Source organism: Passer domesticus, chromosome 6 (genome assembly GCF_036417665.1).
Source record: "Passer domesticus isolate bPasDom1 chromosome 6, bPasDom1.hap1, whole genome shotgun sequence".
Classification (NCBI taxonomy): domain Eukaryota; kingdom Metazoa; phylum Chordata; class Aves; order Passeriformes; family Passeridae; genus Passer; species Passer domesticus.
Window position 1 is genome coordinate 18,486,054 of NC_087479.1, and position 72,089 is coordinate 18,558,142.

Here is a 72,089-nt window from a genome sequence, read left to right on the forward strand (position 1 = left end):
TAATTGAAATCCATTCCCCTTAAATCTTGGTTTGATCCTCAGATGAAATGTGGTTGTGGCTTCTGGTCAGGTCAATTTTTAAATTCAGAATCTGTGTTACCAAACTTTTTTCCCAGGGACTCCTTTCTGAAACTCAGGATTGATATCCATAGAGAACAAAAAGCAATATTGTTTCATTTCCACTGTGCTGCTATTTCACAGACAGTACTTCAGTGTTTCCAGTTTGTACAACAAACTATGATTTCTAAAACATGGGTGTGAAAGCTCACAAAGAAACTTTGGAAATTTTACTGCAAATAATACGGATCTGTCTGTTTGATTTTTGCTATTGTTCATATGATAAATATACTGAAATAATGGGGACCAGGCTTAGTTTTAGTATTTTTAAAACCCTAATAATTCCATTAATTTAATAATATTAATAATAATGTTTCTATTTTGCATATTGCGTATGCAACTTAGAGGAGAAATTTCTAGTGCTGCAAACTCTGTCATATCCTTGCCATGTAAAGTAAACTGTTGATATGATCAGAAAAATAGAATCAAACTTAAAAATAATTCTTAATTTTTGTTTTTAAGCTGTCACATTTAGTTCCTGACAACAACATTGTTTTCTGCAATACCTGTCCTTGCAGTCAAATAGCTGCCTGGTGCTGGCATTATTTTCTCTCAGATATCATTAGATATGATTCATTGACATATTTCTTTTTTCATTGTGACTATTTAATATTTTATTTCATTTTTACCCATAAAGAAAAAACCCACACACTTGTGTTTTCTTTATCAAATATTACAGTAAAAACAAAACTATGAACTTCAGCTATCACTTAACTCAATTTTCAGGTGGTGATAAGCTAGTGTCAGGGCTAGGTCAGGACTCTGTAAGATGGAGATTTACACTGCTTTGCCCTTCCGGATGAAGGCAGTCAACTTTTGGCTCAAGATTAATGGAGAAAATTTGAAACACTATGGCCTACCCCAGAGGTATGCTTTTATATAATAATTCTTCTTCACTGTTCAGATTGATGTTTTTCTGCCATTTTGTCTGTCAGGACAAAATTTCATTGAACTTTATCTGCCATTTATGCCATTCTCTATTTTGAAAAGCCTTTGAAAAAAAATATCCTTTCTTTAAGGAAGAATATATTTCTCTACTGAAAAGTCCATAGTTCTTCCATCTAAGTGGGGTAGCATCCTTGAAATAGGTCAGTCTAAATTCTCTAAAATTAATTTCTAAATTTTTCTTGAAAGCGATATTTTGTGGGTTATCTTTAGCTTATTATTTCCAAAAAGGCTGTTTCCTTTGAATTTCCTTTGAATTTCTCTTTATTACTTTAAAATGTCCTGGCTGTGATCATGCACTAGTAGTACATGTAGCCACAGGACTGGTTTCTTAATGCTGTGTTTTAAATAGGAGGGAGTGACTGATTGCTGTGTTTTTATTTGTGTATGCTTCTGTACACACCTACAAACTCCCACACACGAGCTCATGCACTCACACACACACATGTAAACTGCTAGGTTAGTTTTAAGGTTATATTTTAATCTCTAGGTTTGTGCTCAAAATCTAAGACAACAGTCGACTTCTATTGAAATTAAAGTGTGAAACTCTCACAGTAGTTAATTTTATTTGTCAGCCCAAATTTAGCATAGATAATGCTGCAATATATACCAAAATCTGTTTTAAAAGGCTGGTGTCTAAGTCGTACAGGTATATATAATTCCCTGTAATGGCACTCAATATGATAATAATAAGATTGCTCCAGGTTTATTATTTTCTCCTTGGTTTTTATTTCTCTCTTTTTATGCTTTCATCAATCTCAGCCAGACAGAAGGAACAGAAAACCCATGTGGATTTGCAAGCTTTACTTTTTGGATTAAACCAAAACATGTAATATTCAAATAATTTTTTTTTTCAGTCTTAGAATTACAGACCTTGAAATTGGAACTGATTTTACTCTTTCCTAAAATAATATTTTTATGAGTGAGATTGGAAGAGCAGCTCTCAATGGGAGAAGAGGGAAAATGGCTGCTGCTACAGAAGAGTTTGAAGTTTTGCTTGGAGAATAAAGGAAATCTTTCTGCAAATATTCACAAATGGAGTTTTTGTTATGCAGAACACATTCTTCTGACCCTCCTTCTTGCCTGAGTTTTCTCCTCCCCTTCTACTAAACAGGAACAAAAAAGGTTTAATTATTTTAGGGATACAGCTGACCAGTTTTAAATACTGGCATTGACATTAGCTGAACAAATGGAAACCTTTTCCTTTTATATGCATGCTAATAATATAAAACATTTTATATGGAGTTTTATGAAACTTGCAGAGGTGATAGGTAACATATTCCATACTTAACAGGTAAGGAACTGAAACAAAGGACCAAGGTTAGTCTACATGCTAGTAAGAGTATGTATTCTTATACTTCTCATCTATCAGGCAGTGTGCAGGAAAAGGCAGACAGGTTATCCGAGAATATTGGCTAGGGAAGATTCTGTATGAGCTACCAACTCAATGTAATTTGGTTTCATATAGAAATTATATCCTATTGTATATAAATAACACAAAAAAACCCCCATAAAAATGGCAGAATTCCATTGAAATTCCATGTCAGCGTAAAGGGCTCAAAATCATCCACCAACCTCTGTCAGCTTTGCATTTCACATGACCAAGACTTCACTGTTATATAATTTTTGGAAGTTGGAAAAGAAATTCTGACTACCATGAAGTTAAGAGAAGCCTTTGTTTTCCTGCTGATAGGAAGCAGGGAGGTGGTCACAGCACCAAGGCTGACAGAGTTCAAGAAGCATTTGGACAATGCTCCCACCCCATGGTGTGACTCTTAGGGTGTCTGTACAGTGCAAGGAGCTGGACTTCAATGATACTTGTGGGTCCCTTCCAACTCAAGATATTCTGTGATTCTCTGCAAAATCTGTTGCTGTAATATCCAATAAAAATAACCAACCTCAGTAACTGAGCATCAGTTACTTTATATTTACTTGAATAGTGAATACTTCAGATTAAGACACTCTGTAGCACATATATATATATATATATATATATATATATATATACAAATCACATAATGAATGAACAAAAGAATGAATAAAAATACTCTTGCCAGATTTGGCAGACCAAAGGGATTCGTTATACTTAGGCTGGGAGTTACTTTCTTTGTGCAAATATAACAAAGTGATAAGTTTTTGCCAAAGTGTAAAATACAGCAGATGGCTCAGCTGTTTCAGTTGCACCAGAAACACACCAAAATAAGACAAGAGGAAGGAACTGTTTCCCTGTGATGCACAGGATTGGTTCCTGTGTGCCTGTGTGCTCCTCTGTGCCTTTAGCTTGTCTCCTTCAAAAGCTGTGAATCTCCTGTAGATAACAAGAGGTCAGGAGGTGAATTGACATGAAAAGGTTCATAGATGTAACTCATCAACACCAAGTGAAATGTATTTTGTGTGAGTTTTGTAAATAGATAAAAAGTGGTGGTTTTTAAGCTGCTTTTACCCTTCTCTAAACATCAGGAGAAAATAGTTGGTGAGAAAATATACTGTGACTTAAAAAGCTGAAAGATGTTGGGGTAGGAGGGCAAGAAGTCAAAGACACTTCATCATCAATGTGGTGTCAAAGCTTAGATAAGGAAACCTTATGTGAAGAGTAAAAGAGAAATTGTTTTCATCAGATGAAGTAAAAACAGAGCAGTGAGAAGACATCTGGTGCTACAGCGTGTTGCTTTCTCATAGCACCAAGTGAGCCCTCCAAAATGTTAGCTAGACCTGTATCCACGTCTAGCATATCAGACTGTACCTCCATGCATCTTGATTATTTCTTTATTTTGGCCTGACAATTTTCTGTGCCTGGTAAAACTGAATTTGGCTAGGTTCTTGGGTATCTGGCATTACTGCAGAAACAGTACCAGTAGCTCCGATGAAAACAGCAGATGTCTGAACGTCCGGAGGAAATGACCTTTCTCTGTGGGTATCTTGGTCATGCTGACCTCACCACATGTGTGATGTAGAGTTCAGAGCCTTTTCAGAAACTGCAGCCTATCCAGAATACTCCTGCCACCTGTGCAGATCCACACCATATTCTTTTTCAAAGAATAAGAAGTCTTTTGCTATGAAAAAGATAATAAGCCTTTATGAAGAAAAATAACTAAATAAAAACCAGGTGTTCAGTAAAATTTAAGGTGAAAATTTGGGGTGAGGGAGTAGAGAGCTGATTGGGATAAAATGATTTATTGCTAATTAATCAATTCTAGCCTGGATTGTTAATGATTAAACAACATTTCTATCAACCAGTGGGCTGTGTTGAATGAGACAGTAGCTTAGCTCACAGATGTGAAGCTCTATCTCCATCACATTGAAAAAAGGAGCCTGTCAAACAGGCGGAGTTTGGTTGCCTCAGAAGTGAGAACACAGTACTAAGGTGATCTTGAGCAGATCCCACATGAGCTGTTCTGGTAGGAGAGCTGGTGGAGAGGCTTGCATTACTTCTTCTATGCTGTAAATACTCTTACATATTCTTCCCCAAACTTTTATCAATCTTGGCTTTTTGCTGAATCATAAATCTGCTATAAAACACAAAAGAAAAAAAAAAGGAAATCAAGAGGAATAATGGCTTAAAAGAGGAAGAAATTCAGTCGAGTTAAAAATTTAAAGCCTAGTTATAAGTAGTTAAAACTCTAATTAAAGTGCAGTTGATTTGTGTTCATTATCCAATCCTATAATCATAGAGATAGAAACTTTATTTTGATTAGATGGGGGATGAAACCATGAAGATATCAGATTCGTGAATTTATTACATGCATAAACCCACTGCTAAATAAAATTATTGAAAGCAAAATGATACATGGAGGCCTCACATTTTTTACACAGAAAGAAGTTGGATGTGGTTCCTTTTTTTAGTTGCGTTCAGATGTGGGGCTTTGAATTACACATTTAACCCGAAAAATATACGAGTACCCATTTTATGATTCATTTGCCTTGAGAGTCTACTAGCTCCTTCATCATACAGACTGGGCTGGGTGGTGCTAGAGGAAAGAAGCCAAAGTCAACAGGATATGAATTTAACAGCTCCAGTGTTCAAAACAGAGTTATCCGTTACCAACACAATTTTTAAAAATTGCTTAAATAGCCCAGTGTGTATCATAGACCAATTCACAATAATTTTAACCTACAGAATGACACGTTATGTGGATTTTCACATGCTAATTTACCAGTTCAGTAAAAAAACCCAAACTGAATAGCTCAGTGTGTATCCTTGTCTAGTGCCTGAGCAATTTAACTCACAGTGACAAGTTAGGTGGGTTTCACCAAACTTATTTACCACTTAAAATCAAAATGTATCTACCATAGTGGCTCCTGTATCAAATTACATGCAGAATGTGCTTCTTGTAACACTCAATAAATGATCTCATATGTGTCCCATAAACCTTCACTCGTTTGCCAAAACTGAAGAAAAAGAGAAGCAATACAGAAACTGATCTTTAACATTAATATTAAACAAAAGGCATGGACAGAGAATGGCAAAAACAGTTCTACCCAGCTCCAAGGAGCAATGTACACCATCATGACCTCATAACAACAACAGTTTGAGTCTCTGCAGATTTCTCAATCAGGAACATCAGAAACTCATTCAAAGAAGGGTGTGCAAATATAACCTCATTCATGCAAAATACTTGAATCAAGGAAAAAGAAAGTCTAAAAGCAGGTTACTTAAAATTAGCCCCTGGGTTTTTTTTTGGTTTAGTTTGGTTTGGTTTTTTTTTTTGGGGAGGTTTTGTAGTTTTACAAGTTAAAAGTGTATATTTTTTTTAAAACACCACCAACAAAAAATCTATTGCAATTTTTAAATAATCTTGTCCTAAAATACTTTTGATAATCAAGCAAACCACTATTATTTTGTAAGATAGAATGCAGCTAGTAAGAATTTTTTTACAACTTCTAGTAAAGTCAGAACCCAAAATGACAGTGAAATGATACATAAGTTAATTGATCTGAGTGAAAGGAACTGTATCTCCTTTGAGATAAAGGATCTGCTTAAATGGAAAGGAAACAATGATCTCCAGTTTCCTCCTCCCAAAAAAAAAATGAAAAAGAAAAGATGAAAATAAAAAGTCAATTGCTAATATTTGGCATAATACAAAATCCCATCTGATTTTCAACATACATGTTTCTCAGCAACTTTTGGACAGTGAAATATAGCAGTCACACTCTGACTCACAAAATCAGCATGAAACCTTGACAAAGACAAACATCCATCTATTCTGAGCAGTCTTGGAAATAGCAGAGATCTGTTTGGCTGATTAAATAGTGAAGCAGTGTTTCCCTCTAAGTATGGATATTTACTTATGCTATTTTTCTGTGAGATATTGGTTACTTTGTTGAAAGATAATTTTTCTTAGGAAAAATTTATAGTTTCTATCTAGATTCCACTTCCTTTAATATTTTTTCAAAGTCCAGGGTGTATTTTAGTCCCATCAAAACTATGAAGTGTGTGTGGCTGGAATACACACAACAAAAAAATATTCCCTCTAAAAGTACTCTATCATTCTAGTAGCCTTTCAAGTTAGAACATACTATACAAATAAAAAAAGAAAGTGAGCATAATCAATAATCATCTATACATCTTATATCAGCATTCATCTATAAATAAATTAGAAAGAAAATTAACTGAAAAAACAGGCAGATCATGAAAAGGGTAAACATCACAGCAAAAAAAAAAGTAAATGCAAGATTTCAGTGTCTTTTCCAAAAGTTTTCCCTAGCTGAAGTGAAATACATGCTCCTGATTCTAAAAGAAGCTCAACTCTTCTTTTCCTGCTGTTGTCAAGGTTGCACTAAAAGAAATTTAACTGTTTTTCCATTACTGTAAAATTTTGGAGAGAAGGCTATAGGAAGAATAAGCTGGTTGAAGATATTAACCATTAACCATTAATTGCCATCCATTCCTTTGTGAGAAACTCTTTCTCCCACACTATTGCTCATGGGAAGATGTGTGTGAACAGCACTGCTTAAAGCCAAATCTGAAATTTGTACTTAGTGTAGCAATAAGGCTTGAATTATGCATCTGTTTCTACTTACTCAAAACTTTCCAAGTAGCAACTTGACTGCTCCAAGAAGAGGTCTCTCAACTGACCTAGAGCTGTGACAGTGGCTGTTGCATTAAGCTGTCCCTTCTCATTACTCTAGTGCTGCTTCTACCATGGGATTTTATTTCAGTTGTTGGATACTACAGATGTAAGTCAAACCTGCACTCAACTCATTCTGAGAGTGTCAGTAAATATGCATGAAATTCAGTATCTACGATGATGTATTTACAGAGTATTTGTAATCTGTAACCCTTTTCCTGTTAAATGTAATTCAGAGCGTCTTACTGAATATACCCTAATTCTTTCTTATGCTACTGTAAGAAAAATAAGGCTGTACTAAAATCAATAATATAATGTTACTGACTCATTCTATCCTATGCCATTTCATAGCATTCCAAAGTGACATTGAAATACCACTAATGGAAGAGTGAATCTATTTTTCAATTATACTAATAGTAACAGCTACTGGTTGGAACAATTTGTGAGAGAATTTGGAAAGTACTGCAATTATTAAGCACAGACACATTCTTTCCAAGAACCAGCGATGGTATTAATTGAGTTTGATTCACCTCAAAATAATATTTTCTAGATAAGCCATTTTCAAACCTAATGATTCAGGCTCGGCATTTCTGGAAGTAACACAGAAGTGCAGTTCTGTCTGATGGAGCTTGTCTTGAAAGACCTGCATAGAGAAGTAGCTCCATGAATATTCTTTAAAAAACAGCATGCCCACATGTTAAACTGATTATCATTCGGAAATATGCATGGGAAGAATGCATTCCAGCCATCATCTTGATTCCATTTTGTAATAATGTTTTCTCCTTCTGGACTAATTTCTCCTTCTAGAAGTATCTGTAGTTCAATAAACACACTTGTCTCCTAGTTGAAAGGTCAGTGAAAACACAAGAAATGAGCAGAGTTCAATGCTTTCTGCAGTGGGGGCCAAGTTTTAGTCCTGTCTGTGCTGTTTTGGTGTGGCCATATCAAACCACTTTTCTTCAGCATTGTCTGGCATATTTTTACCTGCAAAAGAGATTAATGACCTTGCCATATTTTGTAAAAAATTAAATGTTTTTTCACAAAAATAGTATTGGCAAGTTGAATTTAATTATTAATAAGTACAAGGAAATGCCCTGTAGTCACTGGTGCCCTATTAGAAAATAGATTAACTTGTCTAAGGACACTTTTCTATCAAGAACTGACATTCACTGTGCATTAAAACTGTCTGAGGTTTTTTAGGCATTCTACTCTTTTCAACCTGAGAAGTAAGAATCATAAGACCAGGTCTGCCATTTGAAAGCTATCACATTTCACAAAAAACCCTAAACTTATAAATAGATGACTCTTAATATGTCAATTTTACTGGTAATTTGTAGCTTTATTAATGCAACGTTTCCTGGGATGCTATCATCTGTAATCTGCTTATATTGCTCTGAAAAGGGACAATTTTGTAATGATTATGTATTCAAGATGCACATGCAGTAGGAATATAGTATAAGATTTTACTGAGGTTAATGAGAATTATAGAAGAGTTCACCACAGAATTTCAAAATGAGCAAACTTCAATCCTAGAATAGTCATGTTGGTGGGCAAACTTCTGTGCTCTGTTTGTAGGTTTCAGCTTGATCAGTCAAGTTCTACAGTCCTTTTATCCATTACTGAATTTGTTACCTTGCTTAGTGTATCCTTATGATTCCTGCTCCAAAAGTAAAAAGAACCAAAAACAAAACACCTACCAACAAAACCATAACAAACAAACCACCAAGAAGAAATAACAACATTTTCCCCAAAGGTCCTTAAAGTTATTTTGTATAAGAAGTCCAGGTTCAAAAAGAAACTGACTTTTTAAATGTTTTTAAATTAGAGTTCCATGCAAAATATGATTATTGGTCTACAATGACATCCAAACATAATGCTAGTAAACATTTCCAGAAATACTTAGGGATCATTCACAGCTTCTTTACACTTCACTAGCTTGATTTTACAGTGGATCATAATCACTACAATATGTATGCACTGTTGAAAAATAATGAATCAGGTAGATCTATAACATAGCAATTCACTATTTGCATTATCCTATGTATGCATGGTAATTATTTTTAGGATAGTAATGTCTTCAAGTGTGGATTTTTCTCACAAAACAATGATATTGTACTTCTCTGTTTTCATGCAAGATTAAAGAGAAACATATTACTTATATAGATACTAGAAGAAGAAAAGAGAAATCTTTTTTCTTTTAGGATTTAAATCAGACTGTAATCAGGTAGAGTTTGAATCTCACTACAAGATCTTGGTGCCAGGTTGAAACATTTGATTTTCACCCACTTCTATCAGAGTTCAAACTGTTCATTAATATAAGGCCATGTTGCAAACTAGTGAGAGCGGTGTAATGACTGTGTGAAAAGGGCCAATGTAAACAATGCAACTCTTTAAAGTAGATACTGTGCCTTTGAATGTGTTAAGGTAGCAAAATTTAATCCTTATTTAAAATACTGTCTAGATCTGTTTTTAGCATTCTTCACTGCCAAGCCAATCAAACAGATAAAAGGGTTGGCAAAATAGGTTTAACAAGGCATTTAATACAATGAATTATTTCCTCTGTCCCTGAAGAAATTAGCATTTATTCCTTTATAAGATCTGTCATCACAGTGATTATGTCATGTGTCATGTTCATGGGATAATGAATTCTATAAAAATTACTTCACATTCCTTCATGCTTATTTGAGAATGGTCAGTGATTATGAACTACTACATACATAAGCAATGAATAACCAGCATTCATTTTGAGTGTTGAAAACCATGGTAGTCATAGCCAAATCAATTATGTGTGCTCAGCCTTTGGTATAACCAGGAAATCCAAGGCACTGAGCTTACTCAATGTCCTAAAAGAAGTTGTCAGGTCAGCTATGCAAGACCCTATATACTTCTTCATGCACAGTTACCATTTTTCCTACTAGTTGCTGAGCATTTTTAAAACACAAAGTTGTCATGGTTATAGAGGCACAGCCACATTCTATCAGACATTCATGTAGGTTTATGGCAACAACTATATATGTTCAGTCTGCACTGAAAAATAATTTCCCTCTTTGGTCCTTCCATGATGATATCTAACTATAGTCCAGAGAGTGACAAACTTGAGGGATTTCTCCAAGAGCCTGCATAAATGTCATATCACGTTTCAGTTCCTCTATCATGCAGAGGCCTTGAGAACAACTCTAAGAAGCCATGAAACTTAAATAGACCACGTGAGCCTACTACCATGCTTGAAGTCACAGCAAAGATATAATATTCAATACTCTCCCCTGAAGAAGACACTTGAGAAATGTGAAGATAGCACTGGAAAAAGACAATTTATAGTATCTAAGCTGTCTGGTAACCCTAGTTGGCACAGAGTTTTCCAGAGACAATTTTGAAAATGAAGAACCTTTCCGGCTCTTCTGTCTAACTCCAGGATGCTTAAAAAACAATATCTGAGTAAATATATACTGACTCCATTGTACCTCTCCTGTCATGCAGTGTCATATTTACTTGCATTTGTGGGTATTCCCTGTGTGGCCTGAAGATAAAGTAAGATATTTTGTCAATACTAAGGTTATTTAAGTCTTCCCATTGTATCCTACTTTATAAATTAGAAACTGAAGACAATTTCTTGTATCATTTTGCTTGCTCTACTTTTATAGATATCATTATTTGTGTCTGGAGCTAAAAATGATTCTACTTCTCCACATCAAGTATAAGAAAATATATTTTATAAACTCATGTTTTTGGAGTTACTTTAACAATTGCAATCCATTAAAAATTATGCAATTATAAAATAGTGTCTATTTATAACAAAAGCTAAAGCAAAAAAATAAAAGGGCTTTGGCTGAGATATAGGAATTGAGAAGCAATTAAAAAATGACATTTTAATGTTTTTTTTACAGGTAGATATAAACACATATAGACATATTTTACAAAACAGATGACTGGAGTCTGCTTAGTTAAAGACTAATATATATAAAAATGCAAAGAAATTAGTAAGGTATGTACTACTGAAATAGTATTTTATTCTTGTTTTCAAGGATTTAATGCAAGTAAGTAGTGAAGCAAAGCAAGAATGACATCACAGTTACTATATTAACTTGTAAAGAAAAATGAATGGATTTTTCTGGAGGGAGGGGTGGGGGGGAAGGAAGGAAGGAAGGAAGGAAGGAAGGAAGGAAGGAAGGAAGGAAGGAAGGAAGGAAGGAAGGAAGGAAGGAAGGAAGGAAGGAAGGAAGGAAGGAAGGAAGGAAGGAAGGAAGGAAGGAAGGAAGGAAGGAAGGAAGGAAGGAAGGAAGGAAGGAAGGAAGGAAGGAAGGAAGGAAGGAAGGAAGGAAGGAAGGAAGGAAGGAAGGAAGGAAGGAAGGAAGGAAGGAAGGAAGGAAGGAAGGAAGGAAGGAAGGAAGGAAGGAAGGAAGGAAGGAAGGAAGGAAGGTTAAGTTATCGTTGAGATTTGACCCTTCTGATTTTCTCCTTGCATAACCACAATATTCTAATAGTCCTCCTTGGTTGCCTGCTCCTTCTTTCAAGGTTGACTTTTTTTTTCCCAGGCCAAAAGGCCATCCATTTTGCTACATGGGGACAGCCTGCTTCCACATTTTCAAGATTTTCTTGTTAAAGAATTTCCAGCTTTCCCAGACTCCTTTGCCTCCTTTCAGTATGCCCTCCCAAGGAACTCTGCTAATCAGGCCTCTAAACAGGCTAAAGTCTGCCCTCCACACTAATACTATCTTGCATTAGTATTAACTACCATCTCCACCATTGCAGCAGCCCTTCCTGTTCTTTTAATAAACATTTATCAGTTTTTGTAAGACAATTTCTGCAAATCAACACTCAGGGCACTGACAAGTCCTGAAAGCAGAAGCAAAGAGTAGAGGTATATTGTAAATGATGGTACCAAAATCTGTTCAGATTTCCTTCAGCAAATTGATAAGGGCCATCTTTAGAAAAAATCAGTTATTATAAATTACACTTTTCTTTTTATTTCCACACTCTCTACAGAAAAAGACAGCAGGATTGATTCTCAGCCAAAAGTACTTAGTTATATTACGTACATTAGAAAGAAATAAAAATCAAAACCCCATTATAAATCCTCCCCAAATAATTCATTCTCCAGATGAAGTTTAAGCCTGCACTTAAAGCACAAAGGAGCTGACACAAGCATTCACTATGAGGGAAGGTAACAACTTCTGTGTCATTCAGGTGTATCTGTCTCCCAAACCATTGTTTCTCCCACACATCAGTTACACAAAATTGATCCCCTGACCCATGTATAATGAATCTCTTCTTCTGCAGTTAAATCTGCTTCCAAATATTTTTTTATCACCCTTGGAAAATTTGTAGCTGAGTTGTAGTGGGTGGTCAGGTAGGAAAAATGCTGAAGATCAATGGTAGTCTCCCCTTCTCATCTTCAGTTCTTCGTTTGTTTTGTAGACAAAGTTGTAGTTCTATATAAAAACTATAGGCCACCCAAGCTGAAGTTGCTAGCAGCAAAAAGGCTCTTTGAAGATCAGTAACCATGACCTATTTAGAGTAACAGGGAAAGAATTACAGTATATGAGTATGTAAATGTGAAATAGGGACTGACTCAAAGGTTACAAAAATGTTGAAAAATTTCAGAAAAGCTTTTAAAATTCAGTTTCGTGTTCCTCAGATCAACAGTTCTGAAGATCAAAGTAATTTTCTGAATTGCTGCCACCAGAGGACCCTCCTACTTCTGATGAAATATCCCCATCTGAAATTGGATGGGTTGTTGTATCAAGGACAAGCATTAGATTAAAACATACAATGTATGGCTGAGACCTCTTTACACAGATTACCAAACTGTTCCATTTTCCAAGTCTGACATGTGTTGTCTATCTGAAAATGACTGGGAGATAATCTTGAAGGCTTAAATTTATGGACTTACTCTTGATGAGTAGTGGAAAATAATGAATTCAGTAAATGGTGGCTTGCCAAGGGCCACAAGAAAAATATGGGATGAAATAAATGGTATTTGTACTGTGAAATGTAGATACAATATTTCTTAGATTTACAATGTTCCAATATCTAAAGGAGCTTTACCTCATATATGATTTTTATAGATATATTTATTTGGAGGGAGGCGTGTAGGAATTTTTAAGTGAGCAGCTTCAGGTACTTCAAGCAGCTGCATTTCTCCCACAGTTAATGTCACTTTCTTGTCAGTAAAAGGGACAAACCTTTACAGTCACCTTCCGAGAGCTGAGGATGGGAACATCCTTTTCTGATATGACAAGGATAAGAATCACCAGAAATGATCACAGAGACCTTTCTTTGTAGTCAGAATGAAGGTGTTGGACAAGAGCCATCAGCGCAGAATGAAAATCTTGTGACTGCTTTTTTTTTTAACAGCTTGCTAGACAAATTCTCAGTGATTGACCAAGTGGAAATGTGGGATACCTGTTCAATTTAAAATCTAGTCTGCTCTATGAATCTATAGAAGATAGAAGACTAAAGCTACCTGGTGTTTATTTTCTTTTTAGAGAGTAAACCTGAAGAAACAAAGTTCTGAATAATTAGAGAGGCATACCAAAATAGAAACAAAATGGAGGGAGTGAGTAAAACTAATTAAGTATTGCTCCTCTTCAGTGGGTTCTTGAGACGCACATAATATCAACATGACTGTTATTGTTATCTTCCAGTTTCTTCTTCTCAAGCATGCAGAAGTAGGAAATAGGAGCGGAACACAAACCTGCAATTGTAATTATCAAGTAGTTGTCCTCATTTTAACATATTCAAGAGAATATCTTTAATGATGCCCCAGCTATCATAGAAATAATAAGAAAGACAACCCAAAAGAATATGGTTTAACACTGTTGGAGTTGCACATAGCTTGTTTCTTGTCCTAACAATTTTTCCTCACTATATAGATGATGACTTAATAACAGCTAGGTGATCACAAAACAAACATGTTGCATCAAGCTCTAAATGGAGTCACAAAATATATTTTCTATCTATAAGCAAACAAGAGGGAGGGCCACAAATTTCTTGAGAGGCGTGTCTGCGAGGAATCCTTCACTGTTGTTAAAACCTGCAGTCTGAGCAGAGCCTGTGGTGATTACTTAATGGGGAAAATCTGTGTTTATGGTAGAGGGGGGAAAAAGTGTTTACCTAAACACTCAGGTTTAGAATTTATTGTGAAATCTCTGCAACTTACACATCACAAATTCTGTGACAGCTACGAACAACAGAAGCACATTAACAAGATTGTACAAGCTGAGTGGATAATGGGAATGCTGTCTAGAATCCCAAGGGACAGAGTATAGCTGTACCACTGTGATAAATCAGGGATTTATGAGAGAAAACTCTTCCCTTCTTTGAAAAAAAACATTACTTTGATGTTATGTGCTTGACATGGTTCTCTGCTGTTCAGTTACACAAGTGTATGTTTATAGCCTTGCTACTATGAACTCTGACCTTTCAAACAGGCTGGCAGAGCTGAAAGATCCAGTTTTGTTGAAGGAGTCAACAAAACAGAAAAAATAAAGTAGTTTTTTAGTGTTTTTTTTTTTTTTTTTTTTTTTTTTTTTTTTTTTTGTATGTTTGGGGGTTTTTTTGCTGAAAGGTAGCCAAGATCTCCTGGCTTACATTTGCTATCACCAATTAACTAAACATGACACAAACAACATTTTATCCATTTTTTCCACACCAGCAAAAATAGTTCCATACTTTTTAAAATGCTGAAACCTATAAGAGTTGGTGTAGTGTTTGGTACAATTGATGGGTTAGAAAGAAAAAAATTAACATCTTTTGACACCATAAATAAATTAGACTCACTCCCCAGTAGTGGATTCATCTACCATTATTTTTTTAAAATTTATTTAATTGATTTGACAGTGTGAATCGAACAACAAAGCTCAAGCTAGGGTTAAAAATCAGTTAAGACTACTTTCTCCGTTAGTAGATTTTGAGTTCAGTTTTATGTTTTTAATTTCTCAAGTGATGCTATAAAGATGAGATTTTAAATTAAAAAATATCTTGGCCACACTTTTCTTATTACAAACATCTGCCTTTCCTAAAGAAAGAAATCAAAGAATATTTGCTACAATTAACAGGAGAGGAAGAAGAATGACAGAAGCATGCACTCATGTTTCCTTAAAACTAGTTGACAGAAGTCAGCTGAGGTACTTTAGAAATATACACACTATATTTTTGCATGGAATATCAGACACTTAATTCTTTGTTTCAAATACCAGTTTCTAGAGGACTGCTGTTGAGACCAAAACATGAAACAACATAGTTTTATTATACTGCATATAAAAATATAGTTATTTTTCAACTATTTGCTTTATACATGGATTACATCACCCTTTTGTCATTCTCTGAAGAAAAAGCTTATATCCTTTCCAGGAGTCATTGATAGTATTGGTAGACAAGAGAGAAGAAAAAAGTTTAACATTAATTTACTTCTTAAACTGGAAGAAGTGAAATGGTAATTTAAAAAATCAGGAAATAATATTAATTCTCTTTCTTCAATACTATATTGACATCTTTTACAAGATGGCAAGATGTTTTTGTAAAAGAACACCTTTTACAAGACAGTCATCCTATGGGCAATACCCACACAGGAACTGGGAAAAAACACCAGAATTAAATTTGCAAAATTGTCTTGAGAATTTACACCAACAAGAAATTAAGATAAAGTATAAAATCATCACCTGCTCATAGTCCCTTTCTTCAAAATCTTCTCCTTCATCACATAAGACTAATAAAATGACAAGTTCTTTCCAACACACATCACTCATATTCTTTTTACTCCTTCACTGCCTCCAGGTGTTCTAGAGGAGTCTCAGCCCAGTTTATCCTCAAACATACTGGGTCTGGCTGAGCTGGGGCTCATTTTCCCATAGAGCCCTTGCAGTGCTGTGCTTTGCATTGGTATCTGGAAAGGTGTTGACAAAATGTGTTTTGGCTACAGATGAGCAGTTCTGGCACAGCATCAGGGTTGTCTAATATTTACATACCCATCAAAGTGCTGGGAGTGGCCAAAATCCTGGGAGGGGACACAACCAGGCCAGCTGATCCAAATAAACCACAGGGATATTCCATACCACCTGATGTCAGCTCAAATATAAGAGGTAAGGAATGACAAGGTTAGGAATAGTGGCATTTGTTTGTGATGTTCGCCTTCTGCAGCAGCCTTCTGGCATGTGTGCTGAGGCCCTCCTCCCCAGGATGTGGCTGAGCATTACTTGCTGATGGGAAGCAGATAATAGCCCTTTTTATTTTCCTCTTTGCTTGTGCATGTGCACTTTCGCTTTAGTAAACTGCCTCAAGTCAACCTATGAATCAGTTTCCATCTTATTTCTTCTCTTCTGTCCAGCACGGAAGGAGTATTTCAAGAAAACTACTTTAAAATCTTACTTTTTTCTTCTTTTCTTTTGAGTGTTTTCAGAGGGTATAGACATCTAAATTGGGGACCTGACACTGAATACAGAGTAGGTAATGTAGGACATCAACAAGAAGAAAAAAAAAGGGCATTAATCAAGCTCAAATCAAATTATTGAGAAGGGGAAGTCTGCCTGAAAGTATAACATCTTACTGAGCAATTTGGATAGAAAATTTATGTAAATGCCATAAGTAGTAAGACTTGTGACTTTGCTGCATTTAGCCTTTCTTCTGCCTTCTACTTTATGTAAGTAGCTGTGAGAATTTGAGATTTAAGTCTGAACCATTACGTTATCACCACTACAGTTTGTGATGTACCCTTAGATCCTATTTTGCATCTAGAAAACTAGATGTTTTTGCAAATTTGAATGTTTGAATCTAAAGCATAATAAGTTTTTCAAAGACAGAAGTTTATAAAATAAATTAATTTAGCTGAAAATCAGAAATTTTTTGAGTTGCCTTTTCAGAATATCTGTGGTTCTTTATATATGCACACAATTCTACAATGACATAAAATGGGATTTTAGGAAAGGGCTAGCTTTTTTCTCCCAAATAAGAGAGAAGTTCTTTCCTTTGGCTAAGATACTTTAGAATATGATCAAAACTTTAATATATTTTCAAAATGCATATTTAATCATAATTAGGGAGAATTGCACAGAATTTGAAGAAAAATTTAAGATAGGTGGTAAAAAAGAGGCTTGGATAAATACTTTAGTAGGAAATGAACAACTTTATCAAAATATAGTAGCAACATTTTCATTTGAATAAACAGATGATGAACAAGTAGCCATGGGCAAAATACTAATTTCCTCTTAGTTTAAATGAGCTGACTAAAACTTTGAGAAGTAAAAAGTTATGCTCATGTTAAATGCTTTTAGAAATCTTCTAGCTATAAACTTGCCTGTTATTAGGAAAATTACATAAAGGCAAGACAAAGAAAGGTGTCTATACCTCATTGAATTTATATTTGCTGGAAAATACTGGAACGTAGTTTCTGCCTGAGATATTTATGTTAGATGAATGTAGAGTCATTAGATATGTCTGCTTACATATGTCTCATATTCTTTAAAACATCTTGGAGAATATTGTAAACCAGTCTTAAGTTGTTGTCAGAAATGAAACAAACCAACGCAAACAGAAGTTCTAGCACAATAATGATGAATATACTGCTTGTAGATCTGCAGTTAAGACTGAATTGAGTGGTCCATCAAGGTTTAGCACAGAAACTTAGCAGTGTTTTCTGATTCTAAGTTTTTTTTAATTTTTAAAGCATAATGCAAGGCAGAGTATTTTGAATCTTAAATAAAGCTACTGGTGTTAGATTTTCTCTAGAACGAGAAAATTAAAAAGCAAGAGAGTTTTAGATAGGAGAGAAAATCATGAGAATTCTTAGCAAATCCCTACCGTATTCAAATGTGCTTTTCAAATGAGTATGCAAAAGATGTCAATTTAAAATACAGACTCAAGCTTGAGATAAATCTAATATAAACTATTTCATTTTCAGAAGAGCCTTCTGGGATGCAAAATTTTTTATTCATTTTACTTCACTATGAATCAAGGAAAAGGTTCATCACAAATAATTTTCTGATCTATGAACCAGTTTTTGATCTGTGAACTATGAGGAATAAAAGTATAATCTTTTATGGAAATCAAGAAGCAATCAAAGACTTTAAATGTTAAAACAAATCTTAAAAACTCTTTGAGAAATAAGTATTGAAAAGAGGCCATATTTTTAGTTGTAAAAACAAAGTACAAATAGTGTAACTCTTACAGACTCGGAATCCCTTTGAATAGTTTTAGAGACCTAAAGACAGATGTGGCAATATTCAAATGTTCATCCATTGTCTGATTTTTCTGATTAAAATTCAGTATTTTGTCTAAAATGCTAACAGTACTGTAAGTCTCCTGCTTCAAGACTTCCATACACATTTCACTTTCTATGCTTTTAAGTGCATTTGCTGTTAGAAAACTGTACCAGTTCCATGATTCAGGATTTTATAATTCTCTGGGTAGCTGAACAGTGAGTATCTCCCTTGGGTTTCCAACCAACTTGTTTTCTCTCCTATTCAAAAGTAATATTGGTGCCAGAAATATACACATGAGAGTGAGCACATAAGGGGGTGTGTGCATGTGTGAAACAGGGGAAGAAAGAAAAATATAGAAAGAAAGAGAGTTGTGAAATGCAAGGCAGTGGAGCACAGTGGAATAAGTTATATCATACAAATAATGAGTATATATTATTATAAGCATAAAAAATCTTTTATGAACATATTATATATGACTTTTAAAATCCCTGTTTTACTAAATTATTATCAGTTATTAATTTGACAAAACTCAAGGATATGTGTTTGAATCAGGTTCTTGATTGGAGTGTATTTTCTTCTGTGGCAATACACTGATTTACACTGAGTGAAATAACTGCAATACCATTCTCATATCACCCTTGGAATGACTGCTTATTTTTGAGCCTTTTACTATCACAATTATCATGTATGTTATTCATATATGGCTTTATTCTAGCCTTTCATAATTCAAAAATTGACAGAGACTGTCTTAGACTTGATTTTGATACAAAACCAATTGTACACTTCCAGCAGAGAAATCAGAATTTTAGTCTTGGGCTCTCCAGCTTTAATAGAAAAACAAAGCAATGCACAATATAGAGTAATCTACCTTCTAGATGCAGGAAAAAAAAGGAGAGATTAATCCTTATTTAAATAAATTAAATTGTTTTATCAAGAACTTTGGGATTAGAGAATAACATCAATTTTGTTATCTAATCCTGAAATTACTAGAGTTGCAGAACCTAGTGAGAAAACTTGTCCCCAAACTTAAATGTCAAAAAGATATTCTAAGTTCTTAATAATACCTAACTGATTAACTAATATATATCTGAATCTTCCAACCACATGCTGAACACTTCACTTTTCAGTTTAGCTTTTGTAGACATGAAAAGGAGTTATACACATAATTGGGTTTAAAAAAAAACAAAACAAAAACCAAAGAATGAGTTGTTTGTGATATAACTACTGTTTACTAGTTTATTTTCTTGACTCATTCAACTTCTTCCTGCAGTTCTTCGTAAATCTAACTTGTGAGCCATTCATCACTAGTTTTACTCCTTTGTGCTTTTTTTCCAGTTTATCTGCTTGTTGTTATAAAACCACATCCCACTTCTAGAGTCCTTCTGATTTATAGTCTCATTCTGTACTAAAATTACCAATATTAATAATGTCATCCTTAATATTATTTCCTTCCTCTCTTTAGAAATCCTTTTTATGGAAGCTCATCTTCCTGGCTAAAGCTTGCAATTTTAATCTATTGCTATGCTGTTGCTCCACTTTTACATTAATTTGCACAGAATTATTAACTTGATAGTTTTTGATAGTTTCACATATATGCCATGTTTCCAAATATTTCTTTGCCTTTAGTCAGATGCATCTTTCACATAGCACAGCCCATATTCTCTCAGCATTTGTAAAAAAACCCATATGCTTCAACACTGTTCTCAATAATGTATTGGTAGACTGGGTCTATTTATAATGCTTATGCAGCAGGCATTCTCCTTCGACCAGAAGGCCACATCCTTCAGGTATTAGGTATCTGAAATAAGGTGCATCAGTCTTATTCTCTCTTACTATGATGCTATTTTGTTCTATTCCCCTTTTTAACTTTTATGAAGGCTTTTAACAGATCTGCTCCTCTCTTCCTTCTGAGCTACAGGGAAAGCATGAATATTTTCATAATACAGTAAAAAGCTTTATTTTCTCCCTACCTGTGTTTTTGTATCTCTGATTTAAGCCATCAGGTCTCTGAGAGACCAATTGTTTGTGCATTAAGATTTTTAGTCATTGTTGTTATTGATGCACTTTGCAGTAGTGCATAGATGTCAAATATATTTGATAAATTCCCCTACTATTCTCTTTCCTATCAGCTATCTAATAATGTCAAATATATTGTCTTTGTCTGATACAGCTAAAATTTCACATATACAGCTCTATCTTTTGCTCTTTGCACTATTTTATTGCAACTTTTAATAATAAATCTCTTCATTTGGATTATGTTACTACAATCCTTTACATACCAATCACCTTGAAACAGGTCAAACTCAAAAATGTTACTTTTTTAGGACAGCAAAATGTATCTGTGCTTAACCATTCCTATATTCCTATTTAAATAATTTTCAGAGGTATTGATTAGTAGTTTGCATAAATCTTAGTTTTTCTAAGTATATTTTTAATTACCTTTTACTCACCCTAGTTCCATTAAGAAATATTTACCTAATGAAGAAGGAATATAGCCTCTACTCAGGTCTAAAAATATGCATGACATTCATAAATTTGGTTTGATATATTTCAATATCCCAAATATAACAAATATCTTTCATATTTCAATATGTCTTTTGAACATTATGTGTTTGCAAGTATTACATTTGTCTGAACTTCTGTCCATTTTTTACCTTAAAACTTTCAATTTATATCTTGTTTTTATCATCCTTCATCTCTGCATTGTGTTCTGTGCTTTTATGTGGACTCTGTACAATTCTGTTTCTGTAGTAAATTAACTCTGCAAGAAAAAATGAGTTTACTTTCATTAGAACAGGGTGAATGCTGAAAAGTATTTTCTACAGATACTCAGTTTTGCATAGAAGTTTTATTTGACTGTACTTCTGCTTGCTCACAAGTATTCCTGGAAAATCTTGGCGCTTGTAAAGTAATCAATCATGAAACTCAAATATTAACCATATGGGATGAAAAGATTTTATAAAGCAGTAAGAATGCAGTGATGTAGTGATGAGATACTGCAGAAAACTGAGAATAGTTGAGGTCCCTTCTGCCCAGACCCTGAGGGCACAGATGGGTCTGACTGCCCCTTGCCAGCCTCCGCAGGTCCAGGATCCCATGTCATCCAGCCAGAGCCAGAGCCATCATCCCTGCCCCAGGGATTCCCCAGCAGCACCTGTCTCCAGCTCACTGCAGCCCTGCCCTGCCCACCCATGGCATTTACTGAGCTGGGCTGTCAGTTCATTCTGGCCTCATCCCATCACCATCCCCAGGGAGGTGCCCAATCCTGAGAATGGGAGCTGCTCTTGGTGTTCCCAGATGCTCTGCTCATGGCTGGACAGGGCTGGGCTTGGGCTGCCTCATGGAGATCCCTCTGGAGGCCCACATTGTCTAAGCCTCTGGAGTGGGGCTATGCAAATGCATTCAATTTCAGGATTCAGCTTTTCTGTTGCTTCATCACTCAGCTGGTACTTATCTGTTTGCATATACTCTGACAGTGTGATGAACAGAGCTATATCTTCCTAAGGCTACAGAGAAAAAAAAGTGTTTATGTGAAGAAAATTGTTTCAGTCCTCAGGCCCTAAGCATGATTTTTGAAGAAAACTTTTTTTTCATGGATTTTCTAAAACACCATGAGGAGTCCATGCTAAGGATTTGCTACCTGGATGAGAGGTTGATGCAGACAGATTTCTGGATAGCCACAAAAATGCTTCAAGGCCACTTCAGTTCTTCTGCACAAGATCTGCCTGGTCTGTGGCATCTTGATGTGGTTGTTCTGGTAATTCCAAACACAAGCTGTGAACAGCATCTCTAATGTTCTCTTCTACAAAGCTGATAAAGCAGACCATGAAGATTTTTTCAGCAACAGACATAAGTTCTGCAGCAGATCCATAGCATTGTTACAGGTAACCCTAATTTTGCATGAACAGACTGACCTAAAGCACTTTCTCTGTCATCAGATCTTTGAAAGATTCCTTTCTCATTGGATATGAGAGTGAATTCATTTTTTTCACTCATTTTTCAAAAAGCAGTGGAGACCGTGCAAACAAAAATTGGAAGAGAGGGAAGGAGCAGATGAAACATTCTGTTTCACTTTTCTTTTTCATGGCAACTTTATAGCAGCAGAGATTTTCTACCTTGTCTCTGTCTTGCTTTTATTAAGGAGGAGAAAAAGCAGCTGGAGTGAAAAAAATTGCTAAAGAGGAGCTACACTTAATGCATTCTTCTAACAGAGCAGTTTGGAAGCAAGTGTCAGCAGCATGTGCAGACACTCATAATCTGCTCCTTTGCCTTTCCAAGAGCTCAGGAGGAGCTGTAGCTGGAGACCTGGGCAGGTCCCAGTATGAAGACCAATTTGCACTGCCAAAGGCAAGTTTAGATGGAAGACAGCACATTTAAGCCCGCTTGTCAAATTAATAATCTGCTTTTCGTTGTCACATGTACATCCCATTGCATTTATACATTCCCACAACATCTCTTTCATGTTGCAATATTTCTATTGCAAACTGACAGCCTTTCCTTGGGATTTAACCCTTTACCTGCTGATATTTCACAGTCTCCTGTTACCCTTGTTCTCTTTGTTTAAATTTTCACTGTGATAGAATAACTGGGTTTCCTTAATTAATCAGTTCCAGGTTATAGTTGGAAATTTGACATATTGTGTGGAGGAAGTGATACATCCTTCAGAATTTAATATGAAATTACTTGTTTCCCAGAAATAGATGACGGTCATACTTGCTTTGTGATTGCTTCCAAACCTTCCTGCATTCCAGCTGCTGGGGCCCAGCGCTCACCCGCTTTTAGGAATTCAACTGGAAATGCTACAGAGTTCAGCTGTCTGAGGGTGAGTTTGACTTTGGTGATAGGAACTCCTGCGAGGAAAGCTGGGAACAAGGTCCTACCCCTGCTTGCCTTTCAGAGCTGCTTGTAAACTGAGACTTAACACTGCCCCAACCTGCATTACACTGCAGCTGTGTAGAAGGTCTGTCTGTGCTTGAGCTTGCACCTCTGTGAATCCGACCCAGACTCGCTGGTCTGACTCCTGCCTTGGCCTTGCCCCCACGGCGCTGCTGCAGGCTTGCTGGCCGGTCTCTGAGCTCCGCTCTGACCCAGACGAGCTGTTGTGCTGTCAGTGAGGTTACTGCTCTCGTCTGTGATACTGCCCTGCTCAGCTCACAGCTTGCCTTCCCCTGCAGTGCAGGACTATAATTTCTACCTTCTGAAACAGGATTAGGATGAGGATTCCTTGCTGTGACTTCCAAATGGGTTTAAATGCATTTCTGAAAGTGACGTGCTATCAGTTTGTCAAGTAAAATGTGTCAGTCCTTTTCTGTAAAGCAGAAATTTAATTAAGAGGTAATAAATCCATTAAAACTTAGAGAAAAAAAAAACTCCATTGTAGGTACCTTAATTTTAACAAATGAAAATATTATTGTTATAAGAATATCAGTCTGGAGATGTTAACCCAATTAATGGGAGCTTAATACCTTAGAACGGAGCAGATGCAAGTCAGTTAAAAAAACCCAGAAAATGTGTTTTCCTTCATATCACAGACACAGTATGGTTAATGAAAAATATGAATTTTAAGTCTGATCTTGTTTATTATATTTTCAGTGTCCAGTTTCCCAATATAAAGGTCATAGATATCCCAAATACTTTCCTAAAGTTGAAAAAAATTAGAGCTGCCTCATTTCACTTGTCTGGAGAATCCTTTATCTCATCAAATCATCTTGTTTAAGGAAGCACCTTTTCAGATTTCAGTCCTCCAGAGCACAGTTCTGCTTTTTCATGAGCTATTAAAAAGACAGCAGTGCTCTTGTACTTCACCCAGTCATGTTAATGAAATCTTAACCACTTTAATAATTCTGCGATACACTATGAAAAAGCAAAGACTCTGAAGTGGAATGAAGAAAGCTTGCATAGAGGCATGAAAACCAGAAGAGTTTCAACCTTTACAAAGTTCCTACCATTATTCTATTGCAGGATTATACCATTAAATAACTTCTAGTACAGATGTACTTTATAATTTATTATCATGAAAGCTAATTTTACTGTTGATTTTAGATTTATTACTACTTGGGAGTGACTTAGTTTGAAAAATATTTATGTTTTATGCCTTCAAAATCAGTGGTGCTTGAGAAATACAAATTATTTATTTAACTTTTTCTACATGTACTTCAAACATCTTGCAGTGTTTTATTGGTTTCCAAAAAAGCTCAATTTTGGAATTGTGCCAGTGGCTCCAAAAACTGTGTGGGAGAAAACACTTCTCTCATCATTGCTTATTCTGGCCTAAATTGTCCACAATAAAAATGTTAAACCTATCCGTACTATCACTACAGTTTCTGAATTTCAGCTAGGAATTTTGATTGCTCTCCATCATTTTGCTTAATACTGACTAGAATCTCTCCTGCATCTGTCATATTAATGTTATTGATCTGTGGAATTTATGGAAGAAGGGGTTTATGATCTTTCCTCCAGAGAAGCCATCTTTGAGTAAATACAGAATAATAAATAATGAATCTTGTAAGACTATAGCTTAACAGAGACAGACAATCATGTAGGTGCCTGATGAACAGCATTCTGAGACATGAGAGATCCAGTTATGGCTCCTGGTCTCCTGGTTGAGCAGCACACTTCAAATCTGATCTTGTATTAATGGAGTTTCTCATCTGCAAGGTGAAGACAACACTAATTTTCCAGCTCACAGAGGGAGGGAGTTTTGATACATTAAAAAACTCATCATAGTTGCAAGGGTATTATAAGCAAGAAAGATATTAAACCTTTGTACCTTGTAAGTTATTACATATGTAGGAACAATTTTGACTGAACTGAGCAATGAAGTTGATTATTACAATCACAACAGTTAAGTCCTTTTTATTTTTTTTCTGTCATTCTCTTTTGTATTACCTATTTTACCCAGAGTTATTTACATGAGGGCACTGAGAAGAGAGGGCAATAACATCAGTCCAGATGTGCAAAATAATAAATTAGTTATGATTGAAACCACCTATGGATAACTGAAATTACTGACCAGCAGTGGTTGCCTGACCTGTATCCATCAAAATGTCAAACTATGTAAAGGTAGACAGCAGGTATGCACCCGACAAAGAGTGAGGACTGCATAAATCTCTGATGCTGTTCCATGCTGCTTCAGGTAATTTTGACATAGGACAAATTACAACACAGTTCACTCACAAAAAAATACGATTAAAAGTAGCACCAACATTTGCTTGCTTGTTTGTTTTCGATGTACCTATAATATTAGTTGTTAGATAAACCATTTTCTTATTCTATTGAAAATAGTTTTGAATAAATGAGTTTTTTATGACATACATTCTTCAGCAAAGTCTTATTGAATAGTTCTGTAGAATTTAAACATAAACTGAATAAAGAATTTTTAACATACCTAAAAAAATTACAGTGACAGCCATATCCCAAAATTGTAAAATGTGGAATCTAAATTGAATTTCTTTTTATCTAAAGGCATTTTATAAAATATTCCTGCAATAATCTACTAACATTTGTGATGTTATGTTGGTTTAATCTATATTGTATTCCCAGCATTAGTGTTATTAGCACAAAATATTGATAGCTATAGGTCATAATGTTAGCTTTCTACCTTCATGAAAAAAATATTGAAAAAACACTACATAGCTCAGGCTTAACTACTTGCTCATTGTCTTTTGATATCTCAAAATACAATTGCCAGAGATTATATAAAGTCCTAGTTTGTTTTTTTTTTTCCCAGACATTTTTTACCTCTGCAATATTAATAGCAGAATTTGTTTCCATCTCCTCTGTAAGTAACATTCACAAAGTTCTTTCAACTATCACCTTAGAATATAGAATCTTAAATTTATGAATTTTTCAGGATGTTGCTGAAGTTCCAGAGCCTTATTTAAGAGACCATGAAATTCTACAGAAAATTTTCCATTAGCTTCAGTGAAGCAGGTCTCACAGTTCTTGTCTTGTTTACTATCATCCCTGACAAACAATAGAATAAATTTATGGTGAAAGGAAGACAATTTTCATTTGGTGAGGTCTGGAATAAGGGAGTTAAGCTATAGGAGATCCATGGGAATTTTTGAGATGTGAAAAAGAGAACACCACTGAAATTTTAGTTCTGCATTCTTTTGGAGAATATCCATATTCTTCAATTTTTAAATATGACTTCATTGGATTAACTGTCCTTGAATATGAATTTTAAAAATTATCCAGTTACTGTGTTTTAACCCCATCAAAAAAGTGAAATACTAGACAACTCTCCTGTCTCCTCTACTACCTCCATACCCAGAGGGATGGGAAGGAGAATCAGAAAAATTAAGACCTATGGGTTAGACAAAAACTTTTTAGCAACAGGAAAAGTATAATAATTAAAAAGAAGGATGGGAATAAAACTCAAAGAAAAAAAGTAGTGGCAACACAATGCCCAACCCATTCCTCCTGGGCAAATCCCCCTCCTTTATCTACTGTCCATGATACTCTTTGATATGGAATATTCCTTCAGCCAGTTGCAGTCAGCTGTCCTGGCTGTGCTCTCTCCCAGTTTCTTGTGCACCTGCTGGCTGGCAGAGCATGGGAAACTGAAAAGCCCTTGACAGGCTGAGCACTGCACAGCAACAAGTAACCAGAAGTGTTATCAAACCTTTCCTGCACTAAATCCAAAACACAGCACTTTGCCAGCTTCTTGGAAGAAAATTAACTCTATACCACCTGAAACCAGAACACCAATTCCAAAATATTTGTGCATAGAATATTGATTTAATTTTCTGCTTTTATACTTTTAATTGTGTCTTATGATTCTACATTTTATATTTTCTACTTTATTTTAACCTGATATTCTTATATCAGTACAATGGAAAGATGGACAGACACTGAAAAAATAAAATTAATAGTATCTCAACTTGGACTTTTATAGTTATTTAAAAATAACTCCATTAAGTCTCCATTTAAAAATGGAGACCTAAAAAAAGTCTCCATAAAAATAAATATTAAATAGTGTCCAGTAGATGCACCATACTCTATGCAAATTACATTACTAAATTTACTTCCCAATGCCTTTGCCATATTTTTAACCATGTTCCTTTAATACCAGTAATTAGAGACTCAAATTAACTGACAAAATTTCAGTAACCTAAAAGCCGTTTTGAGACTAGAATATGATGTGATTGAGAGGATTGTATTTATGTTTTTGACCTGTCTAGGTCTCTGTCACTCCTTCACGAGTAACTCTCTTGTATTCACAGAGAGCGTATTTAAAATTTCTCACATTTTTGCTTGATTTAGTTTGATTTGAAAACCTCATTATATATCCTTGGTTAGTCCTCTGCTTATAAATTTGTAGTCATCTAGTAAAGATGCAGAAACGGCATTAAGCTTAGGTGATCTGTTGCATGCTGTGAATAGCAAATACCAAACAGTGAATATACAAAGCCAGCAGTTTACAAATAAGCTCCAATGAAAATTATTCTTTCATGTTTCTCAGTGAGTACCTCTGCATGTCAAAGATAATAGAATAAAAAGGCTCCATATCAGCTCATGAATGATGGAATAACATAATCATAATGGAATAAAAGAAATTAATAATGGATAATACTGATATTAAATGCTTCAAATATTCCTAGTTACCTTCTGCAGACCTACAAATCAAAGATGGTTTCAGTCTGTCACCTCCATGCTCTCTGACTGTAGTCCTCTATTTCAACCAGTCTGAAGTAAGACCGAAGTAATCAGAATAATATTCTTTCAGTTGGTCCCAGTGATAGAGTGCCATACAGGAGAATTTAGTCAATCTCATGGGGATTCCCACTCATACAGAACTTTTTTTCCCTAGGATTTATCATCAAATAAGTCTTATACTGCATTACAGAGGATGGAGTGGAACAAAGAGAATAATTTTGTGTGAAAAATGACCTAAGCCCTCTCTAGTAACCAAAAGAAATGGATGAACCAAAGAATGTATCAAAGGAGGAAGAGGTTCAAGTGAGAAACAGAAGAGGACAGATGTCTGTGGGAAGAACTTGGGAAGAAATGGATGCAGGAAACAAGGTGTCTGAGATTAATTAGGACTAAAGCAGTACTAAAGAGTGCTAGGAAATGTAGCAAATGAAATTTTTTAATAATGTGGTTGATCAAGAAAAAAATTAAATATAACAACTTAGTATAAAATCTACATGAATACATACAAAGTCCTGACCTCTCCAAAGACCATAAATATTGGTGTTCCGTTTGTTTCCTGAGAGTCTGCTTATCTTCCATCCTTCAGCTGCTGTTCTCTGATATTTCCTAGTTTATGCTTCCCATCTATAACAGCGCTTCAATTTATAAAACAGGTTATGACATGTGGAGTAGTTAAAGGTAAATCTCATGCCTTGTGGTACCTGAACTGCCTCTTTAAGTTTGTAAATAAACTATTGCCCCTGCTCTGAAAGGACTTTCTGCTTGAATTAACTGTCTTGTAATCTGTAAGAAAAACACAACTATAAAAATCAGGCAAGCAAGTAGAACATATAATATTAACAAACTATTACAGACATCTCACACATTCTTCACACTTGGCTGTCTAAACAAATCAATACAAAGGGAAAGATCTAGTTAAGACTGGTATAAAAATCTAGTGCTTTATCTTTAAAGCAAGTCAAAACATAACAATTCAACTTTATTATGTATAGTGTGGTTTGTACAGATTGCATCCCAAAGGCTTTAGGGAGGTAGATAATACTCTTGCAGGGTAAGATAACAATATTAACAATGGAAAGAGAGAAATTATATCCACAGTCACATCCCTCTATCAGTGGTGTAAATTGAAACTAGCACTGCTAAAATCAATATGCTTCACACTGATACAGAATTGCTCAGAGATTAGAATCAGGCCCTGGTTAGGTAGCAGAGAAACAATTTCTTTTCAGTTGAGAATTGCAATGGAGTGGTAAGTCAATGAAGCAGAGACATGGGACTGGTTTTCAGACAGCAGGAAACTTAAGTGAGGAAAGAAAACATAAAGAAGCACAAAGCAATATAGGTAAAATCTATCCGTGTTTTTAAATTTTAGAGGAAAATGTGGAAATGCTAAATAAAATGATTGTAGGAAGAATATATGTGATTGTTCTCAGTGTCATTCTGTAGAACTCAATGGGAGTTTTTCACCATCTTCCAATTTTAACTCTGTAAAACAAATTATGGAAATGTTGCTGGAGTACAGGGAATGCTTTAGGCAGCAGAAACAGGAATAAACAAATGAGATATAGTGGTTTACTGAGAGACAAGACAAAATTCTGGAGGCATATTTCTTCACTAGAAAAGAGCAACAGTAAACTCTCACTTCTGTGGGTTTTCTTCATCAAAAAGCAGCAAGCAACAAAAAGAAAAAAAATCTCCAAAAGAGAAGGGCAATCTTAAAAAGCTGGAGGTTTAAGTAGTATCACCTTCTCTTAGCAGCTGGCAGATTTCTTGCTAATACCCACATAATCTCATATGCAGCCCTCTATTCTGATGTGGCCACCAGAAGATATCCATCAGGCCTGATGCCAGATTCTGCTTTACCACATTGGATTTAGGCATGGAAATACAAAACACAAACAAATACCAAGCACCCTTCCCTGCCGGCCTGTCACACACACACAAACAGAATTCCACCCCAAATAAAATCTGTAGCTACATACAGAAAAATGTGAACTTTGGTAAATTTGTTCTGTTTCTGGAGATATGACACTATTGAAATGTCTGTGTCTGACAAGTCTAAGAGGCACCCCTTAAAGAGGAGAGAGAAATTTCTAGACTTGTATATATTTAAGATTTTTTTTACCAAGGGTAATTTCTTCTCTGTTTAGACAGTAGCTTGTTTTTAATTCCAGCTTAGTTGATTATTCCTGTAGACCTTTACCAAAGGAAGAAAGCATTATGAAATGACAATAAAGTTTGGGGTTTTTTTATTCAAGAATGTAATGGGTTTTTTCTCTTGTGAGCTTATAAGTACAGGCTTTTTTTCCTTGCTCAAGGTGGAAAGGACACTCCAAGAGAGTTAAAAGTTAACCATCGTGCTTTTTGCCCAGAATCTGCCATTCTGTTAGCAGTGCTAACTCTGTCTCTGATGAGTTTATGATTCCAAAAAGTCTAAGCAGCATTCCCTTAAGAAAGAAGGCATTTGAGAGATCAATACTTTTGCCTGTTGGCCTTGTTGAACAAAGATCAATGCATGTACAAAAATCAGCCCAGCAGATGTGACTGTGAAGACTACCAGGCCCCAGAGAGAGGAATGCCTAATGGGGACAGCTATCTGTATAGCTCTAAAGTGTGCCATTAAGCCTGCACTTCACTTGGCTCATATAGGGGTTGTGAAGCCTCAAGCTGTGCAGTGGTAATCTGCAGTGTGTTGTGTTTTAGCCAATTTATGCTGCTCATGTGAAATTAGGGGTACTTTAGCTATTAGATCCTTTATTCCTTGTCCAACATGGGGCATTAGTCAAGTGAAAATGACAGCTGTGCCTAGCTCAGAGAATTCTCCTGGCAGCCCCCAGGAGCCCTGTAGAGAAAGCACTAAGGTATGAAAAACCTCTGCCAACATTTGGCACCTTGAGGGTGCTGCCTGGCCTGTTTTCTCATGTAGTTGGTATTTGTCAGCTTTCCTGATGGACTTAGAGATGCTATTTAATTTCACTGCATAAGGGAGAGAGAAATCCATTAGCATTCCAGGCCTGTCAATGAAGATTGTGTCACTAGCTAATAGAAACTGCAAATGTGCCAGATTGTTCAGCAGAAACTGAAGGGGCAGGAGACTGCAAGTAATAGGTTGAATGAAATTGATCCTCTTTATTTTTCATAAAAAAGTTTTTTCCTTTCAGAAAAACTCACAAAAGGCAAAAATTTCTCCCTAACAATCATTGAACGCAAAGGGAAAGATGATGCTGAAAAAGAGCAGAATATAAAATAAAAAATGTATAAACAAACTGGATTCTCAAAGGAAACTTAGGCATCAAATTACCTTTTTAAAATCCAAAATGCCCAATATGTCAAAACCTTGAAAGGGCTACTTCCCACAAAACCTGCATTTCTGCTGAACACATAAGATCTGAATTAAATTGTGTCCTGGAAAAATGTACAAATCAGTTTTGTACAAATGTACAAAAATATACTGCTACATTCAAGCTAGTAGTAACACTGAGAGGACACCTGATGATGTGTGAAGAGCAGCTGGTTTTGCCCAGGTTGTTTTCCTTGTTTTCTGAGAGCAAAATTCTATCTTCTCTATATAGGGCATGAAGGAAGGATTTCAGCTGAGCTCTTCTGGTTTTTTTTTTGTTTTTTTTTTTTTTTTTTTTGAGAAAGATCTTTAATTATTAAACAGCTGGAATCCTGAACTATATATCTTTTTCTATTTCTTCCCTAGTGAAATGATTCTGCCTTGTGAAAATTATTTAAGTATTCAATAGACATTCGTAAAAAGAAAATACCAACTGCATGACTTGGCAGCTTTCATGAGGGAGAAGAGTCAGGCTCTGATCCTTTCCCTGGTGATCATTCAGTCTGTTAGAGAAAGCAAAGCAGCTTGAGTGGGATAAAGTTCTCCTAGAACCAATATGAAGAGAGCAAAAAATACAACAAACACGTTGTGCGAAAGTATTAGGACACTAGTGTATCTAGTGGTCTAGATACAGCTCACCATTGCAAAGCTGAAATTTCTGTATTAAAGAAAAAAGGAAGAAAATATTTTTATAGATTTCATTCTGCTTACACAGGGTAATGGAATAAAATTTTAAAAAAAGATTAACAGAAGTAAGAGTCCTGTCATATTGGAACAAGGTCTAATATGATATTCTCTGTCAGACAAATTACAATACAGTGATCTTCTTTTTGTTAGGGAGAGGAGATCTGGAATGAAAATGTTGGTGGGAGCAGCTGATAATGCAGAAGACTCTTGACCTTGAAACTTTTCCAAATAATTTGCTTTTCACCCTTGGCTGCTCAACATTAGTGCAGTACAATTATGAAGTCATAAACATTACAAGGACACCTGGCACACAGCCCGTCACAATGAGTTAAACTTGAGTATTCGATTCCCTGAGCAACCATGGAAGGAGAATGAGACACCTCATCAGGAATTCAACTGTGTCAGATCAGGAGGAAGTGAGGATGGGAGGAGTTGATTCATCAAACTCAGACAAGACCCAGCCAACCTTCTACTTTCATTCAGCCAGTAGAAACAGATCATAAAGGGGCCTGTCAAGTCCACAGTCAAATGAACTGTAAGAGAGAACCTGGAAGGTACCTCGGCTTGCACCTAAATACTCTTTAAATACCTTTTTTCTTTCCTCCAGTGCAAATGCTGCCATCTGCTTGTTTTAAATGGTTATAAATCACATAAAGAAGCAAATTGGCTAGGGAATGGAACATTTAATTTTTTTCCCCACACCATTAGCAAATTTGAGTTGAGGTATACTTCAATTTTGATAGACCACTAAGCTGCATCCATTCAGGGTCTTTCATTATCATGTTAACCTTTCTTTCCCTTTTTCCCAGACATCAGACTTAAAGATTTTTAACTGAAGGAATAGTTGCTACTGATTAGTAAATTAAAATTGGAATTTCAGTGATATTTTCATAACATTATCATTTAATAATTTATGAAGTGAGAACTTTGCTGAATATAATGAAATACTTACAACCTATACTAGAGATTTTGGGCAATTCTTTTACTTTCATTCTTAATTATTATTAAATATGTTATGTTTCCAAGTACTTGTCAAAAATAGGGCCTTTCTTACAACATTTTGGGAAAATCTAAGTATCATCTCATTTAATGGTTGTGCCACGTCAAGGTAACTGCATTGACTTAATTAAAGACTCGGTGTTATGAAAATCACCAAAATTATTAAAAACATTAGAAAAAAATAGAAAACCTGCTGGGGGGATAACATATTTTTTTCATCACTGTTTTTCCAATGCTTTTCTTCATCCAGATTGTTTTAGCCTAGAATACCTTCCTTCTTTCTCTTTCAATTTGTTTCTTTCTCTCTGCACATTTGACATATATTTTCATTTTGTATATATACATTATACATATACATATATATATATATGTATATAGCCAGCATATACATATCCTGGATAGCTATAGCTTCAAATTACCATACTGCCTGAGCTATCCAACCCACAAAATAATGATAAATCTTATATAAACATGCCATTCATGTATGCAGTCATATGGTAAGCTTCTTTGTAAAGTAAGCGTAATTTTATATTGCATCAACTGTTACAATTGCTCTGATATTTACTTTGACATAAAATTTAAAGTAATATTTTAAACTATAATTATCAAAATTCAGACATAATTTCTGAATAAAAGGATGCTCCTTAGTTTAGTAATTTTGAAGATAATCACATTACTTTTTGAAGATGTTTAGGAAGTGACAAAATGTGACAGCAAAATGTCTCAAAATAGCAAATAATCACACTTAAGGACTGTGTTTCCCCATGAATTAACGGGAGTTGTTTTTATTGCAATTAGTTGTTCTCTTTGCAACTCAGCTTTGCATCTGTTGCAAGAATGAAAAGGATGGTGAATATGGAACACAATAGAGGTATGAAAAGGAGGAGAGGAGAGGAGAGGAGAGGAGAGGAGAGGAGAGGAGAGGAGAGGAGAGGAGAGGAGAGGAGAGGAGAGGAGAGGAGAGGAGAGGAGAGGAGAGGAGAGGAGAGGAGAGGAGAGGAGAGGAGAGGAGAGGAGAGGAGAGGAGAGGAGAGGAGAGGAGAGGAGAGGAGATGTCTCAATGCTTAGCTATATTCCTAAAAGAAACTAGGAGCAGAGAAAAATAAAACTGACCACCTGAATAATTCTAGCAGGGTTTTGATTGGCTGATTTACACACAGATGTTTTCTGAAGAAAAAAAAAAATTATTATAGTGACCTGTGGAAATTGTCTTTTATCTTAGCATAATTTCTGTAATTAGAATGTATTATTTATTTTCTGTGAAAGTGAATTTTCATCTCAAAAACAACTGTGTTGTTTTAAGATTCTTTGAGACCACCAAGTTTATGTTCACTGCCAGGTAGGTTTCCAAAGTGACACAGTTTTCCATCCTGATAGTCCATGCCAAGAGTTTTGTTCTCTGTGCTAGGACACAGTGTTTCAAAGACCGTTGGATCTGGAAAGGAGCTAACAGATGTACAGGGGAAGGAAGTGTCCTTCATGGAGCAAATATATTGAACAAATTGCCAAGTGGGTATAGAGTAAATCTAGGGGCCACAGAAGGGCTGAAAAATCAGTCTGAGAGGTTCATGAGGCAGCTGTTTCATTTCATGCATGGTGATAGGAGAAGAGAGGGGGGAAACAGGGAATGCTGATGCACAGTGAAATTGGCCTGTCACTTTCAAAGCATGTCAAACAGGATACTGAAGAGAAAATCAGTTTCACCAAAAGCAGTAGAGCCTGGGAAGCCCATTACTACCTGGGACCTTGCAGTTCTGATGAGCTTATGCAAGATTTTATTAACTTTTTTATCCATGAGGAACTATAACTTTGGAGTTTTCATCTTACAGGAACTAATGTGAGCTTCCCTTTATCTTTCATGAACTTTGCATGTTTTAGCCAGCTATAGTTATGATTGCTCTATGGCTATGATAGTTCTGATATATATTTTGTCTATCTTCCCCATAATTTTTTCCTACAGAGACAGGGAAAACAGATTATTTGCCAACAAATTACTGCTGTTCAGTGACAAAGAAAACAATTACAGTGCAATGGTGAGAAAAATCCATGTGAATTTCATCATTACAGACGAATTATTTTTTAACCTTGATTATTTGCATAGATGCATTTCTTGCATAACACTGATTCATATAGATACATGTATAAAAACTAATTTTTTGCTTCTTTATTCTGTGAAAATTTTCTGTGATAATTTCTACATATCCTGTCTTCGAGGATATGTCCTTCCTTGTGCTTCACTGCTATGCTGTTATTCTTTTAAACACTTGCTTCAATACTGCTACCTCCAGTACTTGCCTACCTTGGTGATGAACAGATGAGCACAGTGGAAATATGACAAGCACAGAATTACTAATATACCCTTTTACAGAGTTAGTGGAGGTTGAATCATGATTTACAAATACTTAGTGACACCAAAATTAATTGAATTTTTAGGAAGACTTTTCTTTATCCCAAATATTGACTGCCTTAGACTTTAATGGAAAGTATCTCCTTCTTTGGTTTTCTAATGTGAAAATTATGTGTGTTTTTTTGTAATTCTTCATCAATGGGGATAGTAAGAACACTCATTGTTTTCTGTCTTCACGAAATGTGTGCAATCACTTCCATTTATTATTTACTTATGTTCAGTGAACTTTTATTCACAGCCCATAATATGTAATGGGGTGCTAGGCACTATCAGAGCATGCTTTTTACTCTTCTTTTAGGCTTATCATCATTTTGTGGTATGCTTTGATGTTTCCCAGCCAAAGCATTCTCTATGTGAGTTACATTAAAATTCTTACAAAATCAGTCAGTAAATTACAAAAAGACATTTCATATTAACTGTTACAAAAGTTTATAAAAATATTGGTTAGAGAAAAATAAGAAAGCATCACTTTGTCTACTTATCTCAAAATAACATACTCAAAATGCCCACCTTTTTCTAGATAACTCATCCAGCTATGTCCAGCTAAACATATTCACCAGTAGTTTGATATACCTCACATCTCACATTCAAAAGGAAGAACAAGGTGGACTACAAATCAGCTTTTATATCCCGTCACATCCTTATCATAACTCTACTTCCTTGGGGCTTAACATATTTTAAAATTCTTTCTTCCCTATCAGCATTATCAGCTTTTAACCTATTTGCTGTTCCTTGGGCTTATCCTGTTTATTTTTCTATCACCTTCATGACTTGTAGCTGCAAGTGCACATCCTTTTGCCCACTCAAGTGCTGAGGTAAAATATCTCTCCTGTGCCATCACTGTGCTGCAGGATGGAGAAATGGGCAACCTTGTCAATAACTTGTTTTGGAAAATGAAGATGTTGAAGTAGTGATAGCTGTAAAAGAGGGCATGTCAGTATAATATGGGCTGTGGTATATAACTAGAAGAGAATTAAATATTTGCTGTGATCACAACTTCTAGGAAAATAAATTTCATTGCCTTTCATAACAGTGACGAACTTAAGCATGGCACTTTATGTAGTTAACATAAAATCAGCTAGAATCAAAACATCTATAAACAGATTATATGGGATAGTAGGTCATGTTGTTCATGGTATGCATTTGACCTGGTAATTGATAGATATTTCAAAGTAATTTACCATTAGTCACTTTGTGCAATTATTCTAATAGTTTATTCAATACCAAGTGTGGAACTTTTATGAAAAATAAATATTCAAGTTTAAGTTGAAAACATTTCACAAATAAATTAATGGTTTTATTTTCCAGAGGGGCTGTATCAGTGAAAATAAGAGGCTATTTTCTGCTTAAAAAAAAAAAAAAAAAAGTTCATTTTTACTCAGAAATCTGCTTAAGGAATAAATTGATGTATCCTAACTGCTTTAAATGTAAATTTTTGTAGTTTCAATTTTACCATAATAAACTTTGCAATTTGGAAAAACGGGCATCCTTGAACTATAATTCTGAGACCATTTTACCTCCTTTTTAAAAATCAATTTGTGTGTTCAGTGTGAGTTAAGAAGGTATACAGATATATTGGATTTGTGTGGCAAGGTTTTGGTAGTGGGGTTCTGTAAACATGTCTTCTTTGCAAAGATGTCAGATGCTTCACCTGTGCACAAGAGAATAAATGCAAGATGACTGATGGATTCACCATTAACCAAGGCTGAGCTCATCAGTAATGGTGGTAGAACCTCTGGGATAATATACTTAAGAAGAAAAAAAAAAAACACAACAGCTTAGTGCATAGAAAAAAATATCAGCCAGAGAAGAGTGAGAATATGTGAGAAATAACTCTGAAGACACAAGGTCAGGAGGTGCTCCAGCGGCTGGAGCCGAGATTCCCCTGCAGCCCATGGTGAAGACCATGGTGAGGCATCTGCGTCCCTGCAGCCCAGGGGGTTCCATGCAGGAACAGAGATCCACCTGGAGCCTGTGGAGGAGCAGGTGGAAGACTGAAGGACATTGTGGCACTCTGGGAAGCCTGTTCTTGAGCAGGCTCCTCACAGGACCTGTGGCCAGAGGTAGAGGATCCCACGTTGGAGAGGGCTTGCTGGGATGACTTGTGTGCCTCAGGGGACTCATGCTGCAGCAGTCTGTGCCTGAAAGACTAAAAGGCATGGAAGGGACCAGGCTGGAGCAATTTCCAAGGAACAGCAGCCTGTGGAAAGGACTCATGTTGGAGAAGCTGATAGAGCCATAGAATGATTAAGATTGGAAAAGACCTCCAAGATCAGGTTCAACCATTGACCAAACACCATTATACCAACTAAATCTTAGCACACAGTTCCTTATTGAGCACATCCATAGATCGTGACTTGACCAGCCCCACAAGCAGCCTCTTCCAATGTTTGACAATCCTTTCACTGAAAAAGCTTTTCCTGATATCCACACTGAGCTCACCTGGCTCAGCTTGAGGCTGGCTATATCCTCTCATCCTGTCACTAGCTGTCTGGCATTAGAGGCCAATCTCCATCCTGCTTTCTTTCAGGTAATTGTAGAGGGTGATAAACTTTCTCCTCAGCCTCCTTTTCTCCAGGCAAAATGCTGCCAGCTCCATCAGCCACTCCTCATATGACTTTCACTCCAGACCCTTAATGACCTTTGCTGTCCTTCTCTGGACACATTCCAGCACCTCAATGTTTGTCTTGTCCTGAGTGGACCAGAACTGAACACAGAATTCAAGGCACAGCCTCACCAGAGACAAGTACAGGGAGATCATCAGGTTCTTCTGGTCATACTGCTGCTGATACAGGCCAGGATGCCATTGACCTTTTTGACCACTTGGGCACATGCTGGCTCATGTTTGTTAACCAACATCCTCAAATCCTTTTCTGCTCAAACACTTTCCATCACTCTTCCCCAAGCTTGACTGGTAACACTGCACAGGGTTGTTGTGACCCAAGTGCAGGACTTTACACTTTGCCTTATTGAAACTCACACAATTGACCTTGACCCATGGATCCAGCTTGCTCAGATCCCTCTGTAGAGCCCTCCTACTCTCCAGCAGATCAACTCTCCTGCCTAACATAATGCTGGCTGTGAACTGTCTGAGGGAACACTTGATCCCCTTGTCCAAATCATTGATAAAGATTAAACAGGACAGGCACCAATACTGAGCATTGGGGAACATCACTCCACACTGGAGGAGGGGAGTAGGTTGAGGAGGAAGCAGTGGCAGACATGAATGATAAACTGACCAGAACCCACCATTCTTCATTTCTCATTCACCTGTACCACTGGAGGGGAGGATGTAGAAAAATTGGGAGTCAAACTGAGCCAAGAATAAAAGGGAAGGGTAGGGGGAAGGTGCTTTTAAGATCTGGTTTTATTTCTTATTATCCTACTCTGCTTTGACAGCTATGGTAATAAATTAAATTCTTTTATCTTGGGTCAAGCCTGTTTAGCCCACGACTGTAATGTCAACCCACAATTCTTTCATTGTATTTCTCTCCTCTGGCAAGCTGAGAATGGGAAAGTGATAGAGCAGCTTTGGTGGGCACCTGGCCTACAGCCAGGGTCAAACCACTACAAAAGCATAGAAAAAATGCCCTTTATAATGTATTAATATAATGTATTAAATTCAATTTATAAGCTGGTTTAAGTGTCTCAGTTTTGGGCCATTCCAGAGAACCAGACACAAGCAATGCTTTTTTAATAACTTTCTTCCTTCAAAGATATCCTCTATATTTCAATTTTTATGCTTATATTTTACATTTCTCACCTCCCTCCTGCATGCCAAATGGAGCAAAAAGTAACCTTGAGGTATATCAGAAACCACAAAAACATATTTAGTCTTGAAGTAATTTGAAAAAAATCCTTACATGGTTCCAACAGGGCAGTTCTCAAGCCAAAGCTTGAATAGTATGTATTTAACTTACCTAATAAAATATACAGTGGTCATATTACTTTTGCTGAAATAATAGTGCACTGCTCAATTCCACTGCCTCTATGCCCTATGCATTCTGCTTCATGTACAAAAGCTGTTGGTATAGAGTCTTCTAATGTCTATTTATTCATAATTTACTGGTTTTGACCCCTCCCTTCTAGTTCTAACCTAAAAGCCTAATTTTAAAATCAACTCAAACCAGTTATGTCATCTTTTAATCATAAGGAGGCTGTTCTTGATAAGGTGGTTGGTTAAAGGTCAAAACCTCTCTGTCAGTTAAAATAAACATTAATTAGAACAAAGATATTATTTTGAGGTTCTGACTGCTTTGGGATTATCTCATGAAGTCTTTATTTTAAAAAAGTGAAAAGAATCAAAGGAAAGAACTTTTGTATTTCATAGGGCAGGTAACACTTGGTCTGGATACTGTCACAGTGGAGTGACAGCTCTTGCCCTGCAGCTGCCAGGATCTAATTACGCCCAGGCTCAAGAAAAGGAATTGTGCAGCTGTGTGGAATTAGGAGGACTCAAATTGTACCCTATATAGACCTGAAGGCTTGTGGGGGTGTCAAGGAGTGATTATTGTAATTTTCTAATGGTATTGGAGTAGGAATAAGGTAAGGATTATGTGTCTGAATGCAGTTATTTTAACTGACTTCAGTTAAGTGACAAATCATAATGTGCCTAAACTGCCGTGGTAGGAGTTGACCAGATCCAGGTTAGACTGGAGGCCAAAGGAGCTTGCAGGGTTCCCAAGTCATATTTCCAAAGGGAAGTATTTTGTACACTGTCATTGTAATGGAGAGTATATATAGCATGCAATGGGAAGACAAGGATAAGAGTCCATGAATTACAGAGGTATCACTGAGCTGCAGGATATAGCAAGATTCCTTATTCTTCATTTTCTGACTGGCCTTCCCACACTGCACAGGCTGTGTGAAATGATTTCTCATCAGAGAAATGATGAGGCTTTTCATACTTTTGGTTTTAATTGGGTAGGCAGAGCACACTTTTCTTTAAAACTGAAATCATGGATATAAGCTCCAGAGGTTAAGAACTTTTCTCTCATTTGTTGGATCGATAAATGTATGCTAACCAGCAGGAGGCAAAAGATCACCTCCTTTTAGAGGAACTCATCAGCCTGGACCTCACTGTGTATTAATGCTGCTGTATGGCTTTGAGATTGAAGCTGCTGTCATGTCTAATCAGCTTGAAATGAAGGTAGGGATTTTGCATCAAGATACCTGCATATCCTAGTGCTAAAGAGAAGAGATTGAATCCAGATAGCCATCTCTTGGCTAGGAAGAGGGGAAAAAGTATAGGCTTTGTTTTTCCTTGAAGTAAAGTTATACAAGTATATTGTATAAAATCTTTTCTGTGTATAATTTCTTACATTTAGAAAAAAAAAAATACTCTGTAGTCCAGGTGGACTCCTAGGTAGCAGCTATAATTTTTCAGTTTAAACTTCATTAATTTTGAACTTTATCATAATTTTTAAAAAACTGCCTCCAAACTGAATTTTTTCTTTCATTTTTCTCTCCTCTACAGTTGAGTGTTACACTTTTCTTGATAAGGAGGCATTGCCATGTAAATTATTTTAATAGTCCCCCATTACTTGATTAAATGTTTAATTTGTACAGAGTTTGTGTATTTAGGCACCATACAATCTAGGAGTAAATGGCCTTTATGCAGTTTCTGGATTGGTTACAAATATTTTGTTATCTGAAAGGTCTTTTACCCTTTCGCCAGGAAGATCTTCCTCTCCACTTATCTTTATTTAATGGCTAACACCAAAACCTAGAGAGGTTAATGCTTTCCAAAAATAGATTCCTGCTCTTAGCTTTTTATTCCCAGGAACGTACCCAGGAAGAATATGTATTTCCAGGAAGAAAGCAAAAGAGAACTCTAAGTTTGATACTGCAAAATCATTATAAATATTACTGAATCTTGTCCAGTTTCTGCAGTCAGGTTATTTCATGCAACGAAGGCTGTCTTGTTCTTTAAATACAGCCAGATGCACATAGAATTGCCAAATGAGCTATTGCATAAATCAGTGCTTTGAACTTCCTTTTCTCATTGTTCACTAACAGTGTAGCAGTAGCTGAGACCAGATGCTCGAGGAGACAAGTGACAAAGAAGAGCTCATACGTTATTTCAGACTTGATTAGTTAACATTTATCTTCTTGCTAAAATCCTTTGGGCTTTATCTGTTTATATCTAATTGAAGAAAATGGAATTGACTGAGAGAATGATGCCTTGGCAGGTGGCTTGGTTTAAAATCATAACTATTGCCAATACTGGCTTCATATTGCTTAGTTAAGATTAATTTGCTTTTCCTGAGGCCATTTACATTACAGGTTTAATTCTGATGTTAATCTTCTCTCAAAACTTGTCTCTAATTTGCAGAAATGACCCTGTTTGTTATTCAAAGTCAGGATGCTTCTTTATGATTATGATTATAGCTATCTCACTATCAAATTTCATCCAGGTGAAAATGTCAGTTTCAAATCACAAACAATGTTCCTCCAGTGTTTGAAATGTTCCATCTATTTAAAAAAATGTCTGGATAATACTGACGATATGGTGAAAAACTTTTCTAGCTAAAAGTTTCTGAATTATACAGTCTATCACAGCTTAATTTACAAAATAAACTATTGCTTACCCTGACACCTAAGTAACTTTCTAAGAAATCAGATTGCATATTTCGTTAGAATAGCATACAATTAATCAATAATTTGAAAGAGAATGCTTTACAGATTAACAAGATTCTGTCTAAAATTCCACACTTCATGAAAAATCACTTGAGCTTACATAGTCATTTTACCTGAAGAACTCTCAGATTACAAAGTTGTTTTTCAAAAAATGAGTTTCAATTTTCTTTATGATTTTCAATATTTTTGTTATTATTAGTGGGCTAGGTCCAAATTCAGCAAAGATAATTCCCTGCTTCCTGACACCAGGAATTAACCTAATTAAAGGATGCTCATCAGCATCTAAATTCAGAAATTTGTAAGTATTTAATTGATAGCCTAATGCCTTTTGTTGTTATCATGCTTTCCAAAGGTTGATCCATGTGACCAGTGATCAGTAATACAAAGCAGTAGCAGTAATATGAATACTTGTAGTTACATTTTTGTAAAATGTATTTTTGTATTTCCTTTTTGAGTATGATGCTTTCAAAAAGGGAGATGCTGAAAAAGCAATTCTGTGCAGTAAATTACAGTTTCTGCAAGCAGAAAATCCTTTATAAATACTACTGAGTATTAATCAGTAATAGGTGAAGAGAATGTGTCATAATTCCATTCTGCTGTGAATTATAATATAAATAACTTCTTAAGATGTAATATCAGAGTGTAATAATGAGATTTTCAACATCAGGACCATTAATGAACCTGCTTTTGTCAATTCAGCCTTTCAACATTGGAAAACTGTGCTAATAGTATCTGGGAGATAGAATCCAAATGTTACATTGAATTTTATTTACCTTAGTATTTCACATTGTCTCTAGTAACATTTTTCTCTATTTATCAAAAATAATAAAATTTGAAATATTATATTTATTTATATAAATAATGGGGATTGATTATTTATATGAATAAGTGGGGGTTTTATACAGAGCAATCGTAGTTCAGGAGTAACATAGGACACTCCTAAAGGAAACAGAATTAGAACAGAGGCTTTGACTGGAAGGCAAAAGGAATAAAATTTAAACAACAAGCTGTAAAACCAGTAGTCTAGATAGCAGAAATGTATAAGAGCACTGGGTATGCATACCCAGGGCTAAAGAAAAATGACCAAGAAGTGTGAGGAAAAAAGCTTTAGCAAAGGGATACCATACTTCCACAGGTCTCAAACTTTAATATGTTACCAAAGCACGGAAAAGAAATTTTAGTAAATGGCTTTCAATTTTCTTATATTCTTTCTAGACAGATGTTTATGTAAAATCACAGACTTTGATGTATACTTCTGATTGTTTCCACATTCTCTCTGCTTTCCAAAGAGGTAGAAATAAAAAAAAAAAAAATTCCCCCTATTTCTTTATATACAGCCTCCCAGCAATTCATCCTAATGTATTCAGCAAGGTTTCAGTGATAAACCATGTGCTAGATGACACGTATCATTTCAGCCTTGAAGGCTTGGGAAAGATTTCTTTGTATGTTTGTTTGTTTGTTTGTTTAATTGATTTGGTTAAGTTTGGAGTTTTTTGTTAGCTGGTATGCTATTTTTTAAAATAAAAACTCTTACTGTATCATGGACATTTTCTTCTCAACTGTTTTAAACTGTCTCAGTGAAAATCATCAGGACATAGCAAAGTAATTTCAAATCCCAACTGTGGAGAAGTTTGGGAAAAAATACTTTTGTCTATATATTTAAATTTTAAATCATTGGGTCAATTCAATTGTTTTCTTATCACAAATGAAAAGGCTTGTGTTCAGTAAAGGTCATCTGGCTTACATCTGTACATCAGGGAAAGTCTGTTTGAAATGTAATATCAGGTTTCTGGGGCCACTTTGGTTGCCTTAGGACAAAAAGTTTCTGCAATCCAAACAATCTCTAAAAAGGTAGTGTTATACACATACTAAATAATGGATTACTTCAGATTTGACATCAGTATGACAAACCATTATTTGGAGTGCTCTGAGGCATGCCAAATTTCTCTTCATTTACTGTTAGTCTTCATAACGTAACATTTCTCTTCACAGGATTAACATTTCTAAAGTCATAGTTTTAAAGCATCTTGTCAGGTAGCATGTGAAAGAACATGAGTCCTGCAGAGAAAGACAGTTCTCTTTTCTGCATTTCCCGTACATTTGCATAAATATCCTTCCTTCTAACTCAGTTAATCAGCTGCATTTAAGTCATCTTCCCACTATAAACACAGTTATTTAATTATTGTTGCTGTCATTCTCTGCCATACCCTAATTTAGTATTAAAATTCTTAGCTGTAAATGCAGTGGTTTCAGTAATATCAGCAGGGCTAAAGCTTGACTAAAACAAAATAAAGAACCCTGCAAGATTCAATTAGTTTTCTCCCAGATGCTGCAGTTCGTCTCCCACACTATTAAAAATCTTAGCTCACAGAGTACAGCTGGCACTGTCTTGTTGAAGGTGAGATGCAGTTATGCAGAAAGTTCTGCTACTTGGAACGGCATGGGTCATTCTGGATCCATGTGTACTCCTTCAGCAGCTGGGGAAAATGTGCAAGAATGAACTGTACAAGGTACAGCCTAGGATGACAGAATGTCTAAAACAGATTTTTTTTTAAAAGAAAGGAAAGGAGATTGTTTTTAAAAGAAAGAAGAGGAAAAAAATGAAGCTCAAGTTTCAACCTGTGGGAGTCAGGAACTCCAAGTACTTCCCTTAAATAAAAGAGAGAGGCCAAAGCAATTGTTTCATTGATTTGAGACACAGCTAAGCCATACTACTAGTATTGATTTCTTTAGGAAATACCACTCAAATCTGTCTATAAGTGGTATGATATCTTCTTTTCCACCAACTATGGAACAGCTGGAGAGGTCTCCAAAGTTGCATAGCTTTCTCTAGAAGATCACAAAATTAATGGGCTCAATGTGTGTGCATTCATGTGTGCCTCAATGAGATAACCACAAGAAACTTTATTCTAAAGGAGGGTAAGGGTCTAAGGACCAATTAAAATTCCTAAAGTCTTGTAGAGTATTAAACGAATCTAAAAAATAACCTTTCCCACTTGGCTAATAAATCTTTGGCTTTTGAAATATGTCTAGCTAATAGGTTTCTTCAAAAGGGCTGCAGATCTTTTGTTCATCTGGTGATTCTGATGAATTGAAAAATGCATGGTATTATCACACAGTTCATGTCCCAGTAAGATGCTTTTATCCAAAATAAAGTAAAATGTATTTAAACTAAAAAAAAGTGTTAAAGCCCTAGCTATCTGCTACAAGGTATGACCATTGATCTGAAAACAAGCAATGGTACAAATAAATATTTTTTAACAAATGTTAAAAACAGAGATGATATTATTGGTAAAAATGATATTATTGGTAAAAAGTTTATCTTCAAACAAATAACACACTGTGTTCATACATCTGAACAAAAGCAAGCACTGACAGTTTGGCAACTCATGAGCACAGGGGAGACAAGAAGGTTTTCAAACTCCCCCAGAGCTGTGATGCCTATGTGTACTGAGAAGCTTGCTGAGGAGAATATATCCTCCTGAACATAATTACATAATCTCACTTTGATGGTATCAAGTATGACTGTTTTGGATTGCTTAAAATAAGTTTCTGCCAACATTCTGTTTACAAATATCTCAAATCTAAGATGGGTTTAAAGACGTGAGGCCTTAAGTTTGTTCTGTAGTCTGAAATCAGAGCCAGAACCCAAATGCCATGTCTTAGAGGGCTTTTTTATCTAGCTACAATTAATCACAGACAGATGCTTATGTCCTGCTGAAATCTATATTTATACCACCCTTAAAGAGGACCTGTAAGAAAGCTGCCTCCCACTTACCTTCCATCTGCAGAACCATAATGCAAATACTGAAAGCTGTCTCCCATGAGATCCATTGACATTACTTGCAGCCACAGCACATTAAAAAATCAGTAATAACTTTGGCTATTCCTCTTTGGCTTGACATGATGGCAAAGTATGTTGCTGTTTTCATACACATCAATTATTTGAGGGAAAAGAGCCACAAAACCATATACTATGAAGACACTAGCTAAAATTTCACAAGCAGAATGAGTCCAGGTACTGGGAGATCATAAGATCAGAAACAGAGGTTTTACCAGCAGACTACTTAGTCCTCAGAATTTAAAGACAGCCTAGAACCTATGTAGCAGATGGAGAAAGATTGTTGCTTGCTTCTCCTTACCTTCTCTTCCTTATAGGAAGAGAGGAATTGCTACTAGACAACTACTGGGAATTGCTTTTATTTTTTGAAAGAATAGCCACACAATAGCTGCCAAAATTTAAAAAAAAAAAAATCTTCATCAAACTGCCTAGAATTATAAAAAATGATTATAACTTTATAAGACTGCTGTGATTACTAAACCTCAGTGTTTGGCAATGCCATGAGTAAGAAATTCTAAAAAAGAGGGAAGCCATACGAGGAGCAACTGGCGAAAATGGATTTTTTCAGACTAAAGAAGAGGAGACTTAGGGGACATCTCATCACAGAATAAGATGAGTTGGAAGGGACCCACAAGGATAACTGAGTCCAACTCTTGCACAGAAAAGCCCCAAGAATCACAACACGTGCCCAAGAGCATTGTCCAAATGTTCCTTGAACTCTCTCAGGTTTGATGCTCCCTGAGGAGCCTGTTACAATGCCCAACCACCCTCTGGGTGAAAAACCTTTTTCTAATAGACAACCTGAACCTTCCCTGACACAACTCCAGTCCATTCCTTTGGGCCCTGCAACCCTTCACCAGAGAGAAGAGATCAGTGCCACCCCCTCTGCTTCCCCTCATGAGGAAGCTGTGGGAATCCAGAGAGGTCCCAGCTGACTGGAAGCTGGTGAACATTGTCCTGATTTTTGAGAAGGTTTAGAAGGAGGACCCTGGAAACTACAGGCCAGTTCAGTTCATTCAGCTCCTGGTAAAGTTATCCCTTACAAATGAGGATATGCTATCATTCTATAAAATAACATATTACATTTTAAATTAAGATAAATTCTGAAAGGTTTTCTAAAGAACTACCAGGGGTGTACTGATGAATATTACATTTGATCCAAAACTTAATGGAAAACATGGGATTTAGTGATATGTTGTCTGCATAATTGTCTGTATAGTATCATATGTTAGTATATTTCAATTGTGCTATTTCTCATCTGATCTGTTTAAGGTATATGTCAACATATATTCCCATCTTCAGTGCTAGTTAGGACTATCATAATTGTCTTTTCCTTGCTTTCAAAACAGGTTTTTCTTATAAGCAATTTTGTTTGTTAGCTTGAAGGAAGTCCTAGGCTTCTCAGACGTAAAGCTGACATTTTCATGATAAAGCAGGAAGTCAGTTTTATGATTTTTAATGATTAATTTTCAACCTAGGAAACTCAATTTCCTGTTCTCAGCAAGTCTGCATTTATTGAATGCTCATAGATGAAACATTGTAAACAAAGTAGGATAGATTCAGGATTTTGTTTTCAACAACCTATGGTGGAAAGTTTGCCTTTTTGAAGTTATAGGCTCGAGCAAATTAACTAACCTTTTCACAAGTCCTGCCTAAATCCCTGCCACTAAATTCCTGCCTGAATCTACCAGATTTTATAGTAAGGCCAAATCTGAAGATTATTCTTATTTCTATTTTAAAATAGTGCTTAGGCTCCCTGGTAATGGATAAAACCTCTCTGCATTTGTGTCTAGACAAACAGAAAAAAAGTCAATTATTCTATCTCCTAGCAAGCTTATGTCTCTACGCATGTGTCTTTATATTGAACACTGCTTGAATTTCTGGTTCTCCCTAGTCAGAAAAAAACCCCAAAAACTCTTCAGTGTGGAAAGGAGCAGTTAAGTAGGGAATAGATTTCTAATTCATACAGACCAACACTTTCCTTTTGAATAAAATAATTAAGGAGTAATGAAATTAAAAATTGATGGTGTGAAAAAGACAAAATGAGGTGTGATGTGTATAGTTAGACTTTGACTGATACAAGAATTTGTGAAGAATAAAAATTTCAAAAAGATCTATATGTATTTCTGATGAAAAATCCCTTCATTTAGGGTTGTTAAATACAACAGGGCTAAACTGTGAGGACTGTGACTTTCCATCTATCTTGTGGAATTCCACTTTACTAGTGTGGGGAGAATTGAAGAAAATACTACTACAGCCTCTCTATCCTTCTTCCATTGTCTATTATCATCCATTCTCCTATTCTAAAAAGGAGAGTTGCATAGATGGTCCCTTTCAGTCTGACCTAGAAAAGGTCTTTCATCTTATTATCCTTTTATAATATGCTGCATCATCATGTATGTGGAGTAAAATACCACATTTGCTAGCATCATACACAGATGAGTAGAGGTGCCATAGTCTATTGTTCAAGTAGATACAAGAGACAGACCAAGAGAGTTCTAGTTTCCATCTGTCTAGAAGATCATGGGAAAAAGAAATATCTGCTCTGCAGTACAGCTCCTACATCCATAGTGTGACTATATCCAGACAAAGCAGTATCTCACTGCAATTAAAGTATTGAAGGGTTTCTTTTTATTTAGCTGATTGAATTGTGTTCAGATTAGTGATGAACTGCTGTAGCTGCCTGCAGGTGTATATGCTAAGCACCTCTGAAATTTATGACATTTTCTTGGCATAAAGATAATTAGAATTGTTTATTTTCTTTTACAGACTTGTGTTAAGTGGCAGCAATTCACAATATATTCCATAGCAGAAATAAAATGTGAGTTTCATTCAGATACATATTAAGGAGCCATATTCTTAAGTAAATATTTTCAAGTTAATCTCCACAAAGAATGCATGTAACTCTGTAATAACCTTATCACTCAGTTCTTTCACATAGTCAATACAACATATACTTATCTATATAAATGTATTATATCACAGGAGTTTTTCAGAATAATTAACTATTTTAGGTATTTGAATTATGAAATTGGAATAGTTTGCTCTTGTACTAACTGTATGTTTTAAAATCAAGCCATGTGTTTCAAATAAACTTATTGTGGTAACTAGAATTTTTGTCATGGCACCTATATAGACATGAATATTTGCACTTGTCATGTCTTTTCACACAGATGGACTGAAATAATTTAAGTCAGAGAGCTTTGCTCCTTTCTACAGTTTAAAATGCTTGATTATGGAGGTAGAAAGTGATCAGGGAGTAGAGATTCTAATATTCTGTCAGAACTGTATATTTCCACATCCAAAAAATATACATTATATAAATAAATAAAAATTAAATTGGCACAGGACTTAGTGGCAACCCTTTTAAATTCATGCACAGCGGTGTTAGTGAGTTTCTTGTGGCTTGTTGGTTTGCAGAAATGGGAGGGTTTTCCAAATATGACTGCATTTGTTCCACCTATTTGCAGTAATATTGCCTCATAGCATAACAAAGATAATTAATCACATGGGAAAAGTAAAGCCAAAAGGAAAAGTGTCTCTGTTTTTGCCTGTATGTTATCCTCTGAGGACGAGTTCAGTTGCATGTACATCGATATATCCATCGACATGCAGCAGAATAGTCATAAATACTCAGCCAAGAATAATAATGTTCCAAGCAGGAAGGAAACATGAAATTCCAAAAGAAAGACTTTTTTTCCCCAGGCCTGTATTCATTCTTGGCACTGACTAAATTTATTTATGGCCCTTCGGGCCATGTTACTCCTGCATTAGTATCTTAAAAGCCTTGCCATTTGTGTTATCATAGCATTTGATGTGGCTAATATGATATAAAAAAGTCCTGTAATGATTTACAGATCTGGAAGATTCTGTCCAGCCAAAATATGAAGAAAAAATAGCCAGACAAAGAGATTAATATGAGCTCTCTCTTAGTGGCTTCAACATTGTCCTGTTTTAAAAGCTATGTTAACTTTTTGCATACTTGAAAAAAGTTTGTCTGAAATTATTGTAATGATCTAAATAAGGAGAAATCCCTAATGAGAGTATGTAATTTTTGGCAGAATCTTCTACTTTATGTTCTAAAAATAAGTTCAGTTGAGTTTTTGAGTTTGCGTGTTTTGCAGGTTTGGGGTTTTTAAACTACTTTTGGAGTTCTGAGAAGGAGCTAAGTAATTTAAGAGGGAAGGATAGGCATTTGAACTCTAAAAAACCCACAAAACCCCAGTTTAGATCTCATTTTGCCTCATGTTCCTGCTCTACAAGTAAATTTGAGTGAAAGAAGGCACTGTATAGGGATACAAGAGAAAATGTGAATTATACTGTTGATTCTGTAAACAACCAAGGCAAAATATTGTTTGACTCTGAGTGGGAAATAAATATTAGCTTGTCCTTGAATTTTGAAGCTAAAACTACCAGTCCAGCCTAGACCTCCTATCCTTCTGATGATGTTCCAGCAATAAAACTCATTCAGAATTAGTCTGGTGGCACAGAAATTTTACTCTGATGTAAACCTTGGCAAAATTAGCTCTGGCACCATCAGACAATCTTTCCCCTGGTCACAATGGAGGAAAAATGACATATATGAAGTATAAGCTCACAAATGACTAAATGTATGTTAAAAGTATATGACAGCTATTGACATCTCATCACTTGAAAAGTTGCACCACTGACAGTTCCAGCCCTATACATGAGCTAAATTTTATTAAAGCCACTAACATGCTTGAATGGTTATGATTATGAATCATAACATTCAATATGCTTGGATTTTAACCAAATAGTTAGTCTTATTGTACCTATTATAGTAGTCAAATATTGTACCTATTCTGAAGAACATCTTGCATCTGGAGATGGAAGTTCATATATATGTCTTTAAATGTATGTATGCATGCATATGCAACATTTAAGAAAAAAAAAATCATCATGGCAAAAGGAAATGGAACTACCTTATGCATTACCAAATGAGGGTCAAAATGCACAGGAAAGTGTTATAGCTAAAATATTTGATTTTAATTGATGCTGCTGGATAACTAGATTTCGCTATACTTATTTCTTACAAACTATACACTTAGCACTTTACTGTTTGCTGTATTTTCTCAATAAATGAAGCTGACAGAACGATTTTGGTGTGAAGTATAGCTACTAGCTTTGGAGTCTATGTTACCTGTATTAAAAATCAGAAAATCTTATGAAAGGTACACAAATATTCAGTAAGGGGTAAGAAAACAGTAAAGGATTAATATAGTTATCCCTCCCATACATATTATTCTCCAATGTAAAACTGTGCACCTAGCATTCATAATTCACTGCAGATCTTACAGAATCATGTCATATGGAAGGAACTTCCAGAGACATCCAGTCCAAGGTCATACTAAAACAGTTAACAGAGGTTGCTCATGGTCTTGTCCAATTGAGTCATGAATATCTCCAAAGAAGGAGATTTGACTTCTTCCAAAGGTTGAAGAGGGAGAGGAGGAAATCCTAATATCTACTCAGAATTTTCCTTCTTGTAACTTCTGTTTATTGCTTCTCATGTTATCATTGTTTACTTCTACAAAACTTTGGCTTTGCCTTCTCTACAGTCTCCTGTTGTACAGCTGCAGTCAGCAGTAAGACCTCCCCTAACCTTAAGTTTGTGTGAAGACAATCCCCTAGTCCTTCCCTTCTCTGTCATGAGCTTCAGGCCCCTGACCATCCTTACTGTCATGCTGCAGTAATGTTTACCATCTGCTTTCCAAAACTTGGTATGTCGTGTAGAGTTTGGGAATATTATCTGGCTGGATAGGTTCTCTGGCAACATCATTTTAAAACATGAAGATGGGACAGAGGCATAACCTCATCTCTCCCTTCTTCCTTTTGCAGAACCTGGATAAAGGTCAGAAAATTACTGTGATTTGGCAGGATGGTATTTTGGGTTCCACGATGAAGAACATCTGCACCAAAACCTAGAAGTACTTGGCTCAATTAATTTTTTTTGATATATGCTGTTTATTTTGTCAAGACAATTTCTGAAGTTTAATTTTCTTCTCTTAACTATGATACTTGCATAAAACTAATGTCCAAAGTACACATTTAATTTAAGGATGTGGGCTTTTTTCATCAACGTTGTCACCATTAATGGTGTTTTCTGTGACTGGCACTGAAAACCTGAAGGTCTACTGATTCAGAACTTCAGGATTTACCCAAAAGATGCTGAATTAGTATTTGAACTATAACTGAGAAACTAATCTGTGCTTGTTGCAGTGTCCTAAATATGTTAGGGAGAAAAAAAAAAAAAAAACCACAAAAAAACCTCAAAAAACCCCATGGTCAGTGTTAGGAGTTCAGAAGACTTATGTACATTTTCGCATTTCCCAAAATGATGTCTTCAGAAGATTCTTTTGGTCTTGATGTGTAGCAGCTTAAGTACTTCCTAGATTTAAGATTTCTATTACCAGGTATCTTAATTTAGATCCATCCTAGGTTCCATGGTAGCATGGGTAGATCTGATAGCCTGGGGCCATAAAGACCAGTGCCATAAGCTGTAAACTTTGGAACCTTTCCAGTCATCTCTAAGACACATCTCAGTGAGATTGAGATGGATGCAAATCATGTCAGGAACTCTGCAGGATAATGTCTCTTGCAATACTATCTTTGTTTTTTTTTTTTTTTTCCTTTTATTTTTTAATATATAATTCAATGCTTCTTTGAAGTCTCTTGGGACATTGAAAAATGCTGCAAGAGTAGAGTTCTATATATATGCTATCATCCAGTATAGATATTTAATTTACTGATTGAGTTCACAATCAGGAATATTTCCTAGGACAATAAATCACAAACTTGGATTACTGATCTAAGAGTTATGCACAGAACCAGAAAGTGTACAACTGTTTAGTCACCACTTTCCCCTTTACCTGTCATCTTCCTAAAAGAACTATATTGTTGCCACCTTCTAGCCACTCCACAAGATATTCTTGACTGATATGAAGAGATTAATCCTATCTGGAGACAGGATCATGTTGTGACATAAAACCTTCAGACAGGTGCTAAATCAAGGATATTGGAAGGATGCCACAGGATATTCCTCAAAATTTAGAAAGAGGAAAGATGTTTTAAAAAAGGTCTTAATTGCAAGGAAGCCTTTGGATCAGATGAATAATTCATACATCTCAACTTGTTTTAAAGGCAGAGCTTTTATTGAAAAATAGATATGTATTAATGAAATGTTTGTAAATTAATGAAATGTAAAACTGCATGAAAAGGGTTGATGTGGAAAAATTCTCTCTGTGTGTCTTGTCTGACAAAGAATAGCTATATTTATGTGCAAATGTTTGTGCATGGGCTACTCCCATTCTTCTCCCACATGCATAAAACTATTTTTACCATTTGGGTACTTTTCCCAGAGAAACAGGACCCACTGTAGATTAAGCATCCAGGAAATCAGGAAAAGTTAACAGCAACTGAACACTAGCATTCCTGTTCCTCATGTAACTACCAATAAAGCTAGTTAAGTAATATCTGAAGGTGAGCACAAGAGTCATAAAAATACAAATGACATTCAAATGAAGTCAGTAAAGAATCTCTTGAAAAAAAATTCCAGACATATATAATACAACCATAAAAACCCCAATTATTTGGAGGCCTCCTAATGTAATATGGAATGATGCAGAAATTCCTTTGTACAACTAACAATGTAATCACGTATACAAATCTAAAATTGTCCAAGTCTTTAAAGAATTACCTCAATAGCACTTTCTTGTAATATATATATATATATGCGCACAATTCTGTCAAATGGGGAATTTGATCTGGGTCCAAGTTTATCATCATGTGAAGCAACTTTGTAAGCTCTTTCTAGAAATGGGTCATACTTTATTGTCTTTCACTGTAACATCATCCCTGGCAATTTGATTTAAATTTCGTTATTTTCAGCTATGTGCTGAGTAGGATCACTGAAAATGGGAAACTAGGTAAAGAATATCCACCAAGTGGTGAAGAATAAGTGTGCCATAGATACGAAACTAATTCCTCAAATTCCTATAGTATTCAAATGCATGGTTTATAGGATACTTGCAATAACATAAAAGCAGGATTGTTCAAGGAATTACTCTGATGCAGTAGAACATGCACCACAGTGAAGCTGTCCAGAAAAATCTACTTACCCTCAGAGTACGATGCACAAATGTATATACACTTTTCCAATTCCAAATCATCTCACTTGTCGTATCTCTGTTTTTTTCTTAACACATAGAAGATGTGACATAATGCAGTTTCATTTTTCCTCCAGGGGACATCAGTCATATATTTTTAAACTAGGTATGGCTATTCATTCCTACCTGGCTTATTTGCTCTTCCACTTAGACTCTTGCTGTCAAGTTCCAGAGGTGTGACTCTGTCATTCTATCAGAAGACTGATTCTATGTGCTATATAAATAATATGTAGCAACCTTGGTCCAAGGTCTTCCCACCGTAAATTGAATAACATCTTAGCATTAGATACTTAGTCCTAAATTGGACATCTGGTTGCCTGAGGTTCCGTTCAGTGGGAAGAGGCACATTCAGAGCATGATTCAGATTTCATACGCTTTAAAGAAACATCTGAAACAGCTCATTTCTCTCCATTAGCAACACAGACAGCCTGCAGCAATCATGCTCTTAATTTAGTCATGTACATTAAAGCAGCTAAGTAGAATGAATCTAGGCCAAGCTGTCTGTGTGCACATAGCACTGGAGTCACAGTCGTTTGTACATGGTACCCTGCATATTTCATTAATGCTCCATTCATAAAGGAACATTTGCAATTTCACCCTTAAATTAGTATTTCACGTTAAAAAAATGATAGAATATCACTCTCTTATGAGCACGGAACTTTTAAGCATCCAAATTCATAACAAATAGCTCTAATGTAAAAGAAGAACAAGCATATCATAGTATGATTACACTTGAGGGTACAACAAAAGAAAATAAATGTAGCTACACTGTGTTTTGCTCAAAGAACATCCAAACTTGTTTGGAATTTTTAAAATCTTATTAGAGAAAAACATAGACCTCTTCCTTGGTAACATGAGCCCTAGGTTTTTTGCAACTGATCAAGTAGAATCAAGAACCAAACCCCAGTATTCATATATTATGTACTTAACAGCTTCAGAGTCTATGGACTAAAATATTTCTGTTGGCTTAACACATATATAAGGCATGCAGAGATGATGCAAAGTCAAAGTAGCACAAAATGTGGGTTATGCGCCTCTCTTTTTATCATAATATGTCATAACAGAAGCTGGTTATTAGTAATACTTGTTCTGAGTTTATAATCATTGATCCATATGCCAATGAGACATACAAATCAATCATCAATGAGTTTATAAGGCTATATAAATGCATGCAAAGAGGATGCCTTCTGCTGCTTGTCTGGTGTCTCTCTGAATATGCCAATGGATTAATCAGTTAGTTCTGCATCTAGCAACAGCCTTTTTGCAATTATCCTGAGTGTCATGTTAGGGTAAAGTGAAAAATCTCACAGGACCTAGGAGAAATCAAGCCAAGAAGTATTTCTGGTTGTCAGAAAAGTGTGGGATTTTAATGAAAAATATCTTGATATTCTGTCAATATTTTCTTCTGTATGTTAACATTTCGCTAAATATTCCACAGGGGCTGACCTGGTTGTGTATGTGGTCTTGTTTAGGTCTTAATTCAATTATATACAATTTTGAAGATTTACTTCTGGGTACTGCTTTGTATTGAGTGTGTAAAGAGTGTCTATACCTTCAGGGCATGAAGTATATGTGCCATATCATCAAGCAACAATTAAAACAGATATTTTTAATTTCAGGTGATGCAAAACCACATATGATAACATACCACAGTCATCATAATCTCTTAGAATTGTCTCAGGAGATAGTTACAGTCTTTTCTTGGTCAGTCTGACCCCTTTATTAGCCTCTTAAGTTTATGGTAAACTAGATAGTGAGGGTGTTTTCAATTTTGATCACAATGAGGGACAATGAAAGATCCAAGTTCTAAAAGACACTCTGTAAAGACATTTGACAACTGTGTTAATTTGTCTCCCTAGAGAATAAAGCTCCTTTCTCATGTCTCCCTCCACTGCAAACATAAGCACAACTCACTTCCATTGCCAAGTCCCTGCCATCCAGATTCCAGCTATCTTGAGTGTAACATTATTGTTTCATTCTTTTCCATTTAATACTTGCACCTCAGATCCGAGATCCTTACATTCCATCTGTAGCTGCTGATAGACACTGTACCCTCATTGTCTTCTCCACAGGCAGTGATCCTTAAACCTTATACAGTCCATGTGCATTTACATTGCTGTTCCAACATCTTCAGATGCATTAACTGAGGACACTGTTCTCTGTTCAGCAAATCTGATCTTCAAGTTCATCCATAGGAATTTATTCCATATAAATTCACTTGGATGATGATGATGATGATGATGATGATGATGATGATGATGATGATGATGATGATTATGATTATTATTATTATTATTATACAGAGAAGGGGTGATCAGATGGAGGAGAACTTAGCTGACAGCCACAGTATTTGGACTGTGAACTGCAGGCAAACTTTGGCCCCATTCACCTCCTGTCCACCCATTCCTTTTCTGTGGCTCATAATAAATGTAACATTTTTCATGAGGTTGCCCTGGAGGGGAATGGGAAGAAAAAGTCTGCTTGGAGTTCTTATTCTACTTCCCACACATTCTCCCACTCAGAGATAGATTTCTGACCCTCTCCTACTTCCTCATCCTATTTTTAGAACTGGTACAGACCCATATTTGAACTACTAAAATGCCTTTGCAGTCATAGGAGAGATATTTCACATACTTTTATGACTGTTTTCCTTCTCCATGCTTCATGATCTTAGCACTTTAGACAGATGATATTCTTTAGAAAGATTTGGCTTATGCTGTTTCTAGAACAAGAGGGCTTGAGTCCCATACTGCAAGTTAAGTGAAATGCAAATACTAATTGATAACATTTTCACACTATTAGATGATCTAATCACATATGAACAAAAAAAGGGTTTGTTGCTGTTGTCTCCCTTTATTCTTAGGGCTTATATAAACACCAAAAAAACTTGTTTTACTGTAACCTGGATAATCAGGGTAAGAGACCTTTCAGAAGTTTTCCAGTTAATCCACTTTCCTTCTTTTCTATGGATGCCACACATCCTTTTGTTCACTACTAGAAAACTGTGAAGGTCATCTTCTTTACGGATGATGAGAAAAGGAAGTGTCTCCTTTGTACTTATAAATACACTTGCAGAGGTGAGCAGATAGTAGCAGCATTTGTAGGTTGGAAATTTCTAGAGAGGCTTATGAAGAAGACAAAGTCAGTTAGTGCTATCAGCACTAGGCCCAAAAAGCAGCAGGATGTTTCCTGTGCACCAGAGCTTACACTGATAACTAGCTATCTAATGAAGCAGCTGATAATATAATAGTTATTTTTTGTCCTCCCATAAATTTTCTACTTTCTAATTCTGTTCAGGTGTCAAGCTGAGATGATAAAGTTTCCAGTGGCTGAATTGATGGAGGGTGAGAAAGGACATCAAAAGAAAACAAAATTAGAAAAACAAAATAGAGAAAAAAATTCTGATTTTGCTCTCACTTAATTTAATATATACACAGGGTTTCTTAGAGGAATATTAAAGGCAGTGCAGGATCTGTAAGTGAATGTATCATATTTGGTTTTCCCAGGTGTAAACAGCAAAGAAGAGGTGATTCCTAACACAAATTTACCTATAACACTTCAGTGAAAGCTATAAAGAAAAAAGGTATTATGATTCTTTGATTCTGCCTTACCACGTAGTTCATACAAAATTTTGATCAGCAAACATGAGAATTCTGTAATGAGGAATATAATATCTTACTGCCATGAGTGTTTCCTTTCAAAGGTAGAAGTTTTGCAATCAGATAAATTCAAAGTTTCATATAATTGGAGGAAAAGGTATCTAATTTGGCTTCAGGAAAGTTGGAACATAGAAATTTTGTTATCTAATAATCTATTTACCTGACTTTTCACTTCTAATGTTAAAAGGAAAGCAGAAAATTCATTAAAAATGCTATTTGAATTGGTTACATTTCCTGACTATTTATGAACTCATGATGGTGAAAAGAGCTGCTCTGGTACCTCTGGTCTAGATCTCTGTATGTTAACGCCAATGCACTGCATTTATTAACCAAAGTCCCATCTGTAGAAGAACACCATCCCAGACCAGATGTGGCCTCTAAATGTAGCTCTGGTGCTACAGTGATCAAAAGAAAGGTCTAGGTGGTTCAGGTATCCCATAATTCTTAGAATCATAACACTCATTACAATATTTGAAACTGTGCTAGACTACATCTGTTGAGAATTTAGACTCTATTTAGGTGAATAAAGTATGTGGAGTTACAAAACAGGCAACTCCTAGAAAAATATGTGCAAGTTGAAATTAGATTTATGGTATTTTATTTTTTTTTTCCAATACAGTCTTCTTGTCTTTCTCATTAATTTGCTTCTTATCTTATTACAGTGTTTTTATTATTGGCTTGCTCATTTTTGTTATTAGCTTTCCTCCTTTCCTAGCACAGAGTGATTTGCACCAGGATCAAGATTTGGCTAAGTTAAGCACTTTAACAATGTGAGGCAAAGTGTGATGGTTTCCCTAGCAATAGGAAAAGCTTTAAACCTCAGAGTGAAAACGTTCACTCACACAAAATATGTTTTCCTTCCTTTTAGTAGCTGACACAAACTGTCTCCTCTTGCAGGGAATCAGATATTTGTTTCTGCAGTGAATTATGCAGATAAAATGAAAAAGGATGCTTGAAATTCTTCATGCAGCTCATACAGGCAAGTTCAGTGCTGTTCAGATGATCTGGGGCTAACTCAGAATGTTGTCGTTCCCCAGGAGCAGCTCTCTCTCAGCAAGCAGCAGGTTACATTGCTTCCTGTGAACAGGCCTGGCTGGGCCACGGTTCATGAGCCTCAATCCAATGCCAGCTGCATTGGACAAAATTATCAGTGGGTGAATGTGTAATGCTGAGTAGTCACAGTAATGGGTGATGTCTGGGCCCTTTCCTGGCCAACAAAAATAGGTTGCAGATTCCTTTCTCTCCTTGGGGCACCTCTCATCAGGAGGTCTGGAAGGCAATGGCTGCCATTGTCTCTGAGGCAGCTCTGCAGTGGACACGGGCACCTGCAACTCTTGGTGTGTGCTGCCACACTGACGGCTGTCCTCGCTAGGCAGATACAGGCCAGACAGACAGACAGAGTCCAGGTCCCCGCGGAACTGTCCCCAGGCGGTGCTGCTTGGGATGAACAACCCCTCCGCAGGTGGCCGCACAGGGCCAGCAGCGCGGGCTGGAGCCGTGGGCTCGCCCAGTGCTGGCACCAGCCAGGGCCTCTTCCCGCAAGAGCTGCTCGGCCCTGGGCTACATAGGGACACGGAACGTGTGTGTTATAAATGAAAAATAGCCAATTTTAATAAAAACATTAAAATAGAATTTATTTCGTGACCGTAATACAGTCCCGATAGCCACCACTCAATCGGACAGCCTACCACCCCCAGGAGATGAGCCAGGTGGACGTGAAATTGGTCTCGCTAGCACCAATTCTTCCCCGTCCACACTGGCTGCTCCAAGGAAGCAGTTCTTATACAGTTTGTTTTGCCCACAGCAGAGTCCCTTTGTTTCTTTCTAAGTTCTTCATATTCAAGTTGGTTTCTTTCTTTGGCTTGGGCTGCACAAAGCCTTCGTCTGGGAATAGAATAATACACTTCCCCAATTCCCGGAATCTTGCATTCAGGTAGAAGGTGTTGATGATTCTGGTAATCTCAGATAGGTATCTCATCCAGGCCATCATCACTTGGGCATCACTTGGGTGCATGTTTCTGTGAATGCCCATCTCCTGTGCAGCGAGGTTTTCTTCACATGTAAATGTGGTGATGCCTCTCTGCCCATCTGCCGCGGTTTCACCATCCTGGGAAAGAATCTCTCCCCCCCCACCACTGTGTACCAGAAGTGTATTTTACACATATATATTTTATACATCTTTTATTTCCACGAATTACTAACCATATTTCTAACAGTGTGCAATAGCAGGGAGACTGGAGGTGACATTGAGAAGGGCTCTGAGGAAAATACAAGGCACACAAAGCAAAGGAAGAGGGACACTGGGAGCCCCAGTTGTATGAGCAGTACAGGGTGGCTGCTGCAGTGGGGAAAGCTGGGAGATGATTGATGACTTCTAGCAGCAGAAAGAATGTTCCTAATCCACCTTCAAACCCACTGCTGTGGAATAGGCTTAGTGTCAGCACTGTGGGACACAAAAAAGACCTGTCAGGGCTAGCTGATGACCCTAATATCTGTACAAGGTAGAAAAGTTGAATGATAATTTTAGGAGTCCAATTTCTGCAGAGAACTGTGACAAGATTTTGCTGTCCTGACCTGTTGTCTTGGGAGGTCTGTTGTTCACAGGGGTCCTGGAAGTGCATTTTGCAGTGACTGCCCAGGTTTGTCAGGCTGTCAGACCCTTACCCCTTGCTTCTCCTCTGTGTGCAAACCAGCACTCGTGCTAAGGATAACCTGTGTGGTGTTGCAGGCTTCCATGACACTAGGATCCTCTTAAAGGAGTGAGAGCAGGGTGTGGTGCATGTGGCCAAGGGAAGCATCAGTGTCTTTTCAAACACTCTTTGCAAAGGCTGTTACCCTCATGAGGAAGGCTTTAAGTTAGGAGTAAGATAGATCCTTCCTTCCTTCCTTCCTTCCTTCCTTCCTTCCTTCCTTCCTTCCTTCCTTCCTTCCTTCCTTCCTTCCTTCCTTCCTTCCTTCCTTCCTTCCTTCCTTCCTTCCTTCCTTCCTTCCTTCCTTCCTTCCTTCCTTCCTTCCTTCCTTCCTTCCTTCCTTCCTTCCTTCCTTCCTTCCTTCCTTCCTTCCTTCCTTCCTTCCTTCCTTCCTTCCTTCCTTCCTTCCTTCCTTCCTTCCTTCCTTCCTTCCTTCCTTCCTTCCTTCCTTCCTTCCTTCCTTCCTTCCTTCCTTCCTTCCTTCTCCTGTTTGTATTCTTCCTTTTTGTTCTTGAATTAAACAAGAATTGGTTACGTATCTCCTGCATATTATACAGCATTTTCAATCTTAAACAAAGCTGGAGCAATCTGCCAGATAAGATTTACACATTTACAAGGATTCAAGCCATGAATCTCTCTTAGGTGCATTTTGTTAGCAGCTAGTAAGAGCCTCTAATTGGCATTTAATCTTGGTAACCTCTGCATTCAGTATCTGTCTATCTCTGTGTTTTGCTTGGAGAGATAAAGTGTTTTAGTGTGCCTTGTGATAATGTCTCTTTTATGTTCAAAGAAGGTGAATCTTCAGCCTGTTTTACTGAAGGTTTCTAGGCTCTGTATAGAATCACAGCATGTCCCAGAACTTTCAGTACAACTTTTCGAGCCACAGATACTTTGAGGTTTATATTTTACATCTACATGTGAATAGAATCATAGAATGATTCTATTCTTCAGTTGGAAGGGATCTTAAAGATCATCCAGTTCCAATCCCATTGTCAATGGCAGGAACACCTTCCACTAGACCATGTTGCTCAAATCCTTATCTAACCTGGCCTTGAACTCTTCCAGGGATGGGGCATCTACAACTTCTCTGGGCAACCTGTTCCAGTGTCTCACCACTCTCTCAGTCAAGAATTTCCTTCTAACATGTAATCTAAATGTACTGTCTTTCAGTTTGAAGCCTTGTCCTGTCCTTGAAAAAAGTCCCTCTTCATCTCTCCTGTACATGCTCTTTAAGTACCAGAAGGGTGCCTAAAGGTCTATCTGGAGTCTGCCCTTCTCCAAGCTGAACAACAGCAGCTGAACCTGAGCAAGAGTGTGCCCAGGTGGCCAAGAAGACCAATGGCATTCTGGCTTGTACCTGGTGTGGCCACCAGGATTAGGGCAGTGATTGTCCCCCTATACTTGGCACTGGTGAGATCACACATCAAATACTTCTAGGCCCTTCAGTTCAGGAAGAACATTCAGGCAGAGCTGGAATGAGTCCAGAAGAGGGTAATGAAGCTGGGGAAGGGGCTGGACCACAATTTTTATGAGGCCTGAGGGAGCAGGGGTTGTTTAGTCTGGAGAAAATGAGGCTTGCTGGGATCTTGTCACTCTCTACATTTACCTGTGAGGAGGTTGTAGACAGGTGAAGTTCAGTCTCTTTTTCCAGGCAACCAGTGATAAAATAAGGGAAAACAGTATCAGATTACCCAAGGGAAAGTTCAGTTTGGATATTAGAAAAAAATACTTCACTGCAATAGTTTTCAGGCATTGGAACACACTGTCCAGGGAGGTGGTTGAGTCCTGATCCCTGGAGGCATTTAAAAGGGTCAGAGATGTGGTGCTTAGGACATAGTTTATTGGTGGACTTGGCAGTCCAAGGGTTGGACCTGATGATCTTACAAATCTTTTACAAATGTAATGATTCTGTTATTCTGTGAAATATTTTTGCTGCTACAAGGTAGGCTGAGCTATCAGCTGATTGAGAAACCTTCTGACAGTGTTTGCATCAAGGAACTTTAGCAGCCTATTTGAACAGATAAACATCTAAAACTTCTAGGATGTGTTTATAGTTAAGCATATAGTTTCCTTTTCTTTATGTAAAATAATTAATAATATTACCAAAAGTAATAAAATCTTTTCTCTCTGGCCCCAGAGATTCTGTAAGTTTATCTCAGTTTATTGGGGGAATGGCTGAGATGCACCTTTTGATCTGTACATTTTATTAGACTTATTACAATGAGTTTCAGGAAGTTATTGGGGTCACTGATCTAATGAGTGCATACATCTGTGTCTTTATTTTTTCAAGTCATATAATGTAAGTAGTTTTCTCAATGGCAAGATTATTATCATCTCTGGCATAAACATGACACATAAGTTATTCTAACCTAAGTGGAATCTCTTCAAGATCAGTAATCAGAAGCTGGGTTCACAAGAGAAGTTCTCCAGTTGTTTTATGTTAAACTTTTAGAATATTTTATAGCAGAGATCAGCATTTTTGAGGTTCATTAAAACTCTTTTATCCAGTAAACTATATTATCTGTGAAAAGTAAAACAGAAATCTGTAAGTTCTCTGAGATTTCTAAAGGCACAGAAAGATAGGGCTGATGATGCATGGTTTGGATCCCCTGGCTAAAATACAGCTAGCTGCACTCTGGTATTACTTTCACTTTTATTTTTCTGTGTTGACCCTGGACATCTATGCAACATGATATTAGAGTTAAAAAACCCCCAAGTATTCATAACTTTTTGAAGTGTTTGAATTAGAAAGAAGCTCTAAGAATAACTTTCAATATATACTGTCAGAAAATGAGTGTGAAAGTCAAAGAATGTTATATTCATGGACTCTAATCAGAAGAAAAAAAAAATATGTACTGTGGATTATGCTATTTATCTCAAATGCTAAATAAGATTCACATTTTTCAATAACAGAGGCTTATGCTTTGAATAAAAATCAAAGCTTACATATGTCTCTATCATAAAAATGACTCTAAATAATTCAGTTAGACCTTAAAGTAAAAATCAGGAGTATAAACATTTACAAAAAGTACCATGAAGATTCAGGAGCCCTGAAATCCATTAAATCTTTTTTCCACACTGTGAAATGTGCCATTATGTCCTTTTCTGATGATGTGGTGTGTATATCCAAGCCCATTGCATTAATTCATATCTAGTTATGTGTTCCTGCTTAATCAATGTATAAATAGCCATCTGACAGCTCCTGTAATCATATCATGTCATGCCACAGGCTGCCTCTCAATGCAATGTCATCAGTCGCTCTCAGTATTGCTGGTGGTTCGTTCCAAACATGGTTTAAAGTCCTTCGTTCTTCTTGTGCTAATAATATCTTCTAGACTTGCTTTTATGCACTCCAACATATAAGGCTACCGAATGTACAGGTGGAGGAGTAGGAATCATTAGCATACACATGCTGAACTGGCCATGGCAGGCTGAGGTTTGTCTAGCTCTGCCTTCTACATGGCTTCCCATAAAGTCATATATGTACCTAATTCTAAAAACATATGGAGAATTTATAGCTGAGCAAGTAACCACGGGTAAATAATTTCACAAAGTTTGCATGTTTTTGGTTGCTACAAGTACCATCTAACTTTTTTATCTTAAAATTAATATGAGATGAATTTTGGATATAAATCTCTTGAACAGTTTCAACATGCCCCATTTGCTTGAATTTCACGAGATTTGAAATTTCAGACAGTGTTTGATGTTCTTCTCAGTCATAATTATGGTTTAGTCAATATTGATAATAACTAGATATGACTGTAGTTTTCTGCTTAAGATAATTGGATCATCTTAAGCAGAAAAGTATGTTTTCTTGACAACAATCTGGAGACAATGAACCCTAAAAGGAGTTAGCACATTAATTTCATTTTTTAATGAAAATTCATTAAAAATTTAAAGAAGCATTCACAGATAGAATCCTTCTGTAAACATGCAATACTTATATAATTAAAAAAACTTCATAAATTTGTGATTTAGGAGCAGCAGAATGGATGCCAAAGAGGTAGCAACCTGAGAAGGGGTATGACAGGAAAAGACTGCTAGAACATAAAATATAGATGGTTGAGCTAATACTGTGTGTTGTCATTTTGTGTGAGTCCAGGTGCATTGCACATGTAAGATTGGAGAAAGCTGCATTTCCTTCAGAGAGAGAAATTTAATCTTTGTTCATTCCTGGGGTAAAAAAGTTTCTGTGATTTACCATGACTTTATTAATTATGTAAATAATTTTGGTAATACACATACATTTGTAACTAGTAAATATTTATTGCAAGAAGTTACTGGAACATTGTATCTACCTGTGTCTGTAGATACACGTCTTTGAAGGGTTCATTCCTTCTGCAAAGGAAATGATTCAGTGGCCCTGGAACAGAAATGTATATGTGATGAGGTGTGCTACTAAAACATTAGTTATGCTATCAGGAAACCACAGCTTGAAGGCTGTTGAGGAAAAACAGAGGATTGTAACAGAGACTCCCTGAAAGTTCAAGTATAGGATAATTGCAGAGGCCTGGAAAATGCAAGGAAGGAACAATACCAGAGGTGCCAGGTCTATTAACTGGGTTCACACGTGGTCATTTCATGGTCATTAATGAAATTCCATATTGAGAGCCAAGGGGAACTTTTTTCAGGGATAAACGAGAACAAAGAACAAGTATTACATATATGTGAATCTTACATTACAAAATAAATTTGGATACATCTAAGTGCTAACCACTGAGGAAAGGGCAGACAGGCACAGTGTTAGGGAACATACTAAAGTTCCCTAGGCAGACCCAGAGTGAGAAGGAATCATCAGCTTCAATGTTTCTCCCACAAAAGAACTTGATGTACTACCTTAACCCCATGCTGATTCTTCCCAAAGCTTGATACCCCCATTTTAGGACCGAAAGAGCAGAAAGAGAGGATGGAGATAATGCCAGAAAGAGATGTAAATACTAGAAAGCTTGTATCTGTTTCAATGCCATCATTTTGAGGAGTAGACTGTAACAGTTGTAAAATTGCAGAATAGTTTAATTTGGAAAAAGGACATCTAAAGGTGATCTAGTTGGATTGCCTTAGTCAGACCATTAGCAAGCAGGTGATATTATTCAGGATATATAGTTTTAAGTATCTCTAAGGGTGAGGAATTCACTGCCACTTTGGTCAACCTGTCCTACCAACAAGATGAAACATTTTCTACTAACTTAGAATTGTCATGTTGGAAATTGCACAGATTGCCCGCCCTGTTATCACTGTACACATTGTCTGCATCAGATTGTGGTGGGTGTCTGTCATGTTGTACAATTAGGGGGGAAGCTGAGAAGAAACTTCACCTCATCCGAGTCAATGGTTAACGTGCAATCATACTTCAGAAATCTGAATGCATTGCTTTCATTTTCTGGAAACACCATTTTATTAATGCTCAAGGGCAAAGCATCTTCTTGTCTGTGCATGCCCAGAAGTCTAAAAACCACAAATAAGCCCAGTGGTGATGAGTAACTTACCTTTCATACATAGCTATAATATTTCATCACCACCACCTGGAAGAATTTTCCATTTTACATTAATAATGAGTAGAGCTGAAAAGGTTCAGATTTCATGTGTGACTTCCAATCTGATTCAGCAAATTTTTTGAATCAACAATATTTTAATTGCAGATCTCCTGGAAAACAGTTTTCGGGGTTTTTTTTTTGTTTGTGGTTTTCTTGTTGTTTTAAATTTTATTTAGAAGGAGCATAAGGCATCCTATTCCAGTTCTTGGATAAACATCTAGACTACACTACACTGTTTATGCCTAAAACAAATCCCAAGAAAGGGACCAAATTTTGAGAGTTTTCAGAAAACTGGGGAATTTGATTAAATTTATTTATTAAATACATTTCACAACATCAATAGGCTTTTTAGGAAAAGCACGGAATAATTTCACCTGTGTAAGGACAGCAATGTTTATGTCACTTGCAGAACAGAGTGCTTTCAGGTGACAACAGACTTGACTTCTAGAAGAATATGAAGCCCCAAGATACTATTTTTCTTCTGAAACTTACAATTTCTGACTGAAGAGGCTGAAAAAGTTGTTTTATACACAGTGATCATTGGATGTGGTTCAGTGGATTCCATGAAAGAGTGCTTTTCAAAATAAACTGTAGGCATACATATACAGTTTACAAAAGTCTCTTAAATGAGAACATAATATTTTCATGGGCATAGAACTATTTTCCATTGGTATGTCTGAAAGCATTCTAATATGCCCAAATTAATTCCATTCCAAAGTTTAATTGAACAAAGTAAAAGGAGAAATAGAACAAAATCCCTGCCTAGTGATCCCACTATTAGTCTTATGTGGCATGGAAGTGAGATTGTTTTTCCAGTCCAGAGGTAGGAAAATATATGCGAACCCATCACCTGTGGTCATGTGGTATTTGCTTGGACATCAGCAACTTATATTTCAGTAGTAACCCTGAAATGGGGAAAATCCTGTTTTTCACTTTTTCCAAGGACTTACCTCTTTCAGGCACAAAGCACTCCTCTCTGGAAGGTTTGGAAAGTTCCTTGCTTTCCTGGTTCCTATTTTGAGTGACCCCTACAAACAATGTGAGGAAGACTATAGAAAACCTCAGCTGCTTTTTCAATGCTAAAGGAATGCAGACAGGTTGGAACTTACATTTTAAAAGCCAATTGTAATTCAAGCTCGTCTGAAAAGGACTGCTTTCCCAAATATAGCATCCCCCAAAATATATTTCTTAAAAATGAGCTGGGATATGAGTGAGTAAATGAATAAGTAAATAGTACTTCTCAATAACAAAAAATTAAAAAAAAAAAAAAAAAAAAACAGCAGAAAAAAACTTGGTACTGAAAATACAGCTATGACACAAAAAGAGGATTTTTATTTCTCTTGCTCTAATAGCTTCAGTGTAACATGGCTGTAAACCAGCAGGCAGCCATAAACACCATTGGAGAGTGTTTAAAGCAATATGAAAAAAACCCAGGTTTTCCAACTGCAGCTTTTGCAATCTTAAAAACAGCATTAAGAAGCAGAAGGAACACATTGTATTCACCATGCAATTTTCTGAGTGTCACTGAGGTTAAGAGGCTCCTTGACCATATCAGCAGGTAAATCCTCTATGTTCTAAACCCAGCAGGAACATCAGTAATTTACAGCAAGGGATCTGTGCAGTATCTTCTGTTTTTCATCCATGAAGAGCATTTTTATTATCTAGGTGCTGTGCATGGTAGAATTTCCTGTTGTTTCTTAACATAGGCAAATTGAATTTGTTGCGTAGGAGAATTTTTGATGTGCATACATGAAATAAGTCTCAGGCATCTCAGTTTTATTTCTCAGATGATTTTTCAAACAGTAAGTTTCTTGAGTTGGGTCTTTCCCTTTCTTCCCACTTTCCAAATCAATGGCAATACAATTGTTTAACTCTGGCCTGCTGACAGTAGAGACTTTTTTTTGTTAAAAAAATATGTGATGTCATAGCCACCTAATAGATAACATGACAGTAATCACAAGTTGTTGACTGGGTTGCAGAAGTTGCATTCTTCCTCTTTCCAACTTAATTTTTGCAAAATTTCAGTAAAGTGTAAGTTAATTTTTTATGGAAGAAGGAATGGACTTCTGCTCATGAAAAAGTTCTAAGGACCTATTCTCCTGGGTTTTATGGTACTGAAAAATACAGCTGCAAAAAGGATGTTGAGGAAATTCCATATACATGTGCTAATTTTGATAAACAGATTCCACAACACTTATTTTCAGAAATAAAACTGCTCTGAATGATCAACCTCTCACAATTTCATAATAACAAATTAACATCTGTAGAAGAGATAGAGTATATTTTTTTACTGTTTGTCAAATTAGGAGATGGTTGCTGTTCATGATATTTAACTGATTTTTGATAATTTTACTGTTCTTCCTAAAAAACGTTAATGATGATACCGATGGTCTTCCTTCCAAGAAAGAATTCCAAGATTTCAGCTGCATTGCCTGGGTTACTGGAGTTTTAAGAGTTCTGCAGGATTTCAACTGCTAAGAAGACCTATTTAAAACTTGTTAACTAATGAAAACTTTTTGACGGTCAGGAGATATTTTCACAGAAGCAAAACTTACTGTACTTTTACGAATCTAACTTGAGTATGCTACAGAGGAACAAATTTAGAAAACAAAGCCATTTAATACAGAAAAAGGTAGACAAAGGTGGATACTTATATAGTCAGCACTCATTCATGGGTACTATGTGTAATGGGGGTTTTGTGTGTCTGGTTTTGGACACAGGTTTGAACAGGTTAGAAATACCTTCATGAAGAAATTATCGGAAAAATATGAAGTTCATATATATAAGGATAAAGGATCTGGAATTTATTTTATTAATACTGCTAAACCTTCCCACGGAAAAAATTAGAAATGCTTTTGATAGCTATTTATGTGGATATAAGCTAATTCTGGTCTTCTAAGTTTCCATCATTGTTGCTCAACCCTTGTTTCACTGGTGAAAAACTTATTTGTATTCTTTTTTTCCAAAAGCTGTCAATTTCTGTAGCTTTGTCTGACACCTATAAACAACTCTGTCAAGGTGGATGGAGGAGAGGAGTAGCTGGGGCAGAATTACACAGCTGGTGTTGACACAGACTCACATGCACAGTTATGTGCAGGGTCCATAGCTAAAGGCATACATGGATTCTAATGGCAAATGTTGCTTCCAGGGACAAAAGGGAAACAGTTTTAAAAAGTCTATAAATAATCACTGAAAACTACCAAAATTCATTTAAATTACAAAGGTCCTAAACTGTCACAGTACATACAAAGAAAAACATTAAATTCAGATCGGAATGATCAGATCAGCCTTTTTTAAAGCTTTTATTGGGTCCAGGTGAAAGCAAATTGTTCTGTAATGTAGGACTCATGATGATGTGATGCCATAGATGTGTTAATACTATGTAACTGCAAAGACAGAGTGTTTCAAGAGCACACACACAAAGTACTGCCCTGTCATGGACTGCAAATGCTAGTTAAGTATAAAGCAACCAACTGCTATGTTATTAAGAGTTAAGCTTTTTAGTTTGCAAAGTGTCACACTTTGAAAGGTAATTTAATGCTGCTGAAGTTAGAAACTGCTTTTAGGTTTAAAGTTGCCAACTATACTGCACTGCCACACCACATAATTTTACAAGGCATTCTGGTCCTTTTTTCTCATCATATCAGACACTGTGTGTGTATGTGCTCAGGTTTTTATTCTTATAGCAGAAAGATTAAACATTCACAGCAGGTTATCTACCTTAAAAAGACAGCAAATGTTACTTTATTATATTGAAAGCACACACAAAATCATATTGGTAATTTTTTCTAATAAAAACATTGCGTGACAAGGTTTGTTTTATATACATCTTAATAGCCATGAACATATCTGCTATTTTTACATATTTTCAAAATCATTTGTCCTCACTGCTATATTTTCATTTCATGTAAATGAAGCTGTGTTCTTTACTCTGAATTTTAGTTATAAGAATGAAAAGAAGAGGAAAATTCTTTACCAGTAATTTCAGATCTTCTACTCCAAACAGAATTGTGGTGACTTTAAATCTGTGACAGAAAAATACAAAGAAACAAAGCACATAAATTCCTACTGTGATAAACTTATGCATGTAAATTTACTTTCATTTTATCATGTTGTATACCAGAAATGTTATCTGTTATTAGCTGACATAAGTGCATCTGCAAGGAGAACTTGAAAATGTTGACTTATCTGAGAGAAAATTAAAATGGCTTCTTTTCTGAATCTCTGAACTCACAATAAATTAAGTGAATCACCTAAGCAATTTATTTGGTGAGATGATCTTTTATAAGTGCATTTTCAACATTTTCTTCCATAGGATTTCTTATCTGTTTTAGGTAAAACTCAGAGTTGGCAGAAGACTGTTTCCATGGTCACTGAAAACTGCAAAACTTTTTTCATCCTGTATGTCCCTTTACCAAATAATGGTCAGACGGAATCCTTAGGAAATGTGGCTCTTTTCTAGAGCTGAAAGTCTCTCTTTCCTAAGGAAGAAATAATGACAGTGGTTGCCTTCTTGAAATACTATTTAGGCCATTGATTTCAAAGTGCTGTATAAGAATCCAGTCTTTTGCAGTTTAATTTCAGATCCTCTCCAGAATAAAGAATTCATGGCAGATGAAAATTGAAAACAGTGGCTGAAAGGAATGAAGTTAGTACAGAAACCTTTAAAATGCAAAAAGCTTCAGATTTTGCTCACTGTGATTTTCAGGGTAATTGCAAATCATTTTTTAACCTATTTAAACCAATTTCCCCATCTTCAGTTACTCCTATTGCTCTTCCTGCATGTTTTTTGCTCTTGCTTTTGTACTGACAGTAGCACATTTTACTTAATGACTCATCCATTTTGTTTTTCCTTTTTCATTTATTCAGTTCACAGGACACTTCAGTGCTTTACCGGAAAAGAGGTACTATTGAAATTTGTAAATGATGTTAATTTTTAAATTATTAATAATGTAGATCTGCAATAAGAATGCAATAGCTAAGAAAACACTTCATTTCCTATTTTTAGTATTATAAACGTGCAATTTGAAACACATGACCATTATAAGAGGGTTGAATTTTAAATTTGTTCTCTCTTCTATTAGGAAATTGACTAAACCCCCAGTGACAGGAGTCAAAACTGTACCTCATATTTTTAATTGCCAGCATAATCCAGAAAGTTTCTATCTATAATCCATTTTTAAAGTGGAAAAATTCCAATCATAAACCTCATAAGAACAATTATTTCATTTTTTAACAGATTACACTAATTTCACTGTTGTAACTTAGAACATGAGACAAAAAGCCCTCATACTTAAGGCTGGTAGGCTGTCAGTACAGCTGCCTTGGAGTTGTAGGAAATTGAGCAGTTTGCCCTTGTCTCAGAGGGCCCTTCTGTTGTGGGGTTGCTGAGGGTTGAAGAACAAAAAGTGCCAATCTCTCCCACAAGGAGCACCATCTGAGACTCCCTGATTCCCATCCATGCTACTCATTTGGTGACTAGAGAGCCAAGGAGTCATCAGTAGAACCCAATCACCCTATAAGAATCCCACACTGGGGGCCAAATAGGATTTGTGGTTTAACTCCAGCTGGCTGCTAAATACCACTCACCCTGATGCCCTGCTGTCCCCAGTGGGGAGGAGAACTAAAAAAGGTAAACCACGTGGATGCAGATAAGAACAGTTTAATACCTGAAATCTGGAACTTCTTGTGCTTGCTGGCAGAGCATGGGTAACTGAAAAGTCCTTGTCTTAGGGTAAGCATTGTACAGCAACAAGTAACTAAACCAGCAGTGTGTTATCAACATTATTCTCATTCTGGACCCAAGACACAGCTTTGTTCCAGCTGCTAGGAAGGAAATGGTAGCTGGAGGCTGTCTTAGGCACAGCAATAATAAAATTAAGAGTTTTTGACTCTTGGAGAAGTAAGGAGGCATGTCAGCAGAGATGCCACTTTGAACTTCCAGAACAGAGCTTTAGTATTATTTTCAGTGTTTATTTTCATTATTTCAGTCCCTGCTCCTAATTTCAGTCTCTGCTAAAATCCTCTGATTGACAAATTGACAAGTTCACAAATTAATTGAAAAATGTAATAATTTTTAAATTTGTAACACATTATGATTAGAAAATCTGAATAAATTTTAA

The 72,089-nt window shown here is 36.2% G+C and overlaps 3 long non-coding RNA genes across 4 annotated transcripts; 2 read left to right on the top strand and 1 right to left on the bottom strand.

Annotated features, from left to right (window-relative positions):
• Positions 1-16,159: 16,159 nt before the first annotated feature.
• Positions 16,160-28,680, top strand: LOC135302086 (uncharacterized). The gene is made up of 3 exons (XR_010363778.1): positions 16,160-16,210; positions 23,020-23,147; positions 28,140-28,680. It is a non-coding gene; the product is annotated as an uncharacterized LOC135302086 (long non-coding RNA).
• Positions 28,681-31,203: 2,523 nt separating this feature from the next.
• On the bottom strand, positions 31,204-32,282 carry LOC135302089 (uncharacterized). The gene is made up of 3 exons (XR_010363783.1): positions 32,225-32,282; positions 31,760-31,828; positions 31,204-31,355 (listed from the first exon to the last, which is right to left on the bottom strand). It is a non-coding gene; the product is annotated as an uncharacterized LOC135302089 (long non-coding RNA).
• Positions 32,278-51,882, top strand: LOC135302088 (uncharacterized). Of its 2 annotated transcripts, XR_010363780.1 has the most exons (5): positions 32,278-32,566; positions 34,972-35,044; positions 42,257-42,355; positions 48,668-48,719; positions 51,758-51,882. It is a non-coding gene; the product is annotated as an uncharacterized LOC135302088 (long non-coding RNA). The 2 variants fall into 2 exon arrangements; XR_010363781.1 differs by lacking the exons at positions 42,257-42,355; positions 48,668-48,719; positions 51,758-51,882 and adding an exon at positions 35,717-36,748.
• The last annotated feature ends 20,207 nt before the right edge of the window (positions 51,883-72,089 follow it).